Raw genomic sequence first — 72089 nt, 5'->3', positions numbered from 1 at the left:
TCATTGCTACCATCAGGAAGGAGGTTCAGAAGCCTGAAGGCACACACTCATCAATTCAGGAACAGCTTCTTCTCCTCTGCCATCTGATTTCTGAATGGTCATTGAACCTATGAACACTACCTCACTACTTTTTTTGTTTCTATTTTTGCACTTATCTAATTCATAGTTTTTGTTCTCTAGCAATACTAGAGGAAACAACACACTGGACGATGCTACACCACCATCAAGAATGCCTACCGTGCTATTCCATGCCCTTACTTCGGGAAGTCTGATCACCTGGCTGTACTTTTACTCCCTGAGTATAGGCAGAGACTGAAGACTGCAGCACCGGTAGTGAGGACCAAAAAGGTTTGGACAAGGGAAGCACAGGAGTGCCTACAGGAATGCTTTGAATCGGTGGACTGGACTGTATTCAGGGATTCATCTTTGAACCTGGATGAGTATGCTGCAGTTGTTACCGACTTCATTAAAACCTATGTGGATGAGTGTGTGCCTACAAATCCCCAAATGAAAAGCCATGGATGAACCAGGAGGTACGTCATCTGCTGAAGGCTAGATCTGTGGCATTCAAGTATGGCAACCCAGACCTGTACTGGAAAAGCAGGTATGATTTGCGGAGGGCTATTTCAAGGGCAAAGAGACAATTTTGAATGAGGTTGGAGGTGACATCGGATGCACGACAACTCTGGCAGGGATTGCAAGACATTACTTCCTACAAAGCAAAACCCAATAGCAACAATGCTTCACTACCAGATGAACTCAACACCTTCTATGCCAGCTTTGAAAGGGAGAATACATCTACAGGTGTGAAGATCCCTGCTGCACCTGATGACCCTGTGATCTCTGTCTCAGAGGCTGATGTTAGACTGTCTTTAAGGAGAGTGAACCCTCACAAGGCAGGAGGTCCCGATGGAGTACCTGGTAAGGCTCTGAAAGCCTGTGCCAACCAGCTGGTGGGAGTATTCAAGGACATTTCCAACCTCTCACTGCTACGGGTGGAAGATCCCACTTGCTTCAAAAAGGTAACAATTATACCAGTGCCTAAGAAGAATAATGTGGGCTGCCTTAATGACTATCACCCGGTAGCACTCACGTCGACAGTGATGAAATACTCTGAGAGGTTGATTATGACTAGACTGAACTCTTGCCTCAGCAAGGACCTGGACCCATTGTAATTTGCCCATCACCACAATAGGTTAACGGCAGATACAATCTCAATGGCTCTCCACACAGCGTTAGACCACCTGGACAACACAAACACCTATGTCAGGATGCTGTTCATTGACTATAGCTCAGCATTTAATACCATCCTTCCCACAATCCTGATTGAGAAGTTGCAGAACCTGAGCCTCTGTCTCTCCCTCTGAAATTGGATCCTCAACTTCCTAACCAGAAGACCACAATCTGTGCAGATTGGTGATAATATATCCTTCTCACTGACAATCAACATTGGTGCACTTCAGGGGTGTGAGCTTAGCCCACTGCTCTACTCTCTATATACCCATGACTGTGTGGCTAGGCATAGCTCAAATACCATCTGCAAATTTGCTGATGATACAATTATTGTTAGTAGAATCTCAAGTGGTGACGAGAGCGAGATATGCCAACTAATGTAGTGGTGTCGCAGCAACAACCTGGCACTCAACGTCAGTAAGACGAAAGAGCTGATTGTGGACTTCAGGAAGGGTAAGACAAAGGAACACATACCAATCCTCATAGAGGGATCAGAAGTGAAGAGATTGAGCATTTTCAAGTTCCTGGGTGTCAAGATCGCTGAGGATCTAACCTGGTCCCAACATATCTATACGGTTATAAAGAAGGCAAGACACTGACTACACTTCATTAGGAATTTGAAGAGATTTGGTATGTCAACAAATACACTCAAAAACCTCTATAAATATACCATGGACAGCATTCTGACAGCTGCATCACTGTCTGATATAGTGGGGTTGGGGGGGGGGGGGGGTGCTACTGCACAGGACCGAAAGAAGCTGCAGAAGGTTCTAAATTTAGTTGGCTCCATCTTGGGTGCTAGCCTACAAAGTACCCAGGACATCTTCAAGGAGTGGTGTTTCAGAAAGGCAGCGTCCATTATTAAGGACCTCCAGCACCCAGGGCATGCCCTTTTCTCACTGTTACCGTCAGGTAGGAGGTACAGAAGCCTGAAGGCACACACTCAGCGATTCAGGAACAGCTTCTTCCTCTCTGCCATCTGATTCCTAAATGGACATTGAACCCTTGGACACTTACCTCATTTTTTAAAATATATAGTATTTCTGAGTTTTGCACAATTTTTAATCTATTCAATGTACATATACTGTAATTGATTTACTTATTTATTTATTGGTATTATTTTATTTTGTGTTTTTTCTCTTCTATATTATGTATTGCATTGAACTGCTGCTGCTAACAAATATCACGACACATGCCAGTGATAATAAACTTGATTCCAATTCTTTCTATTGTTATGTATTGCATTGTATTGCTGCTTCAAAGACAACAAATTTCTGACATATGCTGGTGATATTAAACCTCATTCTGATTCTACTTCTATTTTCGTATATTGTACATTACCTATCTAATGTGCTTCTTGTACATTGTCTTTATAATATTTATGCCATTTATTCTTGGTTATTGTGCACAGCATTTGTTCGTAATTGTTTGCATGTTACTTGTGCACCATTTCTGACTGACAAAACATTAAAACAGAACATCAGCTTAATGTGGATAACAAATAATTTTATCATGAACTCACTACACTGCTATACAGAGCAAGCTGCTGCAGAAGATTAACTGTGTTTAAACAAATTGACAAGTTATTCTACAGTTATTATCAAAATATCACGTTGAATTCAGTGAATAAAATTGAATTTATTCAAGCTTGAAAGCCAGGCTTAAATTACTTCCTCATCTACAAGTGGATGGTTTCTATAGAAACAGACATTTACAAACCTGGCCCATTGTCTCAGGGAACATCTGCACCTGATGAAGTGGTTTTCATCTAAGTACATAAATAAGGTGATCTTGAGTTATTTATGAGCAATTCATGCTAATGAACTCCACTGAAACAACTTCAAAGCCTTGACTAACCACTTGCACTGTTAGATGATTATTGCTACATCTAGGCAGTTACTACATACAGTACATATAATGTAAGAGAGCTTTATCTAAAGGATATCTATGAATTTGATCACAAAGCTGATTGAATATACCTCTTTCAGTTTTGTATTGCTGTTAATTAATCAATTGTTCATACATCAGTAATTAGCTTTGGTCAACAATTTACTTTAACTTAGAGTCATCATAGAAATATAGAAAACGTACAGCACAATTCAGACCCTTTGGCCCACAATGCTGTGCCGTACATGTACTTACTTTAGAAATCACCTAGGGTTACCCATAGCCCTCTATTTTTTTAAGCTCCATGTACCTAGCCAAGAGTCTCTTAAAAGACCCAATTGTATCTGCCTCCACCACCGACACCAGCAGCCCATTCCACACACTCATTACTCTCTGCGTAAAAAACTTAGCCTTGACATCTCCTCTGTACCTACTTCCAATCACCTTAAAACTGTGCCCTCTTGTGTTAGCCATTTCAGCCCTGGGAAAAAGCCTCTTACAATCCACACGATCAATGCCCCTCATCATCTTATATGTCTCTATCAGGTCACATCTCATCCTTCTTCACTCCATGAAGAAAAAGCCAAGTTCAATCAACCTATTCTCATAAGGCATGCTCCCCAATCCAGGCAACATTCTTGTAGATCTCCTCTGCATGCTTTCTATAGTTTCCACATCCTTCCTGTCGTGAGATGACCAGAACCGAGCACAGTACTCTAAGTGGGGTCTGACCAGGGTCCTATATAGCTGCAATATTACCTCTCTGCTCCTAAACTCAATCCCACGATCGATGAAGGCCAATACACCGTATGCCTTCTTAACCACAGAGTCAACCTGCGCAGCAGCTTTTAGTGTCCTATGGATTCGGACCCCAAAATCCCTCTGATCCTCCACACTGCCAAGAGTCTTACCATTAATACTATATTCTGCCATCACACGCTACAGATACAGTGCTTATAAGAGCAGGAAGTACTGATTGATCCACACAACCTGGAATTTTAATAGCTTGGGAATACATGAAGGAAGAATAAAGAGATATAAATTTTAATAGAACAGCACAAGAACATCACTGGAACAAAATCTGGCCATAGATTATGGCTAACCGTACTTCAACTCCCTTTACTCAGATTTGCTCCGCATCCCTTGAAAGCCAAAATCTATCAATCCTGGCCTAGTGTAAAGTGAGATAATTGTATTTCCTTTTATGTGGAAGAGTGCTCTTCCTATTATTGCTCATGTGCTGTCTCGGGTTAAGGTGATATCTCCATGCTCTGTGCTCCCCGCTCCCCACAGAGGAAAATGTTTCTCTTTAAGGCAAGAACGTAAGAAGCTGGATCAGGAATAGGCTCGATGTCCCATGATTTGGTTCCACCACTCTGTATGATCCTGGCTGAACTGTATTTCAAGTCCAGCTATTCACTGAATTCCCCTATGCATTACTCCCATCACTGCACTGCACTCTAAACACTTTAAACCACTTTTAATAACCTTACTTACTTTGTTAGTACTTATGTATTTATTTGTATTTTATTCCATACCGTACTTTACCCTCTAACTTTAGTTTCATTGGAATTTTTTATCTATATAATACTAAAACTCTCATGCTCTGTCTGTCTGTTTGTGATCTCCAATTAGCGCAAACGGTGCATTACAGTGGCACTTTTTTTGCCTAAATCAAATTAAAATGCACTAACTTACAGAATGCAGGCAAAGTTCAGGGTTATATATTCGTATAAATTGCTCATTTGCAAAAATCAACAGTCTCCCTTTTAACCCGAGAGCCGATCCGCCATCATAGAAATCGGGACACAACAGCCCGACGCATGCGCACGGCCAGCCTCAGCAAAAGGGCAGGGCAGCTCTATTTCACAGGGTCACATTCTGCTAATCACCATCAGCATGTGTAGGATTGGGACAGATCTAACTGCCACCCATCAATAAGAGATAATTAAATCTTATTGTAATGACGTACTTCGAGACACCCATAAAACCCCTTGCTGCAGTCAAAAGACAGCAGTGACTATATCACGTCCATTTAGGAGAGTGCCAACCACATCATCAAGAATAATCAGCATCCTTTGGCGTTACTGCTTCGTATCTTCTATCCAGCATTAGGGTAAAAAAAATGGTCAGCCTAATTATGCCGCGTGGTCAAGAGATGATGCCAAACAATGTCGGGAAGCGGCAAGGAGAGGGAGAGAACAAGAATTGGATGAGGCCAGGGCTGCACGACTCCAGGATCAAAGAGTCAGGACAAAAAAAGGTGAGAGAAGAAGAGACAGAGGAGGAGAAGCATGCACGTCTCCAGGATCAGAGACAAGGAATAAACAGCATAAGAGATGAGGAGATGGGGGACGAAAGAATGACAACGAGAGGCACGAGGGTGGCAGATAAACCAGAAATGATGCCATCAAAAGTGTCCTTCGTTAAACGAGAAGGAGCTATATTTGCTTTGCTACGCATCGTTCTTCTTTAATAAACTGAGGTTTTCTGCCTCAGTTTCCAAAGCAAAGTGATACCAATAACATTCAGGAAAATTTAATGTTCATTCTGGTCACATCAGACTGCACTACCCTTCTCTCAAAGGGTGCCCCAACGGGTCACCCCGTTGTCTAGTTCTTTATAATTCTGGAATGCAAATTCTGTATACATGGAAATCTATATGACAAATGAAGTTTATTCTTATACCTTTATTCCTCTAGTGTCCCAAAATCCATCAATCTTTCTTGAATATTCCACAACTAAGCATACTTATCTCCTGGGTAGAGAATTCCAAAGAGTGATGAAATTTCCCTTCACTACATTCATAAATGTCCAAGCACTTTTCCTGGAACTCTGACCATTATCTCCAGCCTCAGGAAACAGATCCCAGCATTTAGCTTCCTAATCCCTATGAGACTCTAAAGCATTTCAATCAGAGCATCTCATTCTAGTAACTCCCACAAAACAAGGCCAACTTTCCTAATTTATCCTCAGTGACAGCAATCATATTCTAGAAATCAACCAAATAAGCCATTATTACTGGCTGTACAAGGTTTGGAAAGTCAGGTTTAGGCAAGGGGACCAAAATTATACACAATTCTCCAGATATATGTATTATTTTCCTTATTATTATACTCAACCTGGTAAATAAGATTATTGGACCATTCATTTTCTTAATAACTTCCTCTTCATGATTTAAGCCCAGAACCCACTAAAACCATCTGAATACGAAAATTTACTACAACATGCTGATTCTTTAACGAAAAATCTGTTTTGTTACCCTTTCACCAAAGTGTAACATTTTAAATTTCATCACCAATTAAGTTCATGGATCAAGACAGTTATTTTAAGACCATAAGATATAGGAGCAGAAGTAGGCCATTCGGCCCATCGAGTCTGCTCTGTCATTCAATCATGGGCTGATCAAGTTCTTCCAGTCATCCCCACTCCCCTGCCTTCTCCCCATACCCTTTGATGCCCTGGCTAATCGAGAACATATCTATCTCTGCCTTAAATGCACCCAATGACTTGGCCTCCACAGCCCCTCATGGCAACAAATTCCACAGATTTGCCACCTGCTGACTAAAGTAATTTCTCCACATCTCTGATTGAAACGGACATCCTTCAATCCTGAAGTCATGCCCTCTTGTCCTAGACTCCCCTACCATGGGAAACAACTTTGCCATATCTAATCTGTTCAGACCTTTTAACATTTGGAATGTTCCTATGAGATCCCCTTTCATTCTCCTGAACGCCAAGAGCTGCCAGACATTCCTCATATGGTAACACACATCAAAGTTGCTGGTGAACACAGCAGGCCAGGCAGCATCTCTAGGAAGAGCTGCAGTCGACGTTTCAGGCCGAGACCCTTCGTCAGGACTAACTGAAGGAAGAGTGAGTAAGGGATTTGAAAGTTGGAGGGGGAGGGGGAGATCCAAAATGATAGGAGAAGACAGGAGGGGGAGGGATGGAGCCAAGAGCTGGACAGGTGATTGACAAAAGGGGATACGAGAGGATCATGGGACAGGAGGTCCGGGAAGAAAGACAAGGGGGGGGGGGACCCAGAGGATGGGCAAGAGGTATATTCAGAGGGACAGAGGGAGAAAAAGGAGAGTGAGAGAAAGAATGTGTGCATAAAAATAAGTAACAGATGGGGTACGAGGGGGAGGTGGGGCCTAGCGGAAGTTAGAGAAGTCGATGCTCATGCCATCAGGTTGGAGGCTACCCAGACGGAATATAAGGTGTTGTTCCTCCAACCTGAGTGTAGCTTCATCTTTACAGTAGAGGAGGCCGTGGATAGACATGTCAGAATGGGAATGGGATGTGGAATTAAAATGTGTGGCCACTGGGAGATCCTGCTTTCTCTGGCGGACAGAGCGTAGGTGTTCAGCAAAGCGGTTTCCCGGTCTGCGTCGGGTCTCGCCAATATATAAAAGGCAGAGTTGATAGTGGAGGAAGGGAAGCCCCTTTCTTTAAAAAATGAAGACATCTCCCTCCTCATATGGTACCCCTTTCATTCCTGGAATCATTCTTGTGAATCTTCACTGAACCCTCTCCAATGCCAGTATATCCTTTCTAAAATAAGGAGCCCAAAACTGCACACAATATTCCAACTGTGGTCTCACGAGTGCCTTGTAGAGCCTCAACATCACACCCCTGCTCTTATATTCTATACTTTCTAGAAACGAATGCCAACATTGCACTCGCCTTCTTCACATTGGCTCAACCAGGTGGTTAACCTTTAGCGTATCCTGCACATGGACTCCCAAGTCACCTTGCATCTCTGCATTTTGAATTCTTGTTCATCTAAATAACAGCCTGCCCATTTATTTCTTCTACCAAAGTGCATGACCATACACTTTCCAACATCATATTTCATTTGCCACTTCTTTGCCCATTCCCCTAAACTATCAAAGTCTCTCTGCAGGTTCTCTGTTTCCTCAACACTACCCGCTCCTCCACCTATCTTCGTATCATCGGCAAATTTAGCCACAAATCCAATAATCCCATTCTAGTCCAAATTATTGACATACATCATAAAAAGCAGTGGTCCCAACACCAACCCCTGTGGAACTCCACTGGTAACACTGGCAATTTTGTTGGATTAAAGGAGAAATCTCCTTTTTGAGCCACTGAACAACATAGTTCTTTCGTTTATTGTAGGATTTAGTAGTTCCAGAGAAGAACTCCTGAAGCCTAACTGAGGGTGAGTACAGCTGAGGGACCTGTGGAATTCCTTTATTTCTTTTGGTGAGGTTAAAAATCATGATTATTTCCTTTTTATATTTAATGTCATTAGACGAAGTCCAATGATAAATGAGATGGAATAAAATGTTGGCTTTTGAAGTTGAGGAATGTTAAGTAAAATATTTTGTACAACATAAATTGAAGACTATTGACATTATATTAAGTTAATAGCATGATCTTCTCCTAGGTATCAACCTCTAAGTCTATGAACCATTGCCAGCTGTTATTGCTCAATGTTCTAATGCTGTCTGACTTACTTAGAGGCTAGTTAGGACTGCTTCCAAGATATATAAAATAAATGTTTAACATTAATTTCTGTCAGCAATTTAAAGGTCACATTATCTAGCATCATTTCCAAGTTGATCTGCATGGGGTTTACAAACTACTTCCTGATCTAAGTCACTATTAAAACCTTGGCATGATTTCCATGTAATACTCTTTTTGCACCACTGCAGAAAATGTTGCACTGTCCTTTCCAGGAAATATCTGTTTTCTGGCATTCCTGACATAATATATATTTGCAGAGACTGAACAAAGAGAATACAAAATCAACTGCTGGTCATATCCTCACTCCTCAAACACTAACTACTGGTCTTCCACTTGTCCCCTCCCCTACAATACCTCAACTTTGGGTCTTCTCTGCTGTTAGTAATTATTCTGGAGTAAAAGCATTTAGAATGATATCACAAGCATTGGTTAAAATTAAAACTGGAAATAAGAATCAGAAATAAAACCTCTTCACAATTCAATTTCTGAAATGTTAAGGGCATTGAAACCTATATTGGGTACGGGGACATGCTGACTCCTTAACTATGCAGGAGGAGAGTAAAGATGAAAGTTTATGTTAACTAGTGCTCATTGAAACTTTCATAAAGCTATCAATTTACCATCTTCTGTATTAACACATTGTTAAAGGTGTTAATACAGAGTTGAAAACATGTCTATTTTGTCAGTTAATATTCTGGCTGTCTGTATATCAGGGAGCTATCCTTTAACATTGTAAAAAAAAAGTGTAGTTTTGGCTGTCTGGGGTTGTGCTCAGAACCTGTCAGATAAGTTGCCAGTATTCCAATATTCAAGAACCTTCTGCCGCTTGGGATGTCCTCTCAGATACAGCATCTATCATTAAGGAACTCACCATTCAGGACACGTTCTCTTCTCATCATGGAGGAAGTATGGGAGCCTGAAGACCCATACCCCTGAAGGAACAGCTTCTTACCCTGGGATGTCAGATTTCTGAATGATCCATGAGCACTACCTCATTATTCCTCCTTTACAATATTTGTCTGTTTATAGTAAATTTTATGTCTTGCACAGTACTACTCCCACAAAACAATGCGATAAATGACTGTGACAATAAACCTGATTCTGATTCCCATTGTGAATATGCGATTCTTCAAAAGTTACGTGTCTTTGCACAGACTGTTAACATTAAATAAGTAAATAAAGCCATTAAAACTGCCATTACTAGGATGAGGCTAAGTGCAGACCAGAGGAACCTTATGTTCCACCTCAGGAAGTCTACAACCTGTTGACATAAGCATTGAAATCGCCAATTTCAGGTAAGCTACTTCCCCATGTTTTTTCTCTCTTTTTCTGATCTAGTCAGTCCCTCCTACATCTACTATAGCCTACAGCACTCCCTACACTGTCTATTTCTCCTCCTTCAATCATTCCATCTACCCATCACCTACACACTCCTCACTGGTCTCCACCACCCATTTTTCCCATCTGCCCTCCCTGCCTCTCACTTGATTCCACGTTCTACCTTCCTCTCCTACAAAATTCCATAATTTTTATCCCTTTGTTGCCTCCACCTATCATCTCCCAGCCTTTGTCATTATTTGCACACTTCCCACTTCCATCTGCATATCACCCTATCACCCCTCATCACCTGGACCTACCTTTTGCTTGCCAGCTCTTGCTCCACCCATTCTCTTCATCTTTTCATACCTGCTATCTCCCCTCTACACTTCAGCTCAAATGAAAAACCTCAACCCAAAATGTTTACTATCCATTTTCCTCTACAAGTGCTGCCCAACCCATCGAGCTCCTCTGCACTGCAAAGTCTCTTCCAGGGATGTCTACCCTAAAGAAATTTAAATCTTCCTTTCAGTGAAACCCTCTCCTCCTGCTACCCCTTCTGTGATCCTGATAAAGGGTCTCAGCCTGAAACATCGACTCTTTACTCTTTTCGATAGATGCTGCCTGGCCTGCTGAGTTTCTCCAGTATTTTGCGTGTGTTGCTCTGGATTTCCAGCATCTGCAGATTTTCTCATGTTTTCTTCTTGTTTATTGTCCAACTTCTTGTTTATTGTTCCAGATTCCAGCACCTGCAGTGTCTTCAAATAAAACAAGTGTGCAACCCAAAATGTTTTCTGTCCGTTCTTCTCCGCAGGGTCCATCTGACCCACTGAGTTCCTCCAGCTTCTTGTTTTTTGTTCCAGATTCCAGCACCTGTGGAGTCTCCAAATAAAACAACGATGATTGGGTATTATTAGGAGTAACATTTCATAGTTCAGAAAACCCTGCTAGTCCAGCACTACCAAGTTTCCAAGGTTGTTAGATTATCAGAGACTTACCATACATGCAGCAGCTATGGGTTGTTGGTAAGTACCAAGATCTGCAAAAGAAAGATGATGAGAAAAAATATAAAAAATTACATCTGTGATATAAAAATCAAAACAGTCAATTACATAAGAGCTATGTAATCATGAAGAAAGCACACCAGCAGTTCTACTTCCATTTTGAGTTTGAAGAGGTTTGGCATATCATCAAAGACGCTTACAAAATTCTACAGTGGAGAGCATTCTCCAGACCGGTGGCATTGACCACCCACATCATGAAGACCCTGGAGAGACTTGTTCTGGAGCTGCTCCGGCCTATGGTCAGGCCACACTTAGATCCCCTCCATTTCGCCTACCAGCCCCAACTAGGAGTTGAGGATGCCATCGTCTACCTGCTGAACCATGTCTACGCCCACCTGGACAAGCCAGCGAGCACTGTGGGGGTCATGTTTTTTGACTTCTGCAGTGCGTTCAACACCATCCGCCCTGCTCTGCTGGGGGAGAAGCTGACAGCGATGCAGGTGGATGCTTCCCTGGTATCATGGATTCTTGATTACCTGACTGGCAGACCACAGTACGTGTGCTTACAACACTGTGTGTCCGACAGAGTGATCAGCAGCACTGGGGCTCCACAGGGGACTGTCTTGTCTCTCTTTCTCTTCACCATTTACACCTCGGACTTCAACTACTGCACAGAGTCTTGTCATCTTCAGAAGTTTTCTGATGACTCTGCCATAGTTGGATGCATCAGCAAGGGAGATGAGGCTGAGTACAGGGCAACAGTAGGAAACTTTGTCACATGGTGTGAGCAGAATTAATGTGAAAAAGACTAAGGAGCTGGTGGTAGACCTGAGGAGAGCTAAGGCACCGGTGACCCCTGTTTCCATCCAGGGGGGTCAGTGTGGACATGGTGGAGGATTACATATACCTGGGGATATGAATTGACAATAAACTGGATTGGTCAAAGAACACTGAGGCTGTCTACAAGAAGGGTCAGAGCCGTCTCTATTTCCTGAGGAGACAGGTCCTTTAACATCTGCTGGACGATGCTGAGGATGTTCTACGAGTCTGTGGTGGCCAGTGCGATCATGTTTGCTGTTGTGTGCTGGGGCAGCAGGCTGAGGGTAGCAGACACCAACAGAATCAACAGTCATTCATAAGGCCATTGATGTTGTGGGGATGGAACTGGACTCTCTGACGGTGGTGTCTGAAAAGAGGATGTTGTCCAAGTTGATGCCATCTTGGTCAATGTCTCCCATCCACTACATAATGTACTGGGTGGGCACAGGAGTACATTCAGCCAGAGACTCATTCCACCAAGATGCAATACTGAGCGTCATAGGAAGTCATTCCTGCCTGTGGCCATCAAACTTTACAACTCCTCCATTGGAGAGTCAGACACCCTGAGCCAACACGCTGGTCCTGGACTTACTTCCTGGTATAATTTACATATTACTATTTAACTATTTATGGTTTTATTACTATTTAATTATTTATGGTGCAACTGTAACGAAAACCAGTTTCCCCTGGGATCAATAAAGTATGACTATGACTATTCTGATTTGTTACATCACAGTCTGATATGGAAGCTCCAATGCACTATTTGCAAAAACCTGCAGAGACTAGCGACTCAGCCAGCTCCACCGTGAGCACAAAGATCCCGACCATTGAATCCATCTTCAGGAGGCGGTGCCTCAAGAAGGCAGCATCCATCATAATGGAACGTCGCCATCCAGGACACGCCATCTTCTCATTACTACCACTGAAAAGGAGGTAAAGGAACCGAAAGACACACACTCAATGATTCAGGAACAGCTTCAAGTTCAAGTTTATTGTCATCTGACATCATTGGCCATATAAGCCATCCAGTTTGCTCCACCATCAACTGAGGTCATATGCCTGATCACCATGACACTTAATTCCTTTATAATCCAAACATGGAGTCATGGAGTCATAAACCACTACAGCACAGAAATTGACCCACCTGGTCCATGCATAACCTTTATCCTCCCTGGTCCTAGAGACCCACACCATCCATATCCTTCCCATCCATGTACTTAACCAAATTTCTCTAAAATGTTGAAATTGAACCCACATCCACCACTTGTGTCGGCAGTTATTTCTTTAAGTTTTAAAGTATTTAGCCTCAATAGATATCTCAGGTAGAGGAACCAAAGATTTCATTACTCTCTGAAAGAAGAAATTCCTTCTCATCTGACTCTTAAATAGCATCACTTTAACAAAGAGCATGCTTGCTTTTCCTTTTTCTAAACCCACCAAGCAAAACAAACTTATCTTCCTTATTAAGCCTCTTGTTAGACATCTACAGAGAGTCCAGACCCAATTTACTAAGTCTTCTCTCATGAGTCAAGTCCTTCATCAACTTAATAACTGACCTGTTAAGCACTTACTGCACCACCACTATGGACACGAAAATAGTTGACAGCTTTCCAAAGAGGAAAAGCCCTATGTCTCGCTACAGTATATACTTCCTTTTAATAACATTTAGCATTTTTTTTGCTTCCAAAATTATTTGCTATGCCTGCTGGCTAATTTTCTGTACTTCCTGTAAAAAGACACTGCTTCATGCTAATGTTTAGTAATCTCGCAGAGATAGAAACTCTGCAGATGTTGGAATCTGCAGCAAAATCAACACAAACTGCCGGAGGAAATCAGCGGGTCAGGCAGTATGTGTGAAGGCAAATAGTGAGTTGATGCTTCAGGTCATGAACCTGCAGCAGGACTGAGCGTTGAGAGATGAGATGGCGAGCATAAAGATGAGAGGGAAGACAGGAACAGGCAGGCAGCCTTTACGAAGGGCGTCGGCTTGAAGCATTGACATTTTATTTCCCTCCACAGGTTCTGCCTGCCTGGCCACCTGCCCATCACTTCTCTCTGGTGCCCCTCCTCTTCCCCTTTCTCCCATGGTCCACTCTCTTCTTCTATCAGATTCCGTCTTCTTCAGCCTTTTTACCTCTTCCACTTATCAATTGTGTCTGTTGTGACGATGTGACAAGAATACACATAGATGTTAGCTGTTAGTGTGATCAGCAGTTGGTCTGCCACCTGTCCTAAGGGGAGGGAGAGATAAGGAACACAATGAAGCAGCATTTGGAGATGTTAATGAAGGAGCCATCAGTCTGGATATTGTCAAGATCGGCTCCCCCTTTGAACCCTGAATTGTTTGAAGTGATGGACAGGCGATACCCCAGCAGGGGGATAAAAAGGGACAGGTTCGCTAAGGCAGGACACACACGACACCACGAGGTAACGAGACCCTGGAAGCGGTGCCCCCCCCCCCCCGCAAGTCAGTGGGAGTTGTTTTGGAAGGCTGGTGGCGGAACCAAGCCTTAAACGCACAGGGTGGAAAGGTACGATCAGTGGGAACCCGGTGTGTGTCCGCCCTTGCTTGGGTGCCAGGTTCACTGCAGAGGATCGACCACATCTGGAGGAGGGGTCACAGTCGGTGACCTCAGGTGACATCACAAAGGACTCGCCCGAAAGCTGCTTGTGAGCAATATCGCAGGTCTGTGAGTGGAAGCCGTTTTGAATGATCATTCGTTCTTGTTCTCTCTCTCCTTCCCCCCCACATTGTCCATCGCCATGGCAACGATTACTGCGAACTGAACGAAATTGAACTGGACTTTGTGTCACTTTGAAATTGGTCACTTACCCCTAGACAACGATAGAGCTTGATTGATCCTGTTATCTTAATTCTGTGCACATGTGTGTTTATCATTGCTGAACTGTTGCATTTATTATCCTTTCGATTACTGTGTTGCTTGTTTCTTTAATAAAACTTTCTTAGTTCTAGTAATCCAGACTCCAACTGTGTGATCCATTTCTGCTAGTTTGGCAACCCAGTTACAGGGTACGTAACATAAGTGGGGTTCTTGTCCACGATTTTGAACGCTAAATTTGGGACGGAGTAAATTGATTGGGTCAAAATTCCCGAAAGAAAGAAAAGGCAAACAGCAGAAATGGAGGCTGAGGAATTTATAAAGGCGCCGACCTTGGAGGCATTAGAGGATGCCAGGAAATCGGAATTGGTAGCTGTGGCCAAACGGTTGAATCTTGCTAAGGGGAAGTCAACAATGAGGAGAGAGAAGATACACAGAGCTATCGTAGAGCACTATGTAGCTAAAGGTGTGTTTCCCCAAGGCGAGCTGGAGGTGGTGTCTATTGAAAAACCTGCTGGAGACGCGGTACAGGTGCAGCTTGAAAAACTGAGACTCGAGCACGAGTTCCGGGTACGGCAGTTGGAGCGAGAAGAGAAAGAGAGGGACAGACTGTTACAGTGAGAAGAGCAGGAGAGAGAGTTAGAAAGGCAAGAGAGAGAGACACAGTTGGAGAGAGAAGAGAAAGAGAGAGAGAGACAGTTGCAGCGAGAGGAGAAACAGAGGGAAAGGGAATTCAAGTTGGAGAAGTTAAAGATAAGGGCCGAGCAGGGGCTTGTGCCGAACCAAGGTGGAGGGTTCCGGGCGACCCAGGAGGTTAGGCTGGTTCCCCCATTTGACGATACCGACGTGGATCGGTACTTCCTCCATTTCGAGGAAGTGGTTATAAGTCAGGACTGGCCGAGGGATAAGTGGGCTGTTTTACTTCAGAGTGTACTGAAAAGGAAAGCCCAAGAAGCTTACTCAGCTTTGTCCGCAGAAGATGCCCAGAGGTATGAGGTGGTGAAAGAGGCCATCCTCAGGATTTATGAGTTGGTCCCGGAGGCATACCGGCAGAGGTTCTGGAATGCGAGGAAGCAGTGGGACCACATGTATTTGGAGTTTGCCCGTGAGATGTAGACATATTGTGAGAGTTGGTGCGCCTCGAAGGGGGTAGAGGGGGATTATGACAGACTGCTACAGCTGATCCTGATTGAGCAGTTTAAAGGTTGTGTCCCTGAGGGTATGAGACCCTACCTAGATGAGAAGGAGGCAGCCACGTTAGCTGCAACTGCTAAGTTAGCGGATGAGTATGCGTTGACGCATAAAATGAAGTTTGCCCCGAGTAAAGGCTACCAGAAGGGTAGTCAGGACGGCAGGGAGAGTCCGCCGGAAAAGGCAGAAAGTAAGCCGGGAACTAGTGACAAGGATAAGGTAGACCGGGAGCAGTCTGGTAGGGAGTCTCCTGGGGTCGTCTGTTATAATTGCGGGAAAGTCGGACACTTTGCATCCAGGTGCTTTGCCCCAAAGAAGGAGACGGGAAAAGGGAAAACGGCGATTTTAACTGGCTGTATCGAGCTGGTAAACGAACCGCTAGGGAAGGACAGGTCTGCCAAAGTTCAGGAAGGGCGCGAGAAGTTTATCTCGGCCGGATTGGTGTCAGTGAAGGAGGGGTTAAAACCAGTTCCAGTGCGGATCTGGGGAGACACGGGAGCGTGTCAGTCACTAAGGCTGAAGAGTGTATTAGAGTTTAGCTCAGAGACCCAGACTGGGGAGGTCAAGGTCAAAGGTATTGGAGAAGGGACAGAGACAGTTCCTTTGCACCAGGTACACTTACAAAGCAACCTGGTCTCGGGAATAGTCACGATCGGGGTGAGATCCGAATTACCGATGAAAGGCGTGGAAGTCTTGCTCGGTAATGACGTCGCCGGGGGAATCGTGTTCCCAGTCGTGAGATTGACAGGTCAGCCTGCCAGCAGTGAGGCCCCGCCCATGGACTCACAGGTTCATCATGGGGCTGTGGTAGTGAATTTAGCTGAGACGTTTTTGCCAGTCTTGTACGAGACGGGGGTAGAAAATGAAAAGAAGGAGTGTAGTGAGACAAGAGGTAGTGAGGGAGCTGGGACAGACATAGCAGTAGCCAGGAAAGAATTTGTGCAGATGCAGGAGCGGGACGAGGGGCTGATGGTTTTGGCAGAGACAGCTCTCTCTGACACAGACTTGACAAGGGAACTAGTAGGCTAATGTGTGGAGGAGGAAGTGCTAAGGAAGGAAGGGAGACCAAGTACCGTGCCCGCAGATGAGGAATGGGGGGTGGTGCAAAAGAGTTATGGGGATGAGGTTTTTAACATGGCCCACGAGGTACCCCCCCGGTGGACATTTTGCGGTGCTGGAGGAAACAGTTGGTGGAATCATGAAAGTGGTTTACCGGCTGCCCAGGGGGAGGGATGTTATTGATTATGACCGACGCGAACTGAGACGGTCACAGGCTTTTGATATGCTAACAAACCTAGTCAGTGTTAGCGGGGAAATCAATGAAGCTAGGGTCCCCCGATAAGAGAAAAAAACCATTTTGAAAAGATTAGTATGGAATCGATCAGATGGGAGAAGGCTATTGTTTTGGCCAGGTCTACTGATAAGGTCTCTCCCTTAATCCTCCAACAAAGCGACTCTTTAGGAGAAGTAATTAAACGACTTGCACCCGTGTGTTTGATTGTCCCGAGGCGATGCAAGGAACTGGGACGTTGGGTGGTGTCTGTTACAATAGGCCAGCCTAGTAAACAATAGTCATATGGAATGAGTAATTCAGTGACTAAAGGGCTGACGAACACAGAGGTGTGTATTGGCAATTTAATACGGCTGCCTGAAGCCAGCTTGATAGTGAACCTTGAAAAAAATGAGTTCGGTCACGCGAAGGTCACTTACCTGCGAATTGTGGTGACACAGGGGCAGCTGGCAGCGATGCAAGCTACAGTGCAGGCTATCGCTGACCTCCCAACCCCGACAGACAAGAGGGCCCTCAGAAGGCTCTTGGAGATGGTGGGGTACTGTAGGAAGTTTTGCAATAACTCTGCGGTCACTACCCCTCCCCCTCCTACTAAGCTCTTGCGATAGAAAACTAGGTCGGAATGGGACGACCCTTGTTATTGTGGTCCGGGACAAAACCAAATGAGAGGTTTCATTGATCGCAATTCATCAGTGTTTTTGGCACTATGAAGATTGCTAAGTTGGAGCCTGGTCTAAGGGATTATTAATACCACATATAAAAGGGACGGAAAATGTGATTGCTGACTGTCTGTCAAGGTGTTGACAACTTCAAACTCGCTGTGTTAGCCAAATAGCTGATAAAGATGTATATTTGTGTGTGTATCAAATAATGTATTCATGTTTGTAATTTTTACCTCCCGGTAAAAATCCTTAAAGGGGGGAAGTGTGACAAGAATACACATAGATTAAGATGTAGCTGGCCTGTGTGATCAGCAGTTGGTCTGCCACCTGTCCTAAGGGGAGAGATAAGGAACACATGAGGCAGCATTTGGAGATGTTAATGAAGGAGCCATCAGTCTGGGTATTGTCAAGATCGGCTTCCCCTTTGAACCCTGAACTGTTTGAATTGATGGACAGGCAATCTGGAGATGTGTAATGAAGGGACGGGAGAGAGAGCTGTCCAGAGTGGCTCCCCCTTTGAACCCTGAACTGTTTGAAGTGATGGACAGGCGATACCCCAGCAGGGGGATAAAAAGGGACAGGTTCGCTAAGGCAGGACACACACGACACCACAAGGTAACGAGACCCTGGAAGCAGTGCCCCCCCCCCCGCAAGTCGGCGGGAGTCGTTTTGGAAGGCTGGTGGCGGAACCAAGCCTTAAACGCATAGGGTGGAAAGGTACGATCAGCGGGAACCCGGTGTGTGTCCGCCCTTGCTTGGGTGCCAGGTTCACTGCAGAGGATCGACCGCATCTGGAGGAGGGGTCACAGTCGGTGACCTCAGGTGACATCACAAAGGACTCGCACGAAAGCTGCTTGTGAGCAATATCGCAGGTCTGTGTGTGGAAGCCGTTTTGAATGATCATTCGTTCTTGTTCTCTCTGTCCTTCCCCCCCACATTGTCCATCGCCATGGCAACGATTACTGCGAACTGAACGAAATTGAACTGGACTTTGTGTCACTTTGAAATTGGTCATTTACCCCTAGACAACGATAGAGCTTGATTGATCCTTTTATCTTAATTCTGTGCACATGTGTGTTTATCATTGCTGAACTGTTGCATTTATTATCCTTTCGATTACTGTGTTGCTTGTTTCTTTAATAAAACTTTCTTAGTTCTAGTAATCCAGACTCCAACTGAGTGATCCATTTCTGCTGGTTTGGCAATCCAGTTATGGGGTACGTAACAACGAGAATACACATAGATTAAGATGTTAGCTGGCCTGTGCTGGCACCAGTGGGATCAACAGTTGGTCTGCCACCTGTCTTCAGGAGAAAGAGAGATAAGGAAAACAATGGAGCAGCATTTGGAGATGTTAATGAAGGGACGGGAGAGTTTAACGGAAGGAGAGCTGTCAAGATCGGCTCCCCCTTTGAAACCTGAACTGTTTGAAGTGATGGACAGGCGATACCCCAGCAGGGGGATAAGAAGGGACAGGTTCGCTAAGGCAAGACACACACGACACCACGAGGTAACAAGACCCTGGAAGCGGTGCACCTCCCATAAGTCGGTGGGAAGTTTTGGAAGGCTGGTCGCGGGATCAAGCCATAGACGCACAGGGTGGAAAGGCGCGATCAGCGGGAACCTGGTGTGTGTCCACCCTTGCCTGGGTGCCAGGTTCACCACAGAGAAACGATCGTATCTGGAAACGGAGGGGTCACGGTCGGTGACCTCAGAAGACATCACAAAGGGCTCGCCCGAAAGCTGACTGCGAAGAATATCAAAGGTCTGTGTGGAAGCCGTTTGAATATTCATTCGTTTTGCTCTCTCTCTCCTTCCCCCCACTGTCCATCTCCCATGGCAGTGATTACTGCGAACTGAACTGAATTCAATTGAACTGAACTTTGCGTCACTTTGAAACTGGTCATTTACCCCTAGACGACAATAGAGCTTGACTGATCCTATTATCCTAATTCTGTGTACATGTGCGTTTATCATTGCTGAACTGTTGCATTTATTATCCTTTTGATTAGAGTACTGTGTTGCTTGTTTCTTTAATAAAACTTTCTTAGTTCTAGTAATCCAGACCCCAACTGAGTGATCCATTTCTGCTGGTTTGGCAACACAGTTACGGGGTACGTAACACTGTTGATAGATAGAACTGGGTGGGGAAGGGTTGACAGGCAAGTGGATTCTAGAGGGCCATGGGAAGTAGAGATAGGAGGCGATAGGTAGTGACAACAAATAGCTGTAGGTGCAGGAATGTGATAAGTAAGGAAGGTGACAAGCGGAACCAGATGGGGGGGGGGAAATGATGGGCAGATGGAGCCAGTTGAGGAAGCGAAAGGAAAATGGGTAATGGAGGCTGGGAATTGGGGAGGGGAGGTGTTGGTGTATGAAAAGCAAATGGGGGGGAGCAGTGGGCTGTCTAACCCAATGAGTTCCTCAAACAGGTTGTTTTTTGCTTGAGTAATCTCACACTGTTTAACTAATATTTGACTTTTCCATTCAATTAATTTGAAATCCTAGCATTACCCCAATTTATACTCCATCTGACATTTTTCTGCCCACTCACTTAACCTGTCCATATCACTTTGCAGGTTGTTTGAGTCCTCCTCACAACTAGCTTTTCCTTGTCTGTGTACCATAAGAAAAGTTAGCAACACCACACGTGGAAATAGCAGATGAATTTGGGAAAAGGGGTGGTGTTGGAGTTGAGGAATTGCTTTTTCATTCAGAGGCTAATGAAGGTTTGTGACTCACTGCCTTAAAGGGTGATGTGGACAGAAACCCTTAACACACTTAAAAACAACTTAGAGATATGAAAATCTCTGACCTATAGGAAAGTGGAATTAGGTTAGTAGCATTTTATTTTAGCCAAGTGGTCTACATGTGCATCATGCAGATTTCTACGATATTCCCCACCTTGACAAACCTGGTTCTGACCTCTAAATCCCTTCACTTGTGCCATAAAATCATGATGGGTCATTGATAAAGTGGATGGTCATAGTCTTTTTCCCAGGTCAGGAGAGTCTAAAATGAGAGTGCACAGGTTTAAGGTAAGAGGGGAAAGACTTAAAAGGGATCTGAGGGGCAACATTTTCACACAGGTGGTGGTGGATACAAGGTATGAGCTGCTAGAGGAGGTGGTAGAGGCAGGTACAATTACAACACAGGCACACAGATAGAATAATTTAGAGCGGTATGGACCAAATGTGGCAAAACGGGACTTGCTCAAGTAGACATCTTGGTCAGCACGGATGAGTTGGGCCTGTTTCTGTACTGTATTACTCTATGACACTAAAATATTCCTTAAAAAAAAGCCCATTGACCAAAATGCCACCAGGAATAGTTCACTTGATATGTGGGATTAGAGTCCTGAGGCAATTGTCATTTGGCAAAATATCTCAAAGTCAGTCGTCAAGATTGTTGAATGTCATTTCCAGGTACTCAAGTGTAAAGGAAAACGAAATAATTGTTACTCCAGATCTGATGCAGCCCAATAAAATCACACCAAGATAAAGGACACAATAATAAAAAACAATAAATATAAATACATGAAATAGCTTATATACATTGATTAATTGTATGTTCATAAAGTGACATGAGACACTGGAGTGTCTGTATATAAGGTGACCGACAGGAATTGATAAAGTATCGATGGTGGGGGTGTGTGGTGTGGTAGGATGGGGTGATGTGGTGAGATGGTAATCAGCCTTACTGCTTGGGGAAAGTAACTATTTTTGAGCCTGGTGGACCCGGTGCGGATGCTCCTTGGTGACCTCCAGAGCACGGCAGAATGGTGGTAAAGTTGCAGAAGAATTTGAAACCTCAGTACCACAACAAGCTGCCCACGAAGTTGTGGCAGAGACAGAGTCATCACCCGCCTCTCTTCCACATTAAACGTTGCAGTCAGATTAGTTCGCGTCTGCTCCTGATCATTTTAGCAGACTGATACGTAGTCCAGGATTCAGTCCTCATGCTTTTTTTCTGGGATGTATACCAAAACAGGTATCAGCTAGAATTAGTCAAAGAAGCCCTAGTTAGGGTTCACCTGAAAATAGTTTTGTTTAAACTGGAAGAGATGTCCTTGCAAATTTAAAGCAAGAATCCCAGAATATTGAATCTTGAATATATGCCGTGAAATACTCTTAGGCGAGATATACAAAAGACTTATTGGAATATCCTACCATCTAAGACCCACATCTAATTCTTTGTAATATATTAAAAAGTTTAGAATACGTTTTGTGCAATTTACCAAAAGTTTTAGTGTTTTTGAAATGCTGCCAGCTGAAATTTGTGTGAATGATTATTGTGTACGGTTGTATATACTTCTGTGAAATTAAGTATTTTAATCGTAATTCACAATGGAGAATTGTATAACTTAGCAAACAGTTTTCGGGACTCTGAACTTTAAAGAAAGTAGATCGCGCGTAAATAGAATTCGCAGCAGCTTCTCCCTATTACGTTTGAACAATATCCCAGGGTTCAACGCCACGCACTTACTCTCTGTGAGAATCATTGAGGTAGTTGGATCGGTTGGACGCTGGAGTAAGAAAGATGAATGCTGAAGCACAGAAAGCGAAGGAGGTAGTCCGCAAATTGGAGAACCAGGTTGGTGAATGTTTATGCCACGTTCGATTTTGCCAGTCCCGTGAGTTAAAAAGTGATAGTGAGTTTTCAGCGATTATATCGCAGTTCGTATGGAATTGACAGAGGACAGAATGGAAACGCGTCTGTGACTGGTGCAGTTACAGTACCGGATTCGCATGTGATGCAGACCCCGGGGATGGTGTGTGTGGCCCGTATTCGACCCCAGTGACTGCAACACGTGGACCGAATGTGCTGCAGCCCCGGGGTCCGGACCTTCACAGCCGGCGCATGTACTGTAATATCCCCTTCCCCTCCACAGTTACGGGGCTGTGGACCGGTACGAGTGGTGTAGAGCTGAGATGGAGTGTAACTCGCATCCCTTCCCGTGCGCGGATTTCACCCCCTCCAGGGGGTCAGGGTGCCCGCACCCCCCGGCTCAATTTGCTGCATCACCCGGGCTGCGGGCTGCGGGCTGCGGGCCGCGGGAGACCGAGACCGAGGTGCGTGTGCTGGGTAGTCCGCGCCTGCTGGCACGACCCCCCCCCCGAACTTCACACAAAAACGCTGCAGAAACTCAGCGAATCAGGCAGGATGGGGAATAAAGAGTCAGCTTTTCGGGCCGAGTGATTTCCCTCCGAGTTCCCTCAGTATTCTGCGTGAGTAGCTGAACGTTCCCAGCACCTGCAGGATCTGCCGTCTTTGTGGTTTGCCTCGGTTCCAGGCGCCCGTCTCCGCTATTCCGCGCTCAGCTCACCGAGAAGTGTGTTTGCAGAGAGAGAAAAGTGTTTAAAATCCCCACGTGGGCCATGAGTTAAAAGTGTATTTTTTCCCCTTCGCACGGGTGTGAGCGCAGTGTTTAGCGCGGAGTAGCAGTGAACAAAATGTCTCCCTCTGTAGTGGGCGGATGCGCTAACTGGGCCGCCCGCGACACTAAATGGCCGCCCGGGCGCCTCTGGCCGGGCTGGGGCCCCTTTCCCCCGGCCCGCCGCTGCCTCAGACTCGTTGTCGAGGCAAACGAATACCATCGCGGAACATCCCGGATTGAAATCGATTTTATTTTGAAGCGAAGTTGTTATAATATGGGAACAATCGGAACAGTCATAAAACATCAAGCCCATGCCAACCTTTTTTGCCATCTACGCCAATCCAACTTGCCTTTATTAGGATATTATCCTATGCCTTGCCTGTCTAAATGCCTCATGAACATCTCACACAAAGCTGCCACTGTAACCAGGTTTTCCTTATTGTTGATTGGATTTTCCCCAGGCACACCCAATCTAGTGCCTATTGCTTTTTTTTTAAATGTACTGGAGACCAAATGATGCAAGGCGGCAGCTGCGGTACTGCAAATGTTGGTCCTAGATTTCATACTGAAGCCTTGAATTAAAAAACCCACAGTTTTCCAAATAACATACAAAATGCTGGAGTCAGATTAAATATCATCAGCATATATTGTGAAATTTGTTGTTACACTGCAGCAGTATATTGCAATACATGAAAGAATTGTAATAAATATATAATATATATTTTTTAAAAGTTACATTAAATATTAGCTCAAAATAAGAGGAAAAATAGGTAGTGTTCGTGGGTTTAGTGACTATTCAGAAATCTGAAGGTAGAGAGGAAGTGGCTATTCCTGAATTGTTGAAAGTGTGCCTTCGGAATCCAGTTCTTCCTCCCTGAGGGTAGCAATGAGAAGAGGTCATGTTCTGGGAAATCGGGGTCCTCAGTGATGGATGTGGCCTTTTTGAGACTATCACCTTTTGAAGGTGTCCTGGATGGGGAGGCTAGTGTCTGTGATGGAACTGACTGAGTTTACAACTTTCTGCAGTTTATTTTGATCCTGTGTAGTGCCCCCTTCCCCGTACCAGACGGTGATGCAGCCAATTAGAATGATCTCCATGGCACATCTGTAGAAATTTGTCAGCGTCTTTGGATACACCTCTTCAAGCTCCTAAGCCGCTGTCGTGCCTTCTTTATAACTGCATCAATATGTTGGGCCCAGGATAGATCCTCAGAGATGTTGGCACCCAGGAACTTAAAAGTGCTCACCCTTTCCACTTCTGATCTCTCGATGAGAACTGGTGTGTGTGTGTTCCTTCATCTTACCCGTTCTGAAGTCCATAACCAATTCTTTGGCCTTACAATGCGCTGGAGGAACTCAGCAGGTCAGCCAGCATCAGCTGAAAAGATTAGTTGACGTTTCGGGCCGAAACCCTTCGTCAGGACTGAAGGAAGAACTTTGGGGAGGGTTTGAAGAATGCTGGTAGTTGAAAAAAACAGTAATTTTAAGACAAAGGGGTGGGGGAGGGGAACCAGGGAGGTGATTGGCAGGAGAACAATGCACAGTAGTAGAAGGAGGTGGAGCTATGAGGGAGGTGATGTGAAATAGGGATAGAGGAAGGGAGGGGGAGGGAATTACCGGAAGTTGGAGAATTCTATGTTCATACCAAGGGGCTGGAGACTACCTAGACGGTATATGAGGTGTTGCTCCTCCAATCTGAGTTTAGCCTCATCATGGCAGTAGGGGAGACCATGTATGGACATATCTGAATGGGAGTGGGAAGCAGAGTTGAAGTGGGTGGCTACCAGGAGATTCTGTCTGTTGTGGTGGACAGAGCGGAGGTGCTCGATGAAGCGGTCCCCCAATCTGCGTCGGGTTTCATCGATGTAGAGGAGGCCGCACCGGATGCAATAGATGACCCCAACAGACTCACAAGTGAAGTGTTGCCTCACTTGGAAGTACTGTTTGGGGCCCTGAATGGTGGGGCAACACTTCACTGGTGGCGGAAGTTGTGGAGGATAATGTGCTGGATCCGGAGGCTGGTCGGGTGGTAGGTAAGGACAAGGGGAACTCTGTCCCTATTGTGGTTGCGGGAGGATGGGGTGAGGGCCGAAGTGCGGGAAATGGAGGAGATGCGGGTGAGGGCATCATTGATAACAGCAGAAGGGAACCCACGATCCTTAAAGAAAGACGACATTTGAGATGTCCTGGAACGGAAAGCCTCATCCTGGGAGCAGATGCGGTGGAGACGGAGGAACTGGGAGTAGGGAATGGTGTATTTGCATGTGGCGGGGTGGGAGGAGGTATAGTCGAGGTAGTTATGAGAGTCCGTGGGCTTGTAGAAGATGTCAGTGGACAGTCTGTCTCCAGAGATGGAGACCGAGACATCGAGAAAGGGGAGAGAAGTGTCAGAGGTAGACCAAGTGAATTTGAGGGCTGGGTGGAAGTTTGAAGTAAAGTCGATGAAATTGACGAGCTCAGCATGGGTGCAGGAAGCAGCAGCAATGTAGTCAATGTATCGAAGGAAAAGTTAGGGAGCAGTACCAGAATAGGTTTGTAGCACAGACTGTTCCACATAACCAACGAAGAGGCAGGCGTATCTGGGTCCCATGCAAGTTCCCATAGCTACACCCTTAGTCTGAAGAAAGTGGGAAGAGCCAAATGAGAAGTTATTAAGTGTGAGAACCAGTTCCGCCAACCGGAGGAGGGTAGTGGTGGTGGGGAACTGGTGAGGTCTATTATCCAGGAAGTAGCGGAGGGCTTTGAGGCCTTCTTGATGGGGAATGGAGGTGTATAAGGATTGGATATCCATAGTAAAAATGAAGCGGTTGGGACCAGGGAACTGGAAGTTATTGAAGAGGTGGAGGGCATGGGATGTATCGTGGATGTAGGTGGGGAGGGACTGAACTATGGGTGACAAAATGGAGTCCAGGTAGGCAGATGCAAGTTCGGTTGGACAGGAGCAGGCAGAAACTATGGGTCTACCTGGACAGTTAGGCTTGTGTATCTTTGGGAGGAGGTAAAACCGAGCGGTACGGGGTGTGGGAATAATGAGTTTAGCAGCTGAGGATGGAAGGTCTCCGGAGTTGATAAGGGCGGTGATTGTGCTGGAGACTATGGTTTGATGTTTTTTGGTGGGGTCCTGTTCCAGGGGTAAGTAAGAGGAGGTGTCAGCTGCCGTTTGGCCTCAGTGAGGTAGAGGTCCGTCCGACATACTACTACAGCACCACCTTTGTCAGCAGGTTTGATGGTGAGGTTTGGATTAGTGCAGAGAGAGTGGAGGGCAGTGCGTTCATAGGGAGTGAGGTTGGAACAGGAGAGAGAAGTGGAGAAGTTGAGACGGTTTATCCCTATTTCACATCACCTCCCTCATAGTTCCGCCTCCTACTACTGTGCATTGTTCTCCTGCCAATCACCTCCCTGCTTCCCCTCCCCCACCCCTTTGTCTTTCAAATTACTGTTTTTTTTCAACTACCAGCATTCTTCAAACCCTCCCCAAAGTTCTTCCTTCAGTCCTGACGAAGGGTTTTGGCCCGAAACGTCGACTAATCTTTTCAACTGATGCTGACTGACCTGCTGAGTTCCTCCAGCGCATTGAGTGTTCCTTTGACAACAGCATCTGCAGATTATTTTGTGTTTATTCTTTGGCCTTACTGATGTTGCTGTGCAAGCTTATTGCTGATACACCCTCAACCAGCTGATCTATCTCATTCCTGCACGCCTTCTCGTCATCATCTGAAATTCTGTCAACAATAGTTGTGTCGTCAGCAAATTTAGGAAAGGCTTTTGAGCTGTGCTTAGCCACAGTCATGGGTGTTGAGAGAGTAGAGCAGTGTGATAAGCACACATCCTTGAGGTGCGCCAGTGTTGATGGTCAGCGAGGTGGTGATGTTATTTCCGATCTGCACAGAATGTGGTCTTCTGGTGAGGAAGTTCGAAGATCCGGTAGCAGAGGGTGGTACAGAGGCCCACGTTTTGGAGCTTTTTGATCAGAATAGTCAGAATGGTTCTGTTGAACACTGAGCTGTAGTCAATAAACAGCAGCCTGATGTAGGCATTAGTATTGTCCAGATGAACCAAGGCCACCTGAAGAGCCAATGACATAGCATCTGCTGTGGATCTATTGTGGCAAGCTGCAGTGGGTCCAGGTCATTGCTTAGGCAGTAGTTGATTCTAGCCATAACCAACCTCTCAAAACACTTCAGCACCTCAGCAGGCAATGCAGCATCTATGGAAAGGGATAAACAGTTGACATTTCATGCCAAGATCCTTCACCAGGATCGGAAAGGAAGGGGGACAAAGCCAGAATAAGATGGGGGAGAGGAAGCTGGAAGTTGATGGGTGATGCCAGGTGAGGGGGAAGGTAGGTGGATGGAGGGGTAAAAGTGAGAATCTATGAGGTGTAAGGTAGAAAGGGTTAAGGGCTGAAGAAGAAGGAATCCGATAGGAGAGGAGAGTGGACCAAGGGAGTGTGTGAAAGGCAGTGGAAGAGAAGAGGTAAGAAGGGAAGCGGAATGGGGAATTTATTGGAAGTTGGAGAAATCAATGTTCATGCCGTAAGGTTGGAGCCTACCCAGACGTAATATGAGGTGTTACTCCTCTAACCTGAGAGTGTCTTCATCGTGGCAGTAGAGGAGGCCACGGACTGGCATGTCAGAATGTGAATGGGGAATGGAATTAAAATGGTTAGCCTCTGGGAAATGCTACTTATTGCTGATGGGGCAAAAGCACTTGACAAAGCAGTCTCCCAATCTATGTCAGGTCTTACTAATGTAGAGGTGGCCTCATCGGGTGCACCAGATACAATAGATGACCATAACAGGCTTGCAGGTGAAGTATTGCCTCTTCTGGAAGGACTGTTTGGGGCCCTGAATAGAGGTGAGTGAGGAGGTGAATGGGCAGAGGTAGCCATTCTTACACTAGTAGGGGTAAGTGTCAGGAAGGTGATTAGTGGGGGGGGGGCAAATGGACGAGAGTCACAGAGAGAGCTATCCCTGTGGAAAGTGGAGAATGGGACAGTGATGTGTTTGGTGGTAGGATCCCTTTGAAGATGACGGCAGTTGCAGAGAATGATGTGCTGGATGCAGAGGCTGTCTGAGCAGGAGCTAACCAACAAAGCTACATTGGTAATTCAAGTCAAATCAAAGTACATGTATGTATGTCACCATACACTGACCTGCGATTCATTTTCATGTGGGCATTCACAGTAGAGCAAAGAAATGCAATAGAATCAATGAAAAACTACACACAATGACTGACAAACAACCAGCATGCAAACGAGGACATTGTACAAATACAAAGTAAAAACAGATAAATAATAAATAGTCAATCATACTGAGAAGATGAGTTGTAAGGTCCTTGAAAGTGAGTCCATAGGTTCTGGAATCAGTTCAGTGTTGAGGTGAGTGAAGTTATCCACGCTGGTTCAGGAGCCTGATGGTTCTAGGGTAATACTGTTATTGAACCTGGTGGTGAAGGACCTGAGGCTCCTGTACTTCCTTCCTGATGGCAGCAGTGAGAAGAGAGCATGGCCTGGATGGTATGGGGCCTTGATGATGAATGCTGCTTTATTGTGACAGTGCTCGTTGTTGATTCAATGCTTTATCTCGCAGTTTGACTATTGACTATGGAGAGAAACAAAAAAATCAACATTTCAAAAGCACATAAAGGTGTCTGACCAATTGCACAATAGCATATTGGAATAAACAGAAGAGATTCTGCAGATGCTGGAAATTCAGAGCAAAATGCTGGTGAAAATCAGGTCAGGTAGGATCTATGGAGGTGAAATAAAGGGTTAATGTTTCAGGCCTGGAAAGAAAGGAGGAAGAAGTCTGAATAAGAAGGTTGGGGGGAGGACAAGCTGGTAGGTGATAGATGTGGCCAGATAAGGGAGAAGGTGGGTGGGTGGGATGAAGTGAGAAGCTGGGAAGTGATGGGTGGAAGAGGTAAAAGGCTGAAGAATGAATGTAATGGGAGAGGACAGTGGATTATGGAAGAAAGGGAAAGAGGGTGGGCACCAGAGGGAGGTGATAGGCAGGAGAGGAGAAGAAAAAGGGTAAAAGGAGAGCCAGAATAGGGAATGATGAAAGAGAGAAGGGGGAGTGGGTAGAAATTACTGGACGTTAGAGAAATGGATGTTCAACGCATTGATTGTGGGATGCCAGGGAAGAAATTATCAGGTCCCCAGCACTGGTAATTTGGTAACTGTGCCATCATTACCCATTATATGGCTATTGGAAAACTGGAGCGTGTACCTTTACTTAAGAAGGGCTGCAAGGACAAATTAGGGAATTATAGGCTGGTGAGCCTGACATCAATGTTAGTGGGAAGGATTCTGAGGGGCCAGATCTATATGCATTGGAAAGGCGAGGACTAATCAGGGACAGTTAGTATAGCATTGTGTATGGGAAATCGTGCCCCACAAATTTGATTTGAGTTTTATGAAAAGGTGATCAAGAGGGCTGATAAGTACAAGACAGTAGATATTGTCTTTATGGACTTTAGCAAAGCTTTTGACAATGTCCAATGTAGGGGGCTTGACCAGAAGGCTAAACACAAGGGATCCAGGGCAAGGTTGATGGTAGTGGAGGGTTGTTTTCTTTTTAAGAGACTGGGTTGCAACCCTTCATAAGGACTCTTAAGGAAGAAGGCAGAAGCCCAAATGGACAATGGTTCCCAGTCTTGTGTTTTATGATTAGTTACTATTCCTTTTAAAGTCTTTGGATTAGACTGCACCATCTCTCTATCAAATTTATTGTGAGCTGCAACAGCACAAAGATATTAGCAACTCACGAGGATATCGTTCCCTGGGACAGCTCAGTAGACCTAAGTAGTTGAAAATCAAAAGAAAATTGCAGGTGCTGTAAATTTACAGTAAAAACAATGCTGAAAATACACAGAAGTCAATGTTTTGGAGACTTTATCATCAGTGAAAAGAAGATAAAAGCTTATATAGCTGCAGGGTAGTTCAGACGAGAAGGATGCCTGATACGATGTTTGCAGGGATGAGATGTAAACGCGTCATCTGGTCAGTGAGTGAAATCGTGGGCAAAGAATGTAGAAGTTACAAAATGCAGGAGAACATTTCAAGCAGGGGATGCCCTTTCCAAGGGGCAGGGGGGAATTAGCCAAGGTAATATCACAGATAGGTGACTGATGGAAGTCTGAGAATTGACAATATCTGAGGTTACAGATTTCAACATTGAGTCTAGAAGCTGCAACACAACCAGAGTTGTGTTCCTCAAGCTTGTATTTGGCCTCTACTAGACTTGGGATCAAAGATGACCTGATTCCACTTCAGTTCTGAAGTGTCTGATGAAACCATTGGGGGAAATGCATGTATGCATTTCTAAATGACAATAAAAGAGGACTGAGTGTTCTCGTAATCTAAACTGAAGATTTTGCCATAAGCAGCCAGGGGCCACTGAGGGAGCTTGTTATGCACTATTTCGGCCATGTAGACCAAGCCTCATTATGCTTCTGATGTAATCAACAGCCAGGGATTCCCTAAAGATGGTAGTGATGTCACTTCTATTCCAAGTAGATTTAGAAGTCCCCTGTAAGGGTCTTGTAGTTTTTTTTTTATTGTTGAGGGTAATGTTTTATATAAGGGGCAGGAAGGTAGAAGACTTTTTATTTTGCTGATGTGGAGTATAAAGTCCACCTTCTTGCATGCTGCAGTTATTAAGCCACTGATGAATTCTCTAAACAGCTATATACAAAGCTGTTGACTGCTTACTGTAGCTTATCTGCAGTGCTTCTGAGTGGAGGTAGTTTGGGTTAAATAGCTTCCTGTTAGTTCCACTTTAGCAGGAAGCTTACTGTAAGTGGGATAGATTAGGTTACTAATTGGCCTTGGCTCATTCTGGTCCACGCTGAGATAATGGCTGATGTTAAGTTAAACAGACCTCTTTCTATGGACAGCCAAACTTGAGTATTATTCCGCACAGCAATTCCCCTTTGACAAAGGTGGAGGCCTTAGAGACCAAAAATAAATGTATTTATAGCTTTAGTGCTGCACTCCACATTCCTCTTGGAGTCGTCATGTGACATTCATGTTCACATTGTGTTTTAGGAAGCACTTCTTTTTCCATTAAGGAGAGATGTTTGAGAAGGTCTGGTGATGAATTTCCTTGAAACAGGCAGCAGGGAAACCACTCTAACTTGGTTGACAGTTGGATTTATCTTGTCTTGAAGCAGGTGATGATTAACGTTCCTGTGCTCCCCTGGCATTCCCAAATGTGGGTGCTAGGACTGGTTTTGTGACAGAAGTTCCTCTCCGCCAAAGTTTAGAAACTCAGCAGGGTGCCATCAGCCCCTGAAGGACTTCTTTAGTTGACCATTGAATTTGTGTCGGATGAATAGTTTGTTGTGGGATTGAATTGAGAATGCTCTGAACAATCAGATCTTTAAACCATTCTTTCCTGTAGATGTTGGCTGCCTTCAGTTTAAGCTCACTTGTTCTTGGCTATCAATTGGGGGAAGCCTGTGTGTATTTAAGCCATAGATGGTCTTGATAGCTCCTGAAAAACCCCTGTATGTCGTGAACGTTCAGACCTCCTCTATTTCTACTTGCCATTTCTTTAGATCATGGGTTTTTTTGTTAGCCTTTGGCTTTCAGAAGATGGAGCTGTTTCCGTTACACTGAGCCATGGTGGAATTTCCAGTACTTTGTAATTAAGTGGCTCCCAGGGTGTGTAAATGTTCCATATGCTTTTTGTTTTGCAGAGCCCCCTCCTATCACCACATAAATTTCTGGTTAATTAAATATCGTTGAAATTGATCATCGACATGTTTAGTTAGCTGGTCACACTTCATTACACTGAATGGTAAAGTTAACTTGCCAACTTTTGAATTACTAAATAAATATTGCAAGAAAGAAATCAGAGGCCTCAGGGTACAGTGAGACACAGATCAGTGTTTGGCAAGAACATAATGATAAAAGTAGGCTATTCAGTTGTTCAAAGGAAGTGTATTATCAAAGTAAATGTATGCCACCATATTCAAACTTGAGATTCATTTTCTTGCGGGTATACTGAATAAATCTATAATAACTATAATATTGCTGCCTTAATTTGTCATTCAGTTTCATGATTAATTAGCTTTCCTCACGAATCCTGTGGGTTTCTTTTCAGAGCTGGAAAAATCATTTGACCTGCTGTGGTTTTGTTCGACAATTGAACATTTCTTGTGTTCAAAGATTCATATTTATAAGCTACTGAACCAAGAAATGTCTGTTTTCCCTAAATAACCAACAAGGGTTTCCTCTGCATTCTGCAGCTTCCCAAAACAATACAGGTTTGTTAGTTAATTAGCTGTTGTAAGTTGCCCTTGAGTGAAGGTGACTGTTAGAATCTTCAGGAGGAGGAGCGGAAATGTGGAGAGAATAAATGTGTTGGGGTAGGATTAGTTTTTTTAAAAAATAGTGTGGTTGATGGTAAGACAAACTTGGTGGCCAGAGGAGTCTATTATATCTCTCTGATTCCCACAATTTCCAAAGACCAACCCCTGTTTTAAAACTGTGTTAAAGATCAGTTGGTGTTAGATACATTCTCTGAGAATTGCTTTTCTGTGAATTGTATTTAAACCACTTAGATTTTTTTCCATAAATGCAGCATTGATAAGAGTTTCTATATCTGTATGTATGCACAACAGCAAATACACTCAAGGCATTAGTTAAATATTGATGGGTGGTCTGAGCTTTTTAATGAAATCATCTGACCCAGCAACTGCCAGTAAGTTGTTTGATAATAAATCCCTTTGAGTTCTAATCATGTGCTTTGTATTAAAATGCTATTTTTCTACAGTTCATTAGGCGATAGCTTTACCTTTCTATTTTCTGTAACCTTGGGAATTTTGATAGGATGTGTGGAAGCAATAATTTTCCTTCACAGGTTACTTTCATTCTCGATAGGCTGAAATTATTAAGTTATTTACTCTTCCGCCCCCTCCCCAATAGATGTTGCCTGAACCTACCAAGTACTTCTTGCTTTACCCATATTTATTTTAAATTTCCAACACTTGCAGTTTTATGCTTTATTTTGTATGATCTGTTGTAAATGTATTAGAATCAGGTTTAATATCACTGGCATATTTCATAAGATCGGTGTCCTTGTGGCAGTAGTACAATGCAATACATAATAGAAAAAAAAGGAATTACAATAAGTATATAATAAATAGTTAAATAAGTAGTGCAAAAATAGAGATAAAAAAGTAGTGAGGTAGTGTTCATGGGTTCAATGGGTCAATGGCCATTCGGAAATTGGATGGCAGAGGGAGAAGCTGTTTGTGAATCGTTGAGTGTGTGCCTTCAGCCTTCAGTAGCTCCTTCCTGAAGATAGCACTGAGAAACAGGGCATGTCCTGAGCGATGTGGGTCCTTAATGTTGGATGCTACCTTTTTCAGGCATCACTTCTTGAAGGTGTATATTGTATATACACCGGTAAACTGGAAACTTGCTATTAGTTTACAGCGTACACTATACTTCCATCTTCTGCGAATTACAGATATTGACCCTTTGATTAAATGCATTCAGCAATTTTGTTTAGTGAAGCTGCCGTACATGTAAACGTAAATGATCATTTTCAGGATTTTGCAGTTACACCTCCCTGCAGACTGACGTTTATGCCGCACATTCCTTGATCACCTTTTTGTCATTTAATCTCTCTTGCCTTCCCCCGCATGGGATCATTTGATCTTTTCAGCCTCTCTCTTTATGCAAGTTTAATGCTTGTTTTATGTCATTTTAACCATTCTTAGTTATGGTAAAAGATCGTCAGCCTTAAAAATTTGCCTTCTCTACCCTCATACCACTGACCAGCTTAGCATTCCTTTTTTTTTCTTATTTCAGAATTCCAACATCCAGAGGTTTTTGTGCTTATGTGTATTTCAGAATATGCTTGTGCACGTTATAAAGCACTGTGGCCATTTGATTTATCAAAGTTATCTTTTTATTGTTTAAAGCAGGAATTCCTAACCTTTTTTATGCCATGGACCAATACTGTTAAGCAAGGGGTCCTTGAACCCGGGGTTGGAACCCCTGTTTTAAAGCAAGTCAAGTTTATTGTCATATGCTTGGTTGTGTTGGAAAAACCTGCTTGGAGCAGCACTGCTAGCATACAACATCAAATAAGCAGGGTTCACAAGAAAAAATATAAATTATTCAATGATTTTTTTTTCAAAAATATCAAAGCCCAATTTAGTGCAAAGCAATCATAGTGTTGCCCAACTGTATTGGTTAGGTTGGTGCTGGCTGGTTCAAGGTCTGACTAATTGAAGGGAAGTAGGTGTTCTTGAACCTAGTGGTGTAGGACTTAAGTCTTCTGTATTTCCTGTCCAGTGGTATCTGCAATAGCATGGTCACAGTGGTGAGGATCTTTGATGATTGAGGGCCTCTTGAGACAGTGCATACGCCCAATGAAGGCAAGTCCACTACTCTGCAGCTGCTTGAGTTGCTGTGTGTTGCTATTTCCATGCCACACCATACTGCATACCATGGATTCCGGTTCATTAGGCCATCGATTAATTGGGTAAGGCACTTACTTGCGCCAGCTGTTAAAGAACAAAAACCAATCAAGAAAATGGCCGGGATTCCCATTGTTTATTTGGGACAGAAGATTGTTACCGAACAGTTTCTAACCAGCGTCAGACATGTGCAGTTCTCTGGCTGTTAGATGCTACAGTGTGCTTAAAGCCAAAAATTTTAAAATAGTGTCAGCTGCGTGTGCTTGGGGTTAAAAGCAACAATTTTTGTCAAAAATACAAGTAGTAAAACAATTCAGAGTTGTTTTGCTCGCTGTGGTTTCAAGCATTCAACTTGGAAATGGCTGGAAGTAAAAATAAAATGATTTCACTACTTCAACAAGTTAGGTACTACAAAGAATTTGAAGAGATCAACAATCATCATTGAATGTTACAATGAAAGTGATGGTTTGGAGGATGCAATCATTGAAAATTGTATGAAGGCATGTTAAAGTTGATTCTGAATAAAACTCGGGAGACCAGCCTCTTATAGTTACCACAGTTTATTGTGCACCCTCCCGCAGGAGTTTGAGACCCAGTTGTCGAAGGGAAGGCACGTAAGTACTGCCACCATCGGACAAGTGGGCCCACTCTCTCTGGTTACAGCAATATATTTATACATAGTAAGTCCCATACATTACTGTTGCAAGATGTCATTTGAACTCGTATGCCCACCAAGTCTGTTGATGCAAAATGTAGTTACAGATAAGAGAATCTGCTAAATCAAGAGTTAATTACAGATGGATGTGCTGTCCAGTTCTTATCAGTTATTCCCTTTGCTAGGCCCTGACTTAATTACAGATGGATATTCATTCCTGTCCTTATTGGTGAGTCCTCTTCCTCCCCGACTCACACAAGGGTACAATGTACAATTTATCAAATTCTGAATGTCTCTGCAAATTAAGAGAGAACTAGTATAAGCCGGCTTCTTTCAGCTAACTGCTGAAAACAGAGTTTACTTCAGTCCCAATTATTCTTTTAGCCAGAGGTTACATAGGTTCAAAATGATTTTTTTTATATATCCTCAATTCCTCAGGCAGTCCATTATCTGCACTAGGTGTCTGTGCTGATTTTACATAGAAACATAGAAAACCTACAGCAAAATACAGGCCCTTCGGCCCACAAAGTTGTGCCGAACATGTCCCTACCTTAGAAATTACTAGGGTTACCCATAGCCCTCTATTTTTCTAAGCTCCATGTACCTATCCAAAAGTCTCTTAAAAGACCCTATCGAATGCACCTCCACCACCATTGCCAGCAGCCCATTCCAAGCACTCACCACTCTCTGAGTAAAAACTTTACCCCTGACATCTCCTCCGTACCTGCTCCCAAGCACCTTAAACCTGTGCCATTTCAGCCCTGGGAAAAAGCCTCTGACTATCCACACGATCAATGCCTCTCATCGTCTTACACACCTCTATCAGGTCACCTTTCATCCTCCATCGCTCCAAGGAGAAAAGGCCGAGTTCACTCAACCTGTTTTCATAAGGCATGCCCCCCAATCCAGGCATCATCCTTGTAAATCTCTGCACCCTTTCTATGGTTTCCACATCCTTCCTGTAGTGAGGCAACCAGAACTGAGTACAGTACTCCAAGTGGGGTCTGACCAGGGTCCTATATAGCTGCAACATTACCTCTCAGCTCCTAAACTCAATCCCGCAATTGATCAAGGCCAATACACCGTATGCCTTCTTAACCACAAAGACAACCTGCGTAGCTGCTTTGAGCGTCCTATGGACTTGGACCCCAAGATCCCTCTGATCCTCCACACTGCCAAGAGTCTTACCATTAATACTATATTCTGCCATCATATTTGACCTACCATAATGAACCACTTCACACTTATCTGGGTTGAACTCCATCTGCCATTTCTCTGCCCAGTTTTGCATCCTATCAATGCCGCTGTAACCTCTGACAGTCCTCCGCACTATCCACAACACCCCCAACCTTTCTGTCATCAGCAGACTTACTAACCCATCCCTCCACTTCCTCATCCAAGTCATTTATAAAAATCATGAAGAGTAAGGGGTCTCAGAACAGATCCCTGAGGCACACCACTGGTCATCGACCTCCATGCAGAATATGACCCATCTATGACCACTCTTTGCCTTCTGTGGGCAAGCCAGTTCTGGATCCACAAAGCAATGTCCCCTTGGATCCCATGCCTCCTTACTTTCTCAATAAGCCTTGCATGGGGTACCTTATCAAATGCCTTGCTAAAATCCATATACACTACATCTACGGCTCTACCTTCATCAATGTGTTTAGTCACATCCTCAAAAAATTCAATCAGACTCGTAAGGCACGACCTGCCCTTGACAAAGCTATGCTGACTATTCCTAATCATATTATGCCTTTCCAAGTGTTCATAAATCCTGCCTCTCAGGATCTTTTCCATCAATTTAGTAACCACTGAAGTAAGACTCACTGGTCTATAATTTCCTGGGCTATCCCTACTCCCTTTCTTGAATAAGGGAACAACATCCGCAACCCTCCAATGCTCCAGAACCTCTCCCGTCCCCATCGATGATACAAAGATCATCGCCAGAGGCTCAGCAATCTCCTCCCTTGCCTCCCACAGTAGCCTGGGGTAGATTTCATCCGGTCCCGGCGACTTATCCAACTTGATGTTTTCCAAAACCTCCAGCACATCCTCTCTCTTAATATCTGCATGCTCAAGCTTTTCACTCTGCTGCAAGTCATCACTACAATCACCAAGATCCTTTTCCACAGTGAATACTGAAGTATTTATTAAGTACCTCTGCTATTTCCTCCGGTTCCATATACACTTTCCTACTGTCACACTTGATAGGTTCTAGTCTTTCACATCTTCTTGCTCTCCACATACTTGTAGAATGCCTTGTGTTTTCCTTAATCCTGCCCGCCAAGGCCTCCTCATGGCCCCTTCTGGCTCTCCTAATTTCCTTCTTAAACTCCTTCCTGTTAGCCTTATAATCTTCTAGATCTCTAACATTACCTAGCTCTGAACCTTTTGTGAGCTTTTCTTCTTGACTAGATTTACTACAGCCTTTGTATACTACGGTTCCTTTATACCTTATTGTCGCCAAACAATTGGTACTAGAACATACAATCATCACAGCAATATTTGATTCTGCACTTCACACTCTGTGGATTACAAATATTAAATATAAAAAATACTAAAAACAGTTAAAATTAGTAAATATTAAACAATTTATAAATCATAAATAAAAAATAGAAAAATTGGAGGTAAGGTAGTGCAAAAAAAAAAACCGAGAGGTAGGTCCGGATATTTGGAGGGTACGGCCCAGATCCGGGTCAGGATCCGTTCAGCAGTCTTATCACAGTTGGAAAGAAGCTGTTGCCAAATCTGGCGGTATGAGTCTTCAAGCTCCTGAATCTTCTCCCGGAGGGAAGAGGGATGAAGTCTGTTGGCTGGGTGCGTCGCGTCCTTGATTATCCTGGCAGCACTGCTCCGACAGCGTGCGGTGTAAAATGAGTCCACGGACGGAAGATTGGTTTGTGTGATGTGCTGCGCCGTGTTCACGATCTTCTGCAGCTTCTTTCGGTCTTGGACAGAACAACTTCCGTACCAGGTTGTGATGCACCCTAGAAGAATGCTTTCTATGGTGCATCTATAAAAATTAGTGAGGGTTTTAGGGGACAGGCCAAATTTCTTTAGTTTTCCCAGGAAGTAAAGGCACTGGTGGGCCTCCTTGGCAGTGAACTCTGCTTGGTTGGACCAAGTCAGGTCATTTGTGATTTTGACCCTGAGGAACATAAAGCTCTTGATCTGTTCCACTTGCGCACCACCAATGTAAGTTGGGTCGTGCGGTCCGCTACTCCTTCTGAAGTCAACAACCAATTCCCTCATCTTGCTGACGTAGAGGGATAGGTTATTGTCTTCGCAGCATGCCACCAGGTTCTTAATTTCCTCTCTGTACTCAAACTCATCATTACCCAAGATACGGCCTCCTGTACCCTACCATAACTTCCCTGTCTCACTGGAACATACCTACGCAGAACTCCACACAAATATCCCCTGAACATTTGCCACATTTCTTCCGTGCCTTTCCCTGAGAACATCTGTACTCAATTTAAGCTTCCATTCCTGCCCTGATAGCCTCATAATTCTTACTCCAATTTGACACTTGTCTAACTTGTCTGTTGCTATCCCTCTCCAATGCTGTTGTATAGAATTATGATCATTATCTCCAAAATGCTCTCACACAGAGATCTGACACCTGAGCGGGTCCATTTCCCAGTACCAAATCAAGTACAATCTCTCCTGTTGTAGGCTTATCTACATACTGTGTCAAGAATCCTTCCTGAACATGATAAAGTTTAAGGGAATGGGGGATTCTCAGATCCCTGTAAACAATGGATTAAGTACTGACTATGTCTGTGACTGCAGTGTGTTTGAATAATGTCTCACAGCTGCCTTCTTTGGAGCAAGATGATTAAAGTTCGCCCAGATCTACATAGATGTCTCTGGGCTTTTCACACCTTTTGATTTTGACAAAAAGCAGTACCTGATGGAAATTAGACAGAACATTCCTTTCTTAATTGAAGCGCAAATTTGACGGATGTTCTTATCTTTGTCATTAAGTTGTGGCTCCAGCAAACCAGGTAGGACATTCCTTTCTTTAATTAACATGGCTGGAGTATCTAACAAATTGATTGTACTTTTGTATCAATAGTCCACTGACTTGGCCAGAATAGTTATCAAACTGATTGTACTTTTGTATCGGTGGCCTTATAACTTCTGACAATTCTGACATCAGGCAGTGAGCTTGCAGAACCGCCAGGGAGATGAGAAAGGGTCTCTCCCTGATGTCGGGTCCAAGTTCACTCGCCGGCTGATCTCGAAGAAATAAATGGGTGAAAAGATAAATAACGATCTTTTTGTGCTGTCGTTATTTGATCCAGTAAAGTTGTATTTACAAACACACCTAACAAACTCCACCCCATCTAAACCTCTCGTTCTAGGGAGATGCCAATCAATATTTGGGAAATTTAAATCTCCCACCACAACAACTCTTATTATTACAGCTTTCCAGGATCTGTTTCCCTATCTGCTGCTCGATATCCCTGTTACTATTGGGCGGCCTATAAAAAACACCTAGTAGAGTTATTGACCCCTTCCTGTTCCTAACCTCCACCCACAGAGACTCTGCAGACAATCCCTCCATAGTGTCCACCTTTTCTGCAGCTGTGACACTATCTCTGATCAACAGAGCCACCCCTCCACTTCTTTTGCCTCCCTCCCTGTCCTTTCTGAAAAATTTAAAACCCGGCACTTGAAGTAACCATTCCTGTCCCTGAGCCATCCAAGTCTCTGTAATGGCCACCACATCATAGTACTAATCCACGCTCTAAGCTCATCTGCTTTGTTCACAATACTCCTTGCAATCAAACAGACACATCTCAAACCGTCGATCTGACTGCGTCCCTTCTCAAGCACCTGCCTATCCTCCCTCACGCACCATCTCCAAGCTTTCTCTATTTGTGAGCCAGCTGCCTCTTCTCCAGTCTCTTCAGTTTGGTTCCCACCCCCCCACCCCCAACAATTCTAGTTTAAACTCTTCCCCAGTAGCCTTTGCAAACCTCCCTGCCAGGATATTAGTCCCCCTGGAATTCAAGTGCAACCCGTCCTTTCTGTACAGGCCTCACCTCCCCTAGAAGAGGTCCCAATGATCCAGAAATCTCTATCCCTGCCCCCTGCTCCAATCCCTCAGCCACGCATATATCCTCCACCTCATTCTATTCCTATACTCACTGTCACGTGGTACGGGCAGTAATCCCGAGATTACTACCTTTACATATAGAACATAGAAAAGTACAGCACAGTACAGGCCCTTCGGCCCACTGTGTTGTGCCGACCCTCAAACCCTGCCTCCCATATAAGCCCCAACCTTAAATTCCTCCATATACCTGTCTAGTAGTCTCTTAAATTTCACTAGTGTATCTGCCTCCACCACTGACTCAGGCAGTGCATTCCACGCACCAACCACTCTCTGAATAAAAAACCTTCCTCTAATATCCCCCTTGAACTTCCCACCCCTTACCTTAAAGCCATGTCCTCTTGTATTGAGCAGTGGTGCCCTGGGGAAGAGCTGCTGGCTATCCACTTTATCTATTCCTCTTATTATCTTGTACACCTCTATCATGTCTCCTCTCATCCTCCTCTCCAAAGAGTAAAGCCCTAGCTCCCTTAATCTCTGATCATAATGCATACTCTCTAAACCAGGCAGCATCCTGGTAAATCTCCTCTGTACCCTTTCCAATGCTTCCACATCCTTCCTATAGTGAGGCGACCAGAACTGGACACAGTACTCCCAAGTGTGGCCAAACCAGAGTTTATAGAGCTGCATCATTACATCGCGACTCTTAAACTCTATCCCTTGACTTATGAAAGCTAACACCCCATAAGCTTTCTTAACTACCCTATCTACCTGTGAGGCAACTTTCAGGGATCTGTGGACATGTACCCCCAGATCCCTCTGCTTCTCCACACTACCAAGTACCCTGCCATTTACTTTGTACTCTGCTTTGGAGTTTGTCCTTCCAAAGTGTACCACCTCACACTTCTCCGGGTTGAACTTCATCTGCCACTTCTCAGCCCACTTCTGCATCCTATCAATGTCTCTCTGCAATCTTTGACAATCTTCTATACTATCTACAATACCACCAACCTTTGTGTCGTCTGCAAACTTGCCAACCCACCCTTCTACCCCAACATCCAGGTCGTTAATAAAAATCACGAAAAGTAGAGGTCTAAGAACAGATCCTTGTGGGACACCACTAGTCACAATCCTCCAATCTGAATGTACACCCTCCACCACAACCCCCTGCCTTCTGCAGGCAAGCCAGTTCTGAATCCACCTGGCCAAACTTCCCTGGATCCCATGCCTTCTGACTTTCTGAATAAGCCTACTGCGTGGAACCTTGTCAAATGCCTTACTAAAATCCATATAGATCACATCCACTGCACTACCCTCATCTATATGCCTGGTCACCACCTCAAAGAACTCTATCAGGCTTGTTAGACACGACCTGCTCTTCACAAAGCCATGCTGACTGTCCCTGATCAGACCATGATTCTCTAAATGCCCAGAGATCCTATCTCTAAGAATCTTTTCCAACAGCTTTCCCACCACAGACGTAAGGCTCACTGGTCTATAATTACCCGGACTATCCCTACTACCTTTTTTGAACGAGGGGACAACATTCGCCTCCCTCCAATCCTCCGGTACCATTCCTGTGGACAACGAGGACATAAAGATCCTAGCCAGAGGCTCAGCAATCTCTTCCCTTGCCTCGTGGAGCAGCCTGGGGAATATTCCAACAGGTCCCGGGGACTTATCCATCCTAATGTATTTTAACAACTCCAACACCTCCTCTCCCTTAATATCAACATGCACAAGAACATCAACCTCACTCATATTGTCCTCACCATCATCAAGTTCCCTCTCATTGGTGAATACCTCTCATGCCCCCTCCTTGCTCTTCGCAGCCCCTTCTTAAGCTCCTTTCTTGCTTCCCTATATTCCTCAATAGACCCATCTGATCCTTGCTTCCTAAACCTCATGAATGCTGCCTTCTTCCACCTGACTAGATTTTCCACCTCACTTGTCACCCATGGTTCCCTCACCCTACCATTCTTTATCTTCCTCACCAGGACAAATTTAACCCTAACATCCTGCAAGAGATCTCTAAACATCGACCACATGTCCATAGTCCATTTCCCTGCAAAAACATCATCCCAATTCACACCCGCAAGTTCTAGCCTTATAGCCTCATAATTTGCCCTTCCCCATTTAAAAATTTTCCTGTCCTCTCTGATTCTATCCTTTTCCATGATAATGCTAAAGGCTAGGGAGCGATGGTCACTGTCCCCCAGATACTCACCCACTGAGAGATCTGTGACCTGACCCGGTTCATTACCTAGTACTAGATGTAGTATGGCATTCCCCCTAGTCGGCCTGTCCACGTGCTGTGACAGGAATCCGTCCTGGACAAACTCTGCCCCATCTAAACCCTTGGAACTAATCAGGTGCCAATCAATATTAGGGAAGTTAAAGTCACCCATGATAACAACCCTGTTATTTTTGCACCTTTCCAAAATCTGCCTCCCAATCTGCTCCTCTGTATCTCTGCTGCTACCAGGGGGCCTATAGAATACCCCCAATAGAGTAACTGCTCCCTTCCTGTTCCTGACTTCCACCCATACTGACTCAAAAGAGGATCCTGCTACATTACTCACCCTGTCTGTAGCTGTAATAGTATCCCTGACCAGTAATGCCACCCCTCCTCCCCTTTTTCCACCCTCCCTATCCCTTTTAAAGCACTGAAATCCAGGAATATCGAGAATCCATTCCTGCCCTGGTTCCAGCTAAGTCTCTGTAATGGCCACTACATCATAATTCCATGTATGTATCCAAGCTCTCAGTTCATCACCTTTGTTCCTGATGCTTCTTGCATTGAGGTACACACATTTCAGCCCTTCTACCTTACTGTCTTTACACTGTTCATTCTGCTTCTCTTTCCTCAAAGCCTCTCTATATGTTGGATCTGGCTTTACTCCATGCACTTCTTTCACTGCTCTATCGCTCTGGGTCCCACCCCTTTTGCAAATTAGTTTAAACCCTCCTGAACCATGCCAGCGAACCTACCTGCAAGGATATTGCTCCCCCTCGAGTTCAGGTGCAACCCTATCCAATCTGTACAGGTCCCACCTTCCCCAGAAGAGATCCCAATGATCCAAAAATCTAAAACCCTGCTCCCTGCACCAACTCCTCAGCCACGCATTCAACTGCCATCTCCTCCAATTCTTACCATCACTGTCACGTAGCACTGGCAGCAATCCTGAGAACGCCACCCTTGAGGTCCTGTTGTTCAACCTTCTGCCTAGTTCCCGAAACTCACACTTCAGGACCTCATCCCTCTTCCTGCCTATGTCATTGGTCCCAACATGTATCACGACTTCTGGTTGCTTTCCCTCTCGTACCAGGATGTTGTTCACCCAGTCAGAGACATTCCGGACCCTGGCACCCGGGATGGTGGTGTCCTTCTCATGTCCACAAAATCTCCTGTCTGCTCCCCTGACTATAGTCTCCAATGACGACAGCTCTCCTCTTCTCCGTCCCACACTTCTGCACCACCGGGTCAGACTCAGTGCCGGAGGCCCTGCCACCGTGGCTCACACCTGGTCGGTTGTCCCCGCCAACAGTATCCAGGATGGTAAACTTATTATTCAGGGGAATGGCTACAGGCGTGCTCTGCACTACTTGTCTGCTCACCTTCACTTTTCCCCCCTCTGACTGTCACCCAACGACCTGCTTCCGACAGCCTAGGTGTGACTACCTCCCTGTAGCTCTCATCTATGACTGCCTCATTCTCCCTTATGAGTCGAAGGTCATCCAGCTGCTGCTCCAGATTCCTTACACGGTCTTCCAGATCGCCCAGCAGATGTGACTCTGCGGGAGAGGGGCGTTCCCCCAAGACAGCCACATCTCACATGAGAGGCACATTACCGTCTCAGGAGACATTGTAAAGACTAACTGCAAGCAAGCTTGTCCTCCACCTCTTCTCATCGAAGCCTCTCAAGTCAAAGCCTCAAAGCTCCTCTCCTTCACTGGCCCACTCACTCATTGGCCGCTTCGCTTGAGCTATCCCTCTATTTATCTGTTAGAGCTTTTCAAAATGCTTGGTCACCTGACCTCGATTGCCCAATCAGCTGCTTTCTGCTGAGTCTGAGCTATTCAAATCTTGATTGACTTGATTGCACAGACCAACTGCCAAAACTGCCAGAATCTCTCGAGTCAAAGCCTCAAAGCTCCACTCCTTCACTGGCCGCTTTCCAGGGGCCGCTTTGCAGTCCTCCTTCCGAACTCCCTGTAGTCTGTTTTCAGGACCTCTTTCCTTTTCCTACCTATGTCATTGGTACCAATATATACCACAACCTCTGGCTGTTCTCCCTCCCACTGCAGGATATCGTGGATGCGATCTGAAACATCCCGGACCCTGGCACCTGGGAGGCAAACTACCATCAGAGTGTTTTTCCTGTGTCCACAGAATCGCCTCTCTGACCCCTGACTATAGAGTCCCTTATCACTACTGCCTTCCTCTTCCTTTCCCTACCCTTCTGAGCCACAGGGCCAGACTCTTTCCCCAGGTAGGCTGTCCCCCCCAACAGTACTCAAACAGGAGTACTTATTGTCACCAGGGTACAGCCACAGCGGTGCTCTGTAGCATCTGACTTTTGCCCTTCCCTCTCCTGACTGTTACCCACTTACCTGTCTCTCGTGGCCCCGGTGTGACCACATGCCTATAGCTCCTTTCTATCACCTCCTCGCTCTCCCTGACCAGATGAAGGTCATTGAGCTACAACTCCAGTTCCCTAATGCAGTCCCTTAGGAGCTGCAGCTCAACACACTGGGTGCAGATATGGCCATCTGGGAGGCTGGGAGGGTGGGAGACTCCAGGACTTCCCACATCTGACACCGAGCACAAAACACCGGCCTCGCACACATACTTCCTTTCCGCAATTAACACAGGTAAACCTACCTCACCTCGTCGCGTTACCACCTAAGGCCGTTGAGCCAAAGCCCTATCACTCTGCTACCCTCTCACTTCGCTGCCCGTTGGATATGGTGGTCTTTTTAAACTTTTCCTGCTTTACTGGCTGACGTCACGCGCCTGCGCAGTCTTGCCTCTCTGTACCCCGAGTAGTAAAGTGTCCTCACTCCGAAAATCCTTAGCCGTTCCACTCGCAGCCGCCTTGCTTCGAATCTTGTTCACTTACAGTCAGAACACAGCAGGATAATTCCTCTGTCAATAACCATCAGTGGCTAATACACTGTTTTATACTGTAGTAGTATTGATAGTGTTCTAATTTACTCTGTATTTCATTTCAATACATAATTTTTAACTCAGTTAAAACAGCAGTTTGACTTTTTTTACACCTTTTTTAAACTCTTTCCATGAAAATTTGTTTGCTGTTCCTTTGCTGTACTGTCCCATGTTCTTTTCTGTTATAACTGGATAGGTTCCTATATGTAATGGCTGAGTAAATATTTAAAATCAGTCCTAAAGTAGTATAATGTGTTATATGGGTTGAATGTTACTGAATTAGTATTGTTGTGCTTTTCAGAAAGATTTTGAAATGATACTGAAGGAGTCAGGAAGCAAGCTGGTCATTATTGACTTCTCTGCAACATGGTGTGGGCCTTGCAAAATGATAAAACCGTACTTCCATGTAAGTATTAATAGAATTATACTGTTCCCAGAAATCCTTATGGATGCTACACAAAGAGCTCTGTTTCACAATTGACAGCTGGCCTGGAATCAGTAGACTTTTGGTTATTCATTCATGAGAAGGACTTGGAGTGGTTAGCTTAGACCATGATCTCACTGAATGATAGTACGGGCTTAAGTATTTGAATGACTTACTTGAGATGCTATTTCTTGTTTCCCTTTCTCAATCCAATACATTTGAAGGTGTAGTCAGGCTTGCATGCATTTAAAGTAATTCGGGGTAAATATGTTATAACGTCCGCTTGAAGTAGTTTCAGCTCGGCCTATCTTCAGAATCAGGTTTATTAGCACTGTCTCATGATGTATTTGTTGTTCTGTGGCAACAGTACAGCGCAGAAACATTTTATAAAATCGTGGAGTAAAAAGGAATAAAGAGATCGTGTTCACGCATTGTTCAGAAATCTGTTGATGAAGCTGTCCCTGGATCATTGAGCGTGGACCATCAGGGTCCTGCATCCCCATCCTGATGGTAGTAATGAGAAGAGGAAATAGCCCAGTCGATGAAGGTTCTTAATAAGACCATAAGACAAAGGAGCAGAAGTCGGCCATTTGGCCCATCGAGGCTGCTCTGCCATTTTATCATGAGCTGATCCATTCTCCCATTTGGTCCCACTCCCCCGCCTTCTCACCATAACCTTTGATGCCCTGGCTACTCAGATACCTATCAATCTCTGCCTTAAATATACCCAATGACTTGGCCTCCACTGCTGCCCGTGGCAACACATTCCATAGATTCACCACCCTCTGACTAAAAGAATTTCTTTGCATCTCTGTTCTGAATGGGCGCCCTTCAATCCTTAAGTCATGCCTTCTCCTACTAGACTCCCCCATCATGGGAAACAACTTTGCCACATCCACTCTGTCCATGCCTTTCAACATTCGAAATGTTTCTATGAGGTCCCCCCTCATTCTTCTAAACTCCAAGAGCGGACAAACGTTCCTCATATATTAACCCTCTCATTCCCGGAATCATTCTAGTGAATCTTCTCTGTACCCTCTCCAACGTCAGCACATCCTTTCTTAAATAAGGAGACCAAAACTACCCACAGTATTCCAAGTGAGGTCTTACCAACACCTTACAGAGCCTCAACATCACATCCCTGCTCCTATACTCTATTCCTCTAGAAATGAATGCCAACATTGCATTCGCCTTCTTCACTACTGACTCAACCTGGAGGTTAACCTTAAGGGTATCCTGCACGAGGACTCCCAAGTCCCGTTGCATCTCAGAACTTTGAATTCTCTCCCCATTTATATAATAGTCTGCCTGTTTATTTCTTCTACCAAAGTGCATAACCATACACTTTCCAACATTATACTTCATTTGCCACTTCTTTGCCCATTCTTCCAATCTATCCAAGTCTCTCTGCAGACTCTCTGTTTCCTCAGCAGTACCGGCCCTCCACCTATCTTTGTATCATCAGCAAACTTAGCCACAAAGCCATCTATTCCATAATCCAAATCGTTGATGTACAATGTAAAAAGAAGCGGCCCCAACACAGACCCCTGTGGAACACCACTCATAACCGGCAGCCAACCAGAATAGGATTCCTTTATTCCCACTCTCTGTTTCCTGCCAATCAGTCAACGCCCTATCCACGTATGTAACTTTCCCGTAATTCCATGGGCTCATCTTGTTAAGCAGCCTCATGATGGATGTCACCTTCTGAGGCACCCCCTCTTGAAGATGTCCTTGTTAGTGGAGTTGTTTCTGTGGTGAGTTTACAACCTTCTGTAGTCTCTTGCAATCCTATGCATTGAAACCACCATACCAGGCTGTCATGCATCCAGTCAGAATGCTCTTCATTGTACGTGTATCGATATTTGTTAGTCTTTGGTAACATACCAAATCTCCGCAAATTTCTAGTGACGTGGAGCTGCTGGTGTGCTTTCTACTTGATTTCATCAATGTCTTGAGCCCCAGGATAGATCCTCAGAGACGTTGACACCTAGGAACTTAAGCTGCTCATCCTTTCCACCGCTGACCCCTCAGTGAAGATTGGTGGATGTTCTCCAAATTCCTCTTCCTGAAGTACACAATCAGTTCTTTGGTCTCACTGACACTGAGTGCAAGGTTGTGATGCCACTCAACCAGCCAATCTGCCTTGTTCCTGTGTGTTTTTGTCACCATCTGAAATGTTACCAATAACCATGGTGTCGTCTGCAAATTTATAAATGGCTTTTGAGTTATGCTCAACCATACAGTCATGATTGTAGAGAGAGTAGAGCAGTGGGCTAAGCACACAATCTTGAGGTGTATCTATGTTAATTATCAGGAAGATATTGTTACTGATCAATACTGACTGTGGACTCCCAGGAAGGAAGTTGAGAATCCAGCTGCAGGTTTAGAAGCTTGTTGATAAACGCTGATGGTATTAAACAAAAAGCAATAGTTAATGTTTTTTTGCTGCTGATTAGGTACTGCAAAGCCAATGATAATGCATCTGCTGTAGACCTGTTGCTGTGGTAGGCGAACCGGTCCTTGTTGAGGCAGGAGGTACAGTAGTTATAGCCACAACCACGCTTTTGTAACTGTTTTCCTCTGGTAGATATGAATGCTACCAGTTAATAGTCACTGAGGCACCAGTATGATTCCTAACCTCTTGAAGCAGATGGAACCTCAGACTGGGAAATATTGGGAAATATTTTTTAAAATGTACGTACATTCAGAAATATTTAGAGTGGTAGGCACTTGGAATGGGCAGCAAGCAGTAGTGGAAACATACGATATTGGGGTAAGGGACTGAGATATACAATAAACATGAAAGGGATATGAATGATGTACAGACCAAAGAATTTAGTTCAGCGGTGTGTGTCAAAGGTCCGGCTCCTGTGCTGTAATGTTCCATGACATTCTTCAAACATTGTAAGTGGCAGTAAGTGGATAATACAAACTAAAAATTAAGGTATTAAGTGTCAAAGAATGAAATAATGGGGAAATTATTAGGGACAAGAGCATATTGTGATTTACTTCCATTCGGTGGTAATAAGGTTCATCTGCGTATAAACACTTTGAAAGCTTCAGTCACATAACTTCTAAAGATCTTGTTCGACAAAAATCCATCCTGAGTAGACCAATTTTTCCCATTTAGCATTAATTTCACTTTCACTGATTTTTGTCTCTGTGCCATTTTGTAAAATGCCTAATAGTTATGGGAGTTAGGAGGCCAGGGGTGGTGTTGGAGGGAAGTTTAGAAATTATTTTATCTTCACGTTCACAAACACTTCCTCTACACATTTGCAGCTAACTGAAAATATTTTATTTCTACAGAAACTGGCAGCAGTCAATACAGATGTAATTTTCTGTGAAGTAGACGTGGATGATGCAGCAGTAAGTCAGAATACATCAGACTGAATATTTCAGTAATGTTAAATGTATGAATAGTGCATTGAGAAGATTCACTGGCATTGTGGTACAGAAGTCTCCATAACATCATCTGATATCCTACACCAAAGGAGGTGTAAAGGTTCCTAAAATCTATCGTGATTCCAGTCATTAGCAGAGTAACAGCAGGTTCAATGACCAACATTACCTACACCTGAAACATCGAAATGTACTCTTCTATTCTAGACTCCACCAAGTCCCTTGCTCTCGTATCATTCATATTAAATTTACCTTGCGGTACCTGCATTAGAGTGTCCATTAATCTTCTGCAATGTGGGATCTGATGCATTCACGTAATCATAGAACCATTCACTGTAAACTTTATGCTGATTGGATTGCATTGAGCTCTGTGAAATTTAACTTGTGGTTTGTTACTTCCAGGATATTGCGGAACATTGTAGCATAAGTTGTATGCCAACATTCCACTTCTACAAGAATGGAGAAAAGGTAATTCAGGTTTTGGAGGGGACAGGCTAGATAAAGTTACTATACTTGTTATCCTGGTTCTGCTCATAACTTGAGCATCCACATGTAAATGGGTGTTTGTGTAACTGAGATGGGGAAGAGCTAACTGGCAAACCAGGCCCTCTGTTCATCCTGAACTAATTTGTTCCCCCTTTCTCAGCTGTCCCGTAACTCCCCACTGCATGGAAATGTTGATGGAGTGGCTGGAAACAAGCCCTCCAGGTCACTGTCCTGCATTTATGACAGCCCTTGCCTACATTAGGTATATCTGGTGGAAAAGTGTTAGGGAAATTTCCAAAGTTTCCTCAATAGGCTCCACTCCATCTAAAAGGGTTTCCATAAGCTTAACTTCGTCTCTGCAAACTGAGCCAGAAACTATGTGTCTTTCACTGACCCCCTCTTCATACTGTTGATTAACAACTATTTAGTTTACATTTCTGCAGCAAACTAACACAAACTTTAGAGACAGCAGCCCCTTGAATGAAAATTAGTTCTGACAAATGTGTCTGAAAGTCTAAAAAGATCTTATTAAAGTTATATAAATGCATATTTAATGTTTGTTTTTAACTTTTTTTTTCTTTAGGTGTTCGAGTTTTCTGGAGCAAATCAATCAACTTTGGAAGAAAAACTTAAAGAGCTGCAGTAATGGTCATTAATCCAATAAATAAAAGTCAATAATCTGTTTAATGTACCTGCAATGTCAAGATGTTTCAATTAAGTTTCTAAGTATAAAAATCCATTTCCACTTTCCAAGGAAAAAACTGTAAAATCTGGTTACAGGCTTTTACTTCAAAATATATGGTCATCTAATCTGATACAAAAAGTTCCAAATGTATAGTATATTAGCAACATCAATTGCTAACCCTACTATTTGAGTGCTGAAGGGGTGATGTGACAGCCTAGCACTGGTATTTACTCATAGCTTTAAAAGTATAGCATGTTCTTTAAATAATCTTAGATGTCCAATTGGGATAAACTTGATTAGCACTCTGGAAGAAACAGGCTCTTGTAAACAGATCAATTAAGTGTAGACTCTTTGAGGAAAGATTTTGAAGCATAAATTAGTCCCAGATATGTATAGCAAACATATAATAGTGGCTTTATATTATACTGTGCATCTGAAATTCTGTTTTATTGACTTTCATGGAACCAGGTTTAGAATGTGAAACAGCAGACCCTATGATATTTAAGTGCCTTGTATACTCAATGCAAGGCAAATTCCTTTTCAACTTGCTCATATATTTTAGGAATTGCTTTTTTGTTGTTCTACAATTTGACAGGTTATAGGTCCACATTCTTGCAAATTACAGCTGGTCTTTTCTCCCACAGTTCTTATTTCAGCTAATTTCTGTTTAATGTAGAAGTCACCTGAAGGATAGCTCACTGCAAGAGTAAATTGATTTGAAAGTTGGATTGCATATCTGCAGCTTTTATCAGTGTTTTAACAGAAATAAATTTATCGCTAGTTATTGTTTCTACATTAAACCATTTCTCTGTGCAACAATTGGTATTTTGTTTTATCACTACACATGAAAATCAGCACATAATTTACCCACTCTTGAGTTCTTGCATAAACTAGTGTTTGATGTACCTCTTCATGTGCAAAATCTACATACCTGTTCAAATTGACCCAGTCCCTTCTGAATATTGAAGATTGGAATAAACAGTGACTGTAACAAATGGATAAAATAAGCGGATTTGTAATTTGTTTCCTGCTTCATTCTGCTGTGGGTAGCTTTGTGTTTATAGACAATCTATTTAAGGATGCAAGCCTCATCTGAGAATGTTCAATAAATATATTTAATAATTGAGGGAGACTTTTGACCATTTGAGGTCTCATTATATCATTACCATTTTCACTTAAGCCTGTGCCTTCTAACTAGCCTGCTTACTGGTAAGTATCTTAAGGTTTTGTTATACTGTATTTGCCCACCGCACTTAATATGTTGTGTTTTATTAAACGGAGGCTAGTTTTTTTTTCTTGTCTCGAGCTTAGATTATTGTTCCAGCTGTAAGTGTCTCATGGTGTTGTTATTTCTTCAGTACATAGGACATTTTTTAATCTCCTCGCATGATTTGATTGTTGGCAATCTCTCGGATTCCACCCAAACATTCTCATGACACGATAAAGAGTAAACAGTCAACGTTTCGGCCCGAGACCCTTCATCAGCTGAGAAGGGTCTTAGCCCAGAACATCGACTGTTCACTCTTTTCCATAGATGCTGCCTAGCCTGCTGAGTTCCTCCAGCATCTTGTGTGTGTTTCTAGTGACTGCCTAGTTTTGTTAAAGCTCCTTGGGTGTTTGTACCATGTGAAAGATGTTACATTCATGCAAGCTAGATTTGAGAGTCAGATGAAACCATTTTAGCCACTGCAGTGCAGAATTGGACTCAGATTGTATAACTGTAGATGAAGGGGAGGTGCTTGCTGCTGAGATCAGGTTTGTTCGTTTCCTGAGCACATCCTATATTTAAATGTCACCGATTCTGACCAAGTGGATATGTGACATTTAGTAACAGTGAAGTTACTAAACAGTTTGCTTTGCTGGTCAGACTAATGAATTCCCACAGATAATAAGTAGAAAGTAAAAATGTATTTCATTGCTTGATCAATTTACAGGAACCAAAATCTACCTTGTACTATGGTAGAAGCAAATGTTAAACTTTTGGAGGAGATCGAATTTTCACCTGTCATGGAAAAAGACATCACTGATTATAAAATTAGCCCTTTTGGGCCAGAGAGTATTTAACAGTTGATTTTTCAAGGCAGCCTTGTTAATGGGGCACATGGACCATTGGCCACCAATCCTTGGACCATGCAGTGGTTGCCATGAGACCTGAAATCCCAGCATTTCAGTGTGGCTAAGTGCATTATAGGGGCTGTCCCAGCATAAAGAGACTGCCGCAGTGACAGAGTGTCTTTGATTCATGTGGTGTCTATTGTTTTTGTGCTGTGCAAGCCATATTTCATAGCTGGGAGACTACAGGATCAAGCTGCCTCCATGCAGCACACTAAAAGCTAAAGAAACGCAGCAAAGCAGGCAGCATGGACTTTTCACCAGGACTACAAAGGATTGGGGGCAAAAGCCAGAATTAAGATGGGGGGGGGGGTGTCAGAAGAAGTACAAACTAGCAAGTGCTGTTGAGGCCAGCAGAGGGAAGGAAGGTGGTTGGTTGTGAGGGCAGGGGAAGATGAAACAAGAAGTTAGGAGAGGAAAAGGGCTGAAGATGAGCGTAATAAGGGGACAGTGGACCATCAAAGACCATCGGAGGAGGTGATGGCAGGTAAGGAGAAGTGAAAAGGTAACTAGAATGGGGACTGGAAAAAGAGTGGAGGAAGGAATTACCAGAAGTTGAAGAAATTGTAATCTCTAGAATGCCCATGAGATGGCTTTTTGGAGCTGCTCATGAGCTCACAAGGGGATCTGCTATTCTGGACTGGGTGTTTTCCAATGGACCAGAACTGATTAGAGACATTAAGGTAAAGGAACCCTTGGGGGAAACAATGAATCTGATGGCCATCACCCTGCAATTTGAGGAGTTGACATCAAATGTATCAGTATTACAGTGGACCAAAAGGAATTACAGAGGCATGAAAGGAGCTAGTGAAAATTGATGGAAGGGAACACTAGCAGTGATGATGGCAGAGCAGCGATGGCTGGGATTACTGGAAGCAATTTGGATGGCACAGGAAACATTCTTTGCAAAGAGGAAGAAGTATTCCAAAGGCAAGATGACACAGCCATGGCTAACAAGAGAAGTCAGAACCAACATAAAAGCCACAGAGGGCATATACTGTAATGGAGCAAAAATTAGTGGGAAATTTGGAGGATTGGAAAGCTTTTAAAACCCAACAGAAGACAATGAGAAAACTCATTAAGATGGAATACAAAGGTAAGTTAGCCAACAATATTAAAGAGGATACCAAAAGTTTCTTTGGATATATAAAGTGTAAAAGTGAGGCAAGAGTGGATATTGGACCTATGGAAAATAATGCTGGAAAGGTAGTAATGAGGAACAAGGAAATGGTGGACGAGCTGTTTGCAAGTCGTTACTAGAAGACACTGACAGTATGCCAGAAGTTCAAGAATGTTGGGGGGGGGGGCAGGGCAGAAGGGTGTAAAGTTACCATTGCTAGGCAGAAGGTTCTTGGGAAACTGAAAGGTCTGAAGGTAGATAAGTCACCTGGAGCAAATGGTATACACCCCAGGGTTCTGAAGGAGGTTGCTGAAGAGATTGTGGAGACACTAGTAAAGATTTTTCAAGAATCAATTGATTCTGGCATGGTTGTGAATGGAAAATTGCAAATGTCACTCCACCCTTCAAGAAGGGAGAGAGGCAGAAGAAAGTAAACTATGGGCCAGTTAGTCTGACCTCCGTGTTGGAGTTCATTGTTAAGGATGTGGTTTCAGGGTACTTGGAAGCACATGATAAAATAGGCTGCAGTCAGCATGGTTTCCTCAAGGGAAAATCTTGCCTGACAAATCCATTTGAATTCTTTGAGGAAATAACAAGCAGGACGGACAAAGGAGAATCGCTGGATGTTGTGTACTTGCATTCTCAGAAGCCCATTGACAAGGTACCACACACGAGGCTGCTTAACAAGCCAAGCGCCCATGGTATTGCAGGAAAGATACTAGCAAGGATAAAGCAGCGGCTGATTGGCAGGAGCAAAGAGGGGAATAAAGGGAGCCTTTACTGATTGGTCACCAGCGGCCAATGGTTTTCCATGGTTCTGTATTGGAACTGATTCTTTTTACATTATATGTTAGTATTTCGATGACAAGTTTGTGGATGATACGAAGATAGGTGGAGGAGCATGTAGTTTTGAGGAAGTAAAGATTGGAGAATTTCCATCTGCCACTTCTCTGCCCATTCTTAAATCTGTGTCAGGAAGTGTATGCTCATGCACTTTGGTAGAAGAAATTAAAGGGTAGACTTTTCTAAATGGAGAGAAAATTCAAAATCAGAAGTGCAAGTGAACTTTGGAGTCCTTGTACAGGATTCTCTAAAGGTTAATTTACAGGTAGAGTCAGTGGTGAGGAAGGCAAATGTGATGTAGCACTCATTTTGAGATGTCTAGAATATAATAGCAAGGATGTAATGTTGAGGTTTAATAAGCCACTAATGAGACCTCACTTAGCATATTGGGAGCAGTTTGGGGCCTCTTATCTAAAGGGATATGCTGATGTTGAAGATGACCCAGAGGAGGTTCAGATTCTGGGATTGAAAGGCTTGTCATAAGAGTATTTGGTTCTGGGCCTATACTCACTAGAATACAGAAGAATGAGGGGTGATATCATTGAAACCTATAGAATGTTGAAAGGCAAACGAGAGAATTTGCAGATGCTGAAAATCCAAGCTACACACACAAAATGCTGGAGGAACTCAGCAGGCCGGGCAGCATCTATGGGGAAAAAAAAGTTACAGTTGACATTTTGGGCCGTGACCCTTTAGCAGGACCACTATACTATTCTACCACTAAACACAACGTTGAAAGGCTGCGATAGAGAAGATGTTTTCTTTGGAGGGTCTTAAGACCAGAGGGCACATCCTCAGAATAGAGGAGTGTCCTAACAGAATAATGTGTTGCTACTCCAATCTGTGTTTCACCTCATGGCAATGGAGGCCATGGACAGACATGTCTGTCTAGGGCAGTCCAGTTGAAATGGTTAGCCACCATGAGTTCCTGCCTTTTGTGGTGGGCAGACTGAAGGAGCTTAACAAAGCAGTCCCCAGTCTGTGTCAGGTCTCACTGATGTAGAGAAGGCTGCATTTGAGATTCCAGATATAACATGACCATGACAGACTCAACAGTAAAGTGTCTCCTCGTTTGGATGGTTTGAGGCCTTGAATGGTGAGGGGCAGGCATAACCCTTGTCACACTTGCAGGGCTGAATGCCAGGAGGGAATCCATGGGGAAGGTTGAGTGGGAGTTTTGTACAGAGTGATCCCTCTGGAAAGAAGATGATTTAGGGTGGGGAGAGGAGTGGAGAGATGTGTTTAGTTGTAGAAGTCCATTGGGTATGGCATAAGTTACAGAGAATGATATGGGATATAAAGGCTTGTGGGGAGGTAGGTAAGGATGGGGAGAACCCTTCCCTGTTATGGCAGCAGGAGAATAGGGTGTAGGCCGATATGCAAGAATTGGAGGAGATGTAGGTGAAGGCTGCATTGGTGATGGTGGAAGAAAGTTCCTGTTCTTTGAAAAAGAATACCTCAAATGTTCTAGAATGCAAGACCAACCTCAGAACAGAAGTGTAGATGGAGGAACTGAGAGAAGGAAACTTGTTACAAGTGACAGGGTGGGAAGAGGTGTAGTGGTTCCTTCACTTGCATTTCCCACATATCAGGGCCCCAAACAATACTTCCAGATGGGGAAACATTTTACCTGCAAGTTTGTTGGGGTTATGTGGCACAGTCTGCTCCATGCTGGTGCAAACCAAGATAGAATAAGGGCCACTTTGTTTAGCACCTTTGCACGGTCTGCTACAATGGTCTGAAATACTGATCCATTTCAATTCGAATTCCCACTCCCATTCTGACATAGACCATAAGATATTTGAACACAATTAGGTCATTTGGCCCATCAAGTCTACTCCACAGTTTTATCATGACTGATCTAATTATCCTCTCAGTGCCAATCTCCTGCCTTCTCTCTGTACCCCTTCATGCTCTGACCAGTCAAAAATCTGTCTACCTCTGTCTTAAATGTATATAAAGACTTGGCCTCCACAGTTGCATGTGGCAGTGAATTCCACAGATTCACCTATGGTACGTCCTTGATTTTATATTCTAGTCCTCTTGAAATAAATGCTAATACTGTATTTCCCTTCCTCACCACAGACTTGACCTGCAAATTAACTTCTAGGAAACCCTGCACAAGGACTCACAAGCCCCTTTAAGCCTCTGTTTTTATTTTCTCTCCATTTAGAAAATAGTCAACCTTTTCATTTCTTCTACCAAAGTGCATGGCCATACACTTCCTGACACTGTAATCCATCTGCCATTTCTTTGCCCATTCTCCTAATCTGTATAAGTCCTTCTGTAGCCTCTCTACTTCCTCAAAACTTGCTGCCCTTCCACCTATCTTCATATGGTCTGTAAATTTTGCAACAAAGCCATCAATTACATCACCCAAATCATTGACGTATAATGTAAAAAGCATCAGTCCCAATATAGACCGCTGTGGAACACCATTAGTCACCAGCAACAGCCAGAAAAGGCTCCCTTTCTTCCCAGTCTTTACCTCCTGCCAATCAGCCACCGCTTTTTCCATGCTAGAAATTTCCTGTAATACCATGGGTTCGTAGCTTATTAAGCAGCCTTAGGTGTGGTACTTTGTCAATGAGCTTCTGAAAGTCCAAGTACACAACAACAACCAATTCTCCTGCTTGTTATTTCTTCAAAGAATTCTGACATATTTGTCAGGCAAGACTTTCCCTGGAAGAAACCATGCTGATTAAGGCATATTTTATCATGTACCTCCAAGTACCCTGAAATTACATCCTTAACAATCAACTCTAACACTGAGGTCAGACTAACTGGCACAAGTTTCCTTTCTTCTGCCTCTCTCCCTTCTTGAAGGATGGAGTGACATTTACTATTTTCCATTCTTCTGCAACCATGCCAGAATCAACTGATTCTTAAAAGACCAATCTAATGCCTCAATGATCTCTTCACCTACCTCTTTCAGAACTCTGGGGTGTATACTATCTGCTCCAGGTAACCTTATCTACCTTGAGGCCAAACTGTAGGAGCAACACCTTATATTCTATCTAGGTATGGCATGAAGATTTCCATAGTAAATGGCAATTTCACCCTCCCTTCATTTTCCATTCTGGTTGCCCTGTTTCCCCTTTCTCTTCTCACCTGTCCATCACCTCCCTCTGACTCCCCTCCTACACCTTCTCCATGGTCTAATCTCCTCTCCTGTCAGATTCCTTTTTCATTAGCCTTTTACTTCTCCCACCTATCCCTTCCAAGCTTCTCACTTCATCCCCCATCCTCCCACCTACATTCCCCCTTATTTATCACCTGCCAGCTCATACTCCTTCCTCTCTTGCCTCCTTATTTGGGCTTCTGTCCCCATCCTTTACATTGCAGCTGAAGGACCTTGGCTTGAAATATCTATTGTTTATCTCACCACCCCCCACCCTTCACCCCACATAGATTCTGCCTGACTTGCAGAGTTCCTCCAGCAGTTTGTGTGTGTGTGTTCTTTAAGACACCCAGTATTTGCAGAATCCTTAGTGTTTACGAGATACCTCTGAGGAGTTGTTGGAACAGCCCAAACCAACATCAGAATAGATCTTGTATATGGACTTAATCTAGGTGTCCCTGTATAAACAGTTGGATTATATGTCCCTTTTTAATGCTGGGAATAGTGCCTCAAAGGTTGAATTTGTAGCATTAATCGTGTGTGGATTGGGTCTCAAGATGGGTTACTCATGATAGTAACTTGTGCTTTTAACAGCATTTATACACAACAGAAGTTGCTGGTTTTACATGGACACAATTGTTGGATTTCGTGTTACAGCTGAAATTTTGAGACATTCTTCCATGGTGTAGTCATCTTATATGTAAATTAGAAAGATGGTTGTTGGAATTATTACCAGAGATTGCCATCAGACCGAACTAAAGCCCAACTCAACCACAGTTACTCTGCACCAGACTCGCACCTGCGTGCTGAGCTTTTTCTTGTTTGAAGCTTGAACTGACACACTGCTTTGGGCCTGTTTCAACAGTAAAGTGTAAATTGAGATTTAGGAATTTAAAAGCGAAATAAAATTACATATTCATTCTTCCCCCCTACTTCACCGAGGCTCCCTGCTCCCTGACTTACTGAATAACCTCTGTCAGGTAAGTGACAGAGAATGAACATTTCAAAGTAAAATCCCTCTACCGAATGATATTCATTATTACCCTTCTCATGTTCTACATCATGAGCATCTTTGGAGGTCACTATTGACCAACAAAAAAGAACCAGCCACACACTTGCTGTGGTTATAAACAGGTCAGTAGTTATGAATCCTGGAGTGAATGACTGGTCTCCTGAAGCTATCCAGCTAGTCATTTGCAGTACATTTTATAAAGTGCACTGTAGTTACACACTTCAGCTTTTCCAATTATTCCCTCCAAGTCAGTGACAAGTGTAACAATGATGCAAAGAAGGAATGCTATCATTAACGAGTGTGCCCCCCTCCATCTCCACCAACTGGCCTTCATTATTGGAGATCACAGAACTCCTTACTTAACCCCTTGCTCTGCAATTCTTATCCATAACTTCCAGTCTCCAGTCAGTTAGACTGCCCATTGTACCCCCACACTTGCCTTTCTGTTTGTGGGTGCTCTGTCTGAGGGCTCTTTAGTTTCTACTGAACGGAGGGTCAGCCAGTCCCCTCTACCACCACTCTCCTTTCTCCGACTGAATTTCTTCTTGTGTTAAACAGCTTCTCTCACTTGCTTCCTCTGAAAACACAGCTAAGGTAACCAACCTGGAATTAAGTTCTTCCTGTCTTTCAGTGGGGACTTTTGAACAGTTCTTGTTTCAGTTCAACTTGGCCATTTCCTGGTTCCTCATATATATTTAAAAAGTTTTAACACTGTTTGTCACTTTTCACCCTGTTTTCATCTGTTCACATGGTCCACCTCTGACCTTTGCCTTTCTTGACCTTTCTAACAGTATATCCCCTGAATATAACCCGCTGAAGGTGGCAACATATGTAGATATGGTGGTAAAGAGGTATATGGCATGCTTCCCTTCATATTGCAGTTGCATATAACCTTTGGAGTGTCATGCAAAATTCTGGTCACCATATCACAGGAAGGATGTTGGAAACTTTGGAGAGAGTAAGAAGAGGTTCACCAGGATATTGCCTGGATAAAAGGAGTATTAGTAAAAGGAGAGGTTGTGCAGATTTGGTCTGTTTTCTCTAGGTAACTGGAGACAGAGAGGAAACCTGAAAAATGGATGTAAAATTATGAGAGGCATAGATGGCTTAGATAGACAGTTTCCCAGGTCAAAAATGCTAGAGTGAACAGTTTTAACGTGAGGTGGAGGGGGGGGTGGATTTTTCAGGCAAGTTTTTTTAAAGTGAAGATAGGTGCCTGGAACATGCTGGCAGCCAAGTGGTGGAAGCAAATATGAGGCCCGGGCACAGGCAGGAATGGAAAGGTACAGACCAAACACAGACAGATGGGAGTAGTTTGGATTGGTATCATAGTCAGCACAGATATTGTGGACTGAAGGGCCTATTCCTGGGCTGTATCTGTTCCAAAAAATGCTCGAGCTTTCTCTTCATTTCTACCACAGTGTGTGACCTCCCATTTCACCACAGTGCAGTATAATCCACCTGCCAAGCTCTTGCTTGTTCACTTAACTGTTTACATTCCCCTGATGCCTCATGCCTCTCTGCATCTTTCTCATAGGCTGTAGTACCACTTACCTTAGAATTAGGAGTAAATGTGCATGTATCGCAATATATTCCCTAATCCAAATTATTTGAAATTGCTGAGACACCATACGTTGCATGCTCCCAATTTAAAAATGATCTGCCTGTGCATAACTCTCCAAAACCACGTAGTCTGGTTTTGTTCATTACATCTCAAGCAACAGGTTATCAAAGGCCCTTATGGAAGTTCAAATACACATCAACTGGCTCACTCTCATCTCTTGTGTGTTGTTTACAGTCTCAAAATATGCAAAATGTAATTTCCCCTTCCATAATTTCATCCTGACTTTAGTAATCTTGCTATTGTCCCAACATTTATAGAGTCATAAAGGAACACAGCATGGAAATATGTCCTTCAGCCCACCTGGTCCATACTGACCACAATGTCCTCCCAGCTAGTCCCAGTTGCCTGTATTCAGCCCATAACCTTCCAAGCCTCTCTCCTCCATGTACCCATCCAAATGCCTCTTAAATGTTGTACCTGTCTCAAGTACTTCATCTGCCAGCACATTCCAAGTACTGACCATTTGATGTGAAAAAGTTACTTTTATACTTTATGGTCGCCAAACAATTGATACTAGAACGTACAATCATCACCGGTATTTGGTTCTGCGCTTCCTGCTCCCTGGAGTACAAATCGATAGTATTAAAAATCCAAATTATAAATCATAAATCATAAATAGAAAGTAGAAAGTAGAAAATGGAAAATAAGGTAGTGCAAAAAAACCAAGAGGCAGGTCCGGATATTTGGAGAGTACGGCCCAGATCCGGGTCGGGATCTGTTCAGCAGTCTTATCACAGTTGGAAAGAAGCTGTTGCCAGATCTGGCCATACGAGTCTTCAAGCTCCTGAGCCTTCTCCCCGAGGGAATACGGACAAAAAGTGTGTTGGCTGGGTGGGTCACGTCCTTGATTATCCTGGCAGTACTGCTCCGACAGCGTGCAGTGTAAAGTGAGTCCAAGGACAGAAGATTGGTTTATGTGATGTGCTGTGCCGTGTTCACGATCTTCTGCAGCTTCTTCCGGTCCTGGACAGGACAACTTCCATACCAGGTTGTGATGCACCCTAGAAGAATGTTTTCAACGGTGCATCTATAAAAATTAGAGAGGGTTTTAGGGGACAGGCCAAATTTCTTTAGCTTTCTCAGGAAGTAAAGACACTGGTGGGTCCTTTTTGGGTCTCTCTTCAATTTTCGTCTCTCATCTTTATTTTAGACCCACAATCCTAGGGAAAAGACTATGACAGTCTACCTTATCCATAACCTTCAAGATTTTATAAGCTTTAATGAGATCATCCCCTCATTCTCTTCCAAGGAATAAAGATTGAGCACAGCCAGTCTCTCAGAGTCGTTAGAACAGGCAACATCCTCATATCTCATTTACAACCTCACCAGCATGACAAAATCTTTTCTTAACAGGGTAACCAAGACTTCACACAATACTCCAAGTGCGGTCCCACCAATGTTCATAACTGCAACATTATGTCTTTTCTCCTGGACTTTTCCCACTACTGTTGACAGGTTCTCCACTATGAAGTTTGCTGCTCTCTCCATGTTCTGTGATGCAGATCAGTATAGATGTGCTGATGGTGTCATATTGCAGGACAGCTGGTCAGTATAGGATATAGAGGTCCTGGCTTGCTCTTCCCCATGTTTACCTGCTCCTGCCCCACAAGCATTCTGACAACAAACTACATACTGAGGGAGGTAAACCTAGAGATCATCAGCAAAGATGTGGAGGCATTAGCCAATGTCGTTGGATGGTGAAACGAAGGCACAAGTAAAAAGGCAGTCTTGTGTTAATTCTTAAGTGATTCCAGAAAGCAAGAAGCACACTCTATAGAGCCGAACAGAGGGAATTCTTAAAATCAAGTGTATGCTGACCCATCAGACACAGTAGAGGAAATTAGTTTGGTTGTATGCAATCCCATACAGTAAATCCAACAAGAACCAAGCACCATATTCGCTAAAACAAGTCATTGTTGACTCGGGTTTGAGCCATTTCAGTGCTTCAGAGGTCAGACTGGAAAAACTTCATGGAGTTACAGAGCAAACTTGGGAGACGCCAACAGTGTGACTTCTATATTTCAATAGCTGTATGCATTTATGGGTGGCTTGAAAGGTGCTACATAAATGCGCATAATCATGTACATGCAAATCAATAACATAAGAGCAGAATTAGGCCATGTAGCCCTTTGACTCTGCTCTGCCATTTCACCATAGCTGATACAGTTTGCCTCTCAGCCCAAATCTCCAGCCTTCTCCCATATCCCTTTATACCCTGATCAATCAATTATCTATCAACCTCTGCCTTAAATATACATAAAACCTTGACCTCCACAGCTGCCTCTGGCAAAGAATTCCACAGATCCACCACTCTCTGGACAAAGAAATTCCTCCTCATCTCCATTCTAAAAGGATGCCCCTCTATTTTGAGGCTGAGTTCTCTGATCTTAGACTCTCCCACCAAGAACTGGTTCCAACACAAACCCCTGTGGTACACCATACACTTCCTGACCCTGTATTCCATATGATATTTCTTTGCCCATTCTCCTATTCTGTCTAAGTCTTTCTGTAGCCTCTCTACTTACTCAAAACTACCTGACCCTCCACCTATCTTCATACCTTCTGCAAACTTTGTAACAAAGCCATCAATTACATCATCCAAAGAATTGGTCCCAACACAGATGCCTGTGCAACACCTTTAATCACTGGTAGCCAGTCAAAGAAGTCTCCCTTTACCCTCACCCTTTGGCTCCTGCCAATCAGCTAGTTTATCAGATTATCATCTAGATCGTTGATAGGGATGACAAACATCAATAGATCCAGCACCAGTCCCTGTGGCACACCGCTAATCACAGGCCTCCAGTCAGAGAGGTAACCATAAACTACCACTCCCTGGCTTCTCCTGCAAAACCAATGTCTAACCCTATTTACTTCCTCATCTTGAAGGCCAAGTCACTGAACTTTCTTGACCAACCTCTCACGTGGGACCATGTCAAAGGCCATGTACGGAATATCCACTGCCTTGCTTTCATCAACCTTCCTGGTAACTTGTTCGAAAACTCTATAAGATTGGTTAGACATGACCTAGCATGCACAGAGCCATGTTGACTATACCTAATCAGTCCACGTCTATCCACATACTCATCTATCCAGTCGTTAGAATACCTTCCAATAACTTTTCCACTACTGATGTCAGGCTCACTGGCCTATAATTTTCAGTCTTATTCTTTAGAGCCTTTTTTAAACAACGGAAGAACATTAGCTACCCTCATCTGTGGCTGAGGATGTTTTAAATGTCTCTGGTAGGGCCCGTATAATTTCTGCACTTGCCTTCCACAGGGCCCAAGGGAATACTTTGTCAGGCCCTAGGAATTTTCCAACCTTTATTTGCCTCAACAGCAAACACCTCCTCCTCTGTAATCAGTGTACAGTCCTCTGTAATCTGTATTGGGTCCATGACCTCACTACCAATTTGCCTCACTTCTGTAGACTCTGCATCCATCTCCCAAGTAAATACAGATGCAAAATATCCATTTTAGATCTGTCGCATCTCTTTTGGCTCCTTGCATAGATTACAACTCTCTTTTTCCAGAGGACCAATTTTGTTCCTTGCTATCTTTTTGTTTTAATATATCTGTAGAAACCCTTGGGATTCTCCTTGTCTGCTACAGCAAACTCATGACTACTTTCAGCCCTCCTGATTTCCTTCTTCAGTGTTCTCTCGCATACTCAAGTACCTTATTTGTTCCTACCTGCCTATACCTGCTATGTGCCATCTTTTTCCTAACCAGGGCCTCAATATTTCTCGAAAACTAAGGTTCCCTAAATCTGTTGCCTTTGCCTTTTATTCTGACAAGAACATGCAAACACTGTACTCTCAAAATTTCACTTTTGGAGCTCCAACTTACCAAGTACACCTTTGCCAGAAAGCAACCTGCCCCAATCCACTCCTGCCTGATCCTTTCTGACACCTTCAGAATAGGTGTTTCTCTAAAACAGAATCTCAACCCGAGGACCAGACCCATCTTTTTCTGTAATTAAATACTTTGAAATAAAGGCATTATCATCACTAGATGCAAAATGTTACCCAACACAAACGTCTGTCACCTGCCCAGTCTCATTCCCTAATAGCACATTCAGTATCGCATTCTCTCTATTTGGGACTTCTATGTACTAATTAAGGATACATTCCTGAACGCATGTGGCAAACTCTTTCCCATCCAGCCCTTTTACAGTATGGGAGTCGCAGTCAATATGTGGAAAGTTGAAATTGCTTACTGTCACAGACTTGTGCTTCTTGCAACAGTCTGCGACCTCTTTACAAATTTGCTCCTCTACATCCTGAAGACTATTGGGTGATCTATAATATAGTCCCAATAACGTTGTTATACCTTCCTTCTTCCTCAGTTTTTCCCATAAAGCCTCACTGGAGGAGCTCTCCAGTCAGCTTTAATCCGCTAAATGGAGTCAAAGATCGGCTCGCGCCCCGTCCTGCAGCCTTCTCACCACAAGATTCACACATGCTGCCTCTCCCTCTGCCTCCCCGAATCTCCTCGGAGTGTGCAGAGCGCTGCAACACCCAAATGATCTCCAAACTGCAAACCACAGGTTCCAGGAGTTCCAGAATCACAGTCACGATGAAAAGCAAATGTAATCATTATTATTATTACTATTATTATTATTATTAATTGTATTTTTTGTATTTGCACAGTGGCGGTCTTTGTAGCATTTCAATGATTCTGTTGTGTTTCTTTGTATCTACTGTGAATGACTGCAAGAAAATGAATCTCAGGCTACTATATGGTGACGTATACATAACTTGATGATAAATTTACTTTGAACTTTGAACTAATATAGGCAGTTAGAGGTGGAAAGGGTCAATAATTTTAAATTCCTCAGAGGATCTGTCCTGGGACCAACATGCAAGGGTCATTGCTAAGAAGGCACAACAGCACCTCTACATATTTAGATGTTTGTGCACTTTCAGCATGTCATCTAAAACTTTGACAAACTTACATAGATGTGCAATGAAGACTTGACTGGCTGCATAAGGCCTGGTATGGAATCAGCCGATGCCCCCAAATGGAAAAGCCTACAAAAAAACTGCTGAATACAGCCCAGTCCATCACAGGAATACCCCTCCCTACCACTGAGCACATCTAGAAGGAGCGCTGAGATAAGAAAGCAGCATCCATCATCAAGGACCCCTACAATCCAGGCCATGATCTCTTCTCCCTGCTGCAATCAAAAAGGAGGTACAGGAGACTTGGGTCCCACACCACCACATTCAGGAACAGTTATTACCCTTCGACTGTCAGGCTGATGAACTAGCATGGATAACTTCACTCAGCTCAGCACTGAACTGCTCACTGAACACAACCTATGCACTCACTTTCAAGGACTCTACATCTCATGTTCTCAGAATTATTTATTTACTTAATTATTATTATTTTCCATACTTGCACAGTTTGTCTTCTTTTGTACATTGTTCAAAGTAAATTTATTACCAAAGTACACATTTGTCACCATATGCAATCCTGAGAATCATTTCTTGTGGGCATATTTGATAAATCCATAATAGAATAATAACAATAATAGAATCAATAAAAGGCCCCACCAGTTTAAGCATTAAACCAGAGTGCAAAAGTCAAATAACTGTGCAAATACAAAAACAAGGAAGCAATAACAATAAGTAAATAAGCAATAAGTATCGAGAACATGAGATGAAGAATCCTTGAAAGTGAATCCATAGAATGTGGGAAAATTTCAATGATGGGGCAAGTGAAGTTATTCCCTTTGGTTCAAGAGCCTGGTTGAGGGGTAATAACTGTTCCTGAACTTGGTGGTGTGAGTCCTGAGGCTCCTGTGCCTTCTTCCTGATGGCAGCAGTGAGAAGAGAGCATATCCTGGGTGGTGGGGCTCCCTGATGATGGATGCTGCTTTCGGACAGCAACACTTCATGTAGGCCTGCCAAATTATGGGAACAGCTTTATCCATGATGGACAGGACCATATCCACTACTTTTTGTAGGGTTTTTCATTCAAGGACATTGGTCTTTCCATACCAGGCTGTGACGCAGCCAGTCAATATACTCTCTACCACACATTTATAGAAGTTTGTCAAAGTTTTAGAAGTCATGCCAAATTTTCTCAAACTCCTAAGGAAGTAGAGGCACTGCTGTGCTTTCTTCACAATTGCACTTACTAACTGGGTCTAGGACAGGTCTCCTAAAATGATAACACTGAGGAATTTAAAGTTGCCTACCATCTCCAACTCTGGTCCTCTGATGAGGACTGGCTCTGGTCCAACAACCTCTGGTTTCCTCCTCCTAAAGTCAATAAGCAACTCCCTGGTCTTGCTGACATTGAGTAAGATGTTGTTGCTGTGGCACCACTTGGCCAGATTTGCAGTCTCCCTCCTATATGCCGATTCATCACCACCTTTGATTCGGCCAGTGACAGTGGTATCATCAGCAAACTAGAATATGGCTTTGCAGCTGTGCTTAGCCACGCAGTCATAAGTGTAAAGCGAGTAGAGCAGGGGCCTAAACACACGGCCTTGTGGTTCACCTGTGCTGATGGAGGTCATGGAGGTACTGCCAATTCAAACTGACTGGGGCCTACAAGTGAGGAAATCAAGGATAAAATTGCACAAGGAGGTACTGAGACCAAGGTTTTGAAGCTTATTGTTTAGTTTTGAGGGGATGACGACATTGAATGCAGAGCTGTTGTTGGTAAACAGCATCCTGACGTATGCATCTTTGCTGTCCAGCGTGGAGTAAAGACCCAGTGAGATGGCACCCGCTGTGAGCCTGTTCTGCTGCTAGGCAATTTGGAGCAGATCCAAGGCGCTTCTCAGGCAGGAGTTGATATTTTATCACCAGCCTCTCAAGACACTTCATCACAGTGGATGTAAGTGCTACTGGGCAACAGTCATCGAGGCAGGTCACCACGTTCTTCTAAGCACCAGTGTAATTGAAGTCTGCTTGAAGCAGGAGGGTACCTCAGACTGCAGGAGCTTTTTATGGGTTCACCCTCCTGAAGACAGCTCGCACGTCAGCTTCAGAGACTGAAATACAGGATCATCATGGGCTTTGGTAACATGATAATTCCATCAAGCTTTGATGGTCTAAGTGAGCTTAGAAGGCGTTGAGCTCATCTGGAAGCGAAGCTCTATTGTCGCCTATGTCGCTTGATTTAACTTTATTAGAGGATATAAGAGGTTTAACTTTATATTCACAGCCGTCGAGCATCTTTCATTGATTCAAGTTTAGTCCAGAATTGCCACTTCCCTGTGAGATGGCTTTCAAGAAATCATGCCTGGACCTCTTGTAACTTTCTTGGTCACCAGACTTAAATGCCCCTGACTTGAATGTCAATTTTATGTGTAGTTTTTCTATTGTATTTCTTTATTCTACTGTAAATGTCTGCAAGAAAATTAATCTTCCAGTAGTATGTAGTGACATGTCGTAGTTTGATAATAAATTTACTTCGAACCTTTGAACTTTGTACTTTGAACAGGGAAAGGGCCATTTAAGGTCGTGGAACCCGTTAAGCGATGACCCGTTTAATATTCAGACGGATATTCAGAAAATGGGGAAAGGTGAAAATGTCTGTAAGCAAACCTTGCAAAAAATACGTTCGTGGTTTTTTTTGTTTTAAAGCCCGAATAACTCCATCAATATAGACCCATTCCATCTCCAACATGCCCGCTTCTCGTCACTACCAGAGGACGTACGAGGAACTCGAAGACCCGCAGTCTATGATACAGGAACAGCCTCTTCCCCTCTACCATCAGATTTCTTAAATAACCAAGAACGCTACCTCCTTATTTGTACTATTCATTTTATGTCTTTGCAATGTACCATTGTCGCAGACATTTCACGTCATATAAGATAGTGATAATAAATCCAATTCTGTGGAATAATCCCTCTCCTGCCTTCCATTTAACTTTTGTTTCGCATATGGCCTTGCACCTTATTGTCTTCCCACTGTGCACCTATTCTGTAACTGTAATTTAATTCTGTTTTCCATTTACTGATAATGATGAATGAACGGTGTGGATGGCATTCAGAACAGTCCCCCACTGTTCCTGGGTACACGTGACAATACCATACCAGCAACGAAACATCGCTAACTGGTTTTCTAGCGAAGACTACGATCATTATCGGCGGTATGTAGATTTGAGCAAGGCACCTGTAAATTTACATAGTTCACAGATGTCTCCAAACATTGCCTGCCTGCATCGTCAGCAATGTTTCCAGTTTTCTGTGCTTATCTCAAAATAAGCACGCGGCATCGAAAGGTTTCGGCCCAGAACAGCGACTGCACTCTTTTCTTCAGATGGTACCTGACCTGCTGACTTCCTCCGGCATTTTGTGTGTGTTGCTTGGATTCCCAGCATCTGCAGATTTTCTCTTGTTTGAAATAAATAAATAGAATATCCGGGCTCCCTGTTTTCACCCACGAAAATTACTGAGCCTTGTTGTGATGCCACCACCTAGAGGACACATGGCGTTTGTGTGGTAAGAGGACATGGGACGGTTCAAATACAAAAGTACGAGAGTGACAGGATTGGAATATTCATTCAGAAAGGCATTTCACGCAGCGCCCCAGTTGCTTTCAACATTTGAATGTGGTTTATTTGACTATACTTTAAAATACAGTAGTTTTAAAGATTACCAAGAGCGTGATACAGAGAGAATTGAGACTGCATGATATTAAAATTAAATCTGATGATTAAAACATTTGATACGGCATTATGTGTCAACGCCAACTTCCTGCCATGTATTGATTAAAATGTAATTAAGGTTAAAAATGTTTTAAATCCGAAAACGTTTGAGGTTAAAAGTAAATCGTGACTGGGTAACTCGATCAGTTCACATTCACGACATATCACTCACAGAGCAAGTTAGGCACGAGTGATTAAACTCCTATTTTTGAAGAAAAAGACAAACATTTCCTTAACCAAACCAGTTTTTACAGTAAACTTCGAGATTCAATCGGGTATTCTAGTCCAATTTGTTTATACAATCTTTGAGGATGAGTAGTTTTAAACATACCTGGGGAGGGTTAGTTGCGTGGAGAATAAAAGCAACGCAAACAACATGCTGGAGAACTCTGTAATCCAGGCAGCGTCTATGGAAGGGAAGAAACAATCGGGCCTTCATCACCTCTGAAGGTTCATCATTTCGGCCCGAAACGTTGACTGTTTCTTTCCCTCCAAAGTTGTCTGGCAATTTAGTTTTAATTGACCCCCAATTACGTACTTCCGAAGTGAATTCAGCGGCGAAGGTAGAAAATGCAGCGGCTCTTTTGCGGAAAGTGTAGGGTAACGTAACCGGGAAAAATGTACAATCACCGACGTTGAGTTGGGGTTTCGCTTGAAGAGGCTGGTCTGGCGTGATGACGTTGTTACATAAGGAGTTTTAGCGCGTTTTTGTGTTTGGAATCAGAATCAGGTTTAATTGTTAACTTAAAATTATTCGTGAAAATTGTTAACTTAATGGCAGCAGTACAATGCAATACATAATAATATAGCAAATATGAAATAAGTATTTCAATTACAGTAAGTATATTAAATAGTTAAATTAAAAGTAGTGCAAAAACAGAAATAATAAAAGTGACGCACATCAAAGTTGCTGGTGAACGCAGCAGGCCAGGCAGCATCTCTAGGAAGAGGTACAGTCGACGTTTCAGGCCGAGACCCTTCGTCAGGACTAACTGAAGGAAGAGATAGTAAGAGATTTGAAAGTTGGAGGGGGAGGGGGAGGGGGAGATCCAAAATGATAGGAGAAGACAGGAGGGGGAGGGGTGGAGCCAAGAGCTGGACGGTGATTGGCAAAAGGGATATGAGAAGATCATGGGACAGGAGGCCTAGGGAGAAAGGAAGGGGGGGGGCCGAAGATGGGCAAGGAGTATAGTGAGAGAGACAGAGGGAGAAAAAGGAGGGAGAGAAAAAGAATGTGTGTATATAAATAAATAAATAACGGATGGGGTACGAGGAAGAGGTGAGGCATTAGCGGAAGTTTGATAAGTCAATGTTCATGCCATCGACTGTACCTCTTCCTAGAGATGCTGCCTGGTCTGCTGTGTTCACCAGCAACTTTTATGTGTGTAGCTTGAAATTCCAGCATCTGCAGATTTCCTCGTGTTTGCGAATAATAAAAGTGAGATCGTCTTCATGGGTTCAATGTCCCATGAGGATGGCAGAGGGGAAGAAACTATCCTGAATCGCTGAGTGTGTGCCTTCAGGCTTCTGTACCTCCTCCTGTACGAGAAGAAGGCATGGCCTGGCTGATGGGGGTCCTTAATGATGGACGCCGCTTTTCTGAGGCACCGCTCTTTGAAGATGTCTTGGATAACACGGAGGCTAGTGCCCAAGATGGAGCTGAGTAATTTTACAATTTCCTGTAGTTTCTTTCGATCCCGTGCAGTAACACCCCTCCCCCATACCAGACAGTGATGCAGCCCTTCAGAACACTCTCACTGAAAGTTTTCGAGTGTCTCAGATGACAAGCCAATTCTCCTCAAATTCCTAATGAAACATAGCCACTGTCTTGCCTTCTTTATAGCTGCATCGATATGTTGGGACCAGGATAGGTCCTCAGAGATATTGATACCCAGGAACTTGAAATTGTCCACTCTCTCCATTTCTGACCCCTCTATGTAGATTGGTTCGTGTTCCACAATCAGCTCTTTGGTCTTACTGACATTGAGTGCACGGTTGTTACTGCGACACCGCTCAACTAGCTAGCATTTGTCGCTCCTGTACGCCCACTTGTCTCCATCTGAGACTTTGGAGTTCAATAAAACATGTTACGGCAGTGATTCCCAACGGGGCGGTTACGTGTCATGAGGAAACAGAAATCGTCGGGGGTGAGCATTCAAGATTCTTGGGGGTGCGGTAAGCGGCACCCTAACTTGAGGAATGAGACCTAACCAGCCTTTACTCGAGCAGGCGCCTCCAAAAACAGAATGAGGCACTGGAACACAGGAAGAACTATAGCTCTGCAGGTGGTGAGCACTCTTTGTCGCTATGAGTCTGAAACTCGGCAATCTTATCCGGCCTTACCAACCAAGCGGATATTATTGAGGATGCAGAAATTAGCAACCAGGGTGCCCAACAGTACCCTGGACTCGCAGCACGGAACGAGTTCATGCAATTTAGCATTTGCTAAGTCAAATACACACTCTCAACTTTCTCTACGAAGAACAGATTGCGCAACGATACAACGCTGGGCGGACCCAAACGGTGAAATAGAGCCTATCAGTGAACCTGACGACCCTGAGGATTCCTCTTCAGGTGTTCGAAGCGACCTCGGCTTCATATATGCGGTCAAGAACCATCTTTGGGGATTATGATACTTTACGTGATTTGTCAATCGCGCTAACTGGCACCGTATAAAGGTAGCTTGCCGAACACTAGCTCTATCCCGACTAACACTGAGATTCGAATCTGAATCCTCGTCAACGTACTTTTCATTGTTGCGATCGTCTTCATCTTCGCCTCGCCATTCCTTTGCGCGCCATTACCATCGTTCCATCCATGTCAACTCGCTGCCGTCGTCAACGTCTGATAGGCATTCTCAGTTAGTGTTTTTGTTTTAATTTTAATTTAGCCCTGTCGATGACGGATAAATACATAGGGTGCGATCTCTATGAGTCTAAAGGCGGCGAAGCCTTGAATTCAAATCTTGCTAAGGAACAGAAACTACAGGAAGTGTGTCAATACAATGTTACATACATGGAGTATGGTCTTATCCCATTTCCATCAGGTCAATGACACTCCACGTGTCTTATTTGTAATACTGTACTGACTAATGAAGCCATGAAACCGTCAAGATTGCGGGAACACTTCCGTAAAGAC

The 72089-nt window shown here is 43.8% G+C and overlaps 1 protein-coding gene across 1 annotated transcript; it reads left to right on the top strand.

Annotated features, from left to right (window-relative positions):
• Positions 1 to 22200: 22200 nt before the first annotated feature.
• On the top strand, positions 22201 to 51444 carry txnb (thioredoxin b). Its single transcript, XM_072258148.1, has 5 exons — positions 22201 to 22333; positions 45751 to 45855; positions 49186 to 49245; positions 49681 to 49746; positions 50348 to 51444. Exons 1-5 carry the CDS (start codon positions 22280 to 22282, stop codon positions 50408 to 50410), a joined length of 348 nt encoding a protein of 115 aa, XP_072114249.1. The 5' UTR covers positions 22201 to 22279; the 3' UTR covers positions 50411 to 51444.
• The last annotated feature ends 20645 nt before the right edge of the window (positions 51445 to 72089 follow it).

This window comes from Mobula birostris, chromosome 5, assembly GCF_030028105.1.
Source record: "Mobula birostris isolate sMobBir1 chromosome 5, sMobBir1.hap1, whole genome shotgun sequence".
Lineage (NCBI taxonomy): Eukaryota > Metazoa > Chordata > Chondrichthyes > Myliobatiformes > Myliobatidae > Mobula > Mobula birostris.
This window is presented reverse-complemented; position numbering and strand designations above follow the sequence as displayed.

What these genes read in the sequence shown, in the direction of transcription:
- txnb (XM_072258148.1), top strand. Translation starts at nt 22,280, where the DNA reads ATGAATGCTGAAGCACAGAAAGCGAAGGAGGTAGTCCGCAAATTGGAG. An exon ending in TCCGCAAATTGGAGAACCAG is followed by an intron (nt 22,334 to 45,750) that starts GTTGGTGAATGT and finishes TGTGCTTTTCAG; the next exon opens with AAAGATTTTGAAATGATACT. An exon ending in TGATAAAACCGTACTTCCAT is followed by an intron (nt 45,856 to 49,185) that starts GTAAGTATTAAT and finishes TTATTTCTACAG; the next exon opens with AAACTGGCAGCAGTCAATAC.